The 71,821-nt window shown below is 41.7% G+C and overlaps 2 protein-coding genes across 3 annotated transcripts; one reads left to right on the forward strand and one right to left on the reverse strand.

The window, feature by feature from the left end:
• The first annotated feature begins 9,245 nt into the window (after nucleotides 1–9,245).
• On the forward strand, nucleotides 9,246–12,428 carry LOC111144550 (cholinergic receptor nicotinic beta 3 subunit). The gene is made up of 3 exons (XM_022498878.1): nucleotides 9,246–9,410; nucleotides 9,636–10,518; nucleotides 12,294–12,428. The coding sequence occupies exons 1-3, from the start codon at nucleotides 9,295–9,297 to the stop codon at nucleotides 12,426–12,428; spliced, it is 1,134 nt and encodes a 377-aa protein (XP_022354586.1). The 5' UTR covers nucleotides 9,246–9,294.
• A 14,045-nt stretch (nucleotides 12,429–26,473) lies between these two features.
• On the reverse strand, nucleotides 26,474–43,799 carry LOC111144533 (cholinergic receptor nicotinic alpha 6 subunit). Of its 2 annotated transcripts, XM_022498852.1 has the most exons (6): nucleotides 43,456–43,799; nucleotides 41,223–41,362; nucleotides 31,799–31,843; nucleotides 30,561–30,670; nucleotides 29,491–30,469; nucleotides 26,474–27,330 (listed from the first exon to the last, which is right to left on the reverse strand). In XM_022498852.1, the coding sequence occupies exons 1-6, from the start codon at nucleotides 43,532–43,534 to the stop codon at nucleotides 27,199–27,201; spliced, it is 1,485 nt and encodes a 494-aa protein (XP_022354560.1). In that variant the 5' UTR covers nucleotides 43,535–43,799; the 3' UTR covers nucleotides 26,474–27,198. The 2 variants fall into 2 exon arrangements, with proteins under 2 accessions (XP_022354560.1, XP_022354561.1); XM_022498853.1 differs by lacking the exon at nucleotides 31,799–31,843 and having other exon boundaries at nucleotides 43,456–43,534.
• Nucleotides 43,800–71,821: the final 28,022 nt, after the last annotated feature.

Raw genomic sequence — 71,821 nt, forward strand, 5'->3', positions numbered from 1 at the left:
ATTTTTATTTTATTGATCTTATTTTGGAAACTCATTTGTCTTCCTCCTTCCTACTTCCAGGGAGTAATTAAAACCCCATAAATCATAAATAGATCATTAACACTGACTCACTAAAACTACATGAGAAAGTACTTAGTGCCTCACTGCTCAGATTCTGTTCCATCACGTTCAAGGTTAGGAAAACTGCATCGCAAACACCTTAAAGGAAAATGGGATATGAAACCACCCTTTCTTTGATGATAAAGGGTTGAACCCCTGGCCTAGAGGCTATCATGTGAGCAATCTCTAAAACAACAGATGTCAAAATTAGTCACTCAACAGAATTTACTGAGCACCTACTATGCACTGGGCACTGTGTGTAAGACGCTGGGCTAGGCACCGTCAGGTGTTAACACCAATAAGACAGTAAGATTCTGAGCAATCTCACTTCATTGTAGCTGAGAGCACTTTGCTGTCCTACACCCTTCATTTTCCCCAAGGAAAAGAAAGCTGCCTGAATGTCCGCCAGGGCCAGCACCTCAAAGTAGCCTTGTTTCTCCAACAGCTGGTTCCCCTTTTACACCAACCAAAAGTTCAGCAAACATATGCAGGCCTCAGAGGCTAGACCCCTGGAGCTGGTCTCAAAGGAGAAATCAGAAACAAATCTGCCATGGAAGGCTAGGCCTTGCTCTAAAGATCAGGGGCATCTTGGCTCAAGTCTACCTTCTACAACCTGTATCTCTGCCCTTTACTCAGCATCTTAGTTTCCTTTCTACTCCCAGCCTCACTCAGACCTTAGCAAAGGAGGCCGGTCTGGTGGACCCTGAGTGAGAGTTGAGGAGGAATTAGGAGTTAGGAGTCCGAAATCCTGCTATGTAAGTCTGGGCAAGTCATTTTTGCCTCTCAGACCCTCAGTCTCTTCATCTATAAAAGAGAGATGATGCCTAGCTCATGGTGTGGTTAGGAGGTAAAATGCGATCGTGTGTGTGAATGTGACTGGTATATTATCTGGTGTGTAGTGGGGACTCAATAAATGTCATTTCCTGCTGCCACCTTTGGAGGCTTTTTCATCCTTATTGACAAATCTCATTTCTTGGCACTGACCACTAATGGTTATAATGTGAATATGAGATACTTAATATGGCCTGTTGTTGTCTTTAAGATTAAAATGAACCAACATTAACTTGTTTAAAGAATTTCACACTTGAGGGCACCTGGGTGGCTCAGTCAGTTAACTGTCTGCCTTTGGCTCAGGTCATGACCACAAGGTCCTGGGATGGAACTGCACATCGGACTGCCTGCTCAGCAGGGAGTCTGCTCCTCCCTTTCCCCTCTCCATCCCTCCCCGCACACTAGTGCTTTCTTTCTCGTTCTCTCTCTCTCAAATAAATCAAATCTTTAAAAAAAAAAAAAAAGATTTTCACACTTGATTTTTAGATAACTGAAGATCTCAGGGATGTCCCAGAGGCTACAAATCAAGGCACTACTTGTTCCTTACCATCTTTTGGTCTTAGTGTTAAACTAAGAATAAGTAGGAGAATTTTTTTTGTTTTTTTTGTTTTTTTTCAGTGAAAAGTCTTTGATTTCAGTTTAAGTGAAATTTGGTTCTGGATAATAGCTAGACATCTATGAGTGATATTTTGGATAATGTATTTAAGAAAAAATTTAAGGGAATATGTATGATATGGATTTGAAATTGCACTTTTCAGAATTAAGAAACCTATTTCCCCTTCTTTTTCTCAGTCACAGATTAACTTTGCTCTTTGGCCCCTGACGTAGCCTGTGCTCTCCTGTTTCCTGCAATGACACAGCTCTCCACCCGGGAACTGCTTCATGATAGAGCTGATGTTTGTAAACAGCTTTGAGAATCTTGGCTGGAACATGCTATATGAACACAGGGTATTATTTGTAATTTCTTACTTGAAGAAGGGAGAGACAGGAGATTAGTCTCCAGATGCCCCCAGGCTTTCAAAGAGAACAGGAAGTAACCAGAAGGTCTCAGAGCTCTTTAGCCAAGACAGAGGATGGGGGCTCTGAACCCTCACCCTGACACTCTCACCTAGCACGTGTTGTGGTCCTGGGACATGGGTCTCTGTCTGCATCACGATGGATGTGTATGTTGGTAGAAATTCAAAGAACCCCTCTAGATGGATGTGGCAGGGAAAATCTCTGATTCCCCAGGTCTGGTTGCAGAAGGACACCTCAGAAAGGAGTACAGTTGGTGGAGGACCATACAGGTGGAGAACTCAGGGCTTCTGACTCTAATTCAGTACACTTACTGTTCTGGGTACTCCAAAGTCAACAGCATTGACCAAAGCCCCACTTAGCCCCTTTCTCTTTACTGGTCTGGGATGAAACCTAGGGGATACCTGGGTGGCTCAGGTGGTTAAGTGTCTCTCTTCGGCTCAGGTCATGATACTGGGGTCCTGGGATCAAGCCCCGCATTGGGCTCCTTGCTCAGTGGAAAGTCTGCTTCTCCCTCACCTGCTGCTTCCCTCTGCTTGTTCTCTCTCTCTCTCTCTGACATATAAATGAATCAAATCTTAAAAAAAAAAAAAAAAATGGAACCTAAATCACTGTAGATCTCTTTATGTCCTCCTTGAGGATTCAATGCACCCCTCCTTCATGTTCACTCATTTCTGCCCCAGCACCTTCCCAAGCCCCCTTCCTTCTCCCTGCCTCACACTGCCACTCACTACCCCTCCTTACCATTCAGGGCTCAGCTTCTGAAGGTTGTCTTCTCAGAACTACCTTCCCTGTCCACCCTAATGTTCCCTGCCATTATATCCAAATGGCACCCTCTTCAGAGCAATGACCACTAGGTGTGCTCATTTGTTTCTCATTGTCTGAGTTGGCCTCAGGCCTGGAGTACAGAGCAGCAGTGGTATGCTCCGTGTGAGCACGTGCCTTGCGTACTTGTGGAATGCATCATTCCCCAGCCCGGACCGTGAGCCCAATAAAACACCACTGCTCTGTTCTCTCTGGCAACAGCTGTTCATTCTGCAGTTAGAGGTCTGGTGAGCAAGGCAAACCTTTCTGACCTAAAAGTCCCACACCCTAGGGCTTGCCCTAGTTCCCTTAGAACAGCTTGTAAAACCAGGTATGTGTTTGCTGGGATTTGCAAGAAGGCAGGGGCCCCAGCGTTGTAGCTATCCACCCTCCCTACAGAGTGGAACCAGGCATGGGAAAAGATGGCTGTGCCTGGAGTGGAGAAGACACTGTATCCAAGAAGCAGGCAATTTTGTTTGCAGCAATCTTCACATTCCAAATGGAGGAAGTAGAAGATTGGACTCCATGGCTGAGCTCACCAATGTCCATTCAAGACAAGCCAGTTCATAAGCACGCAGTTCCAGCCAATCTGCCCAAGTCTGTGTCTGCACCTGGAGCTCACCACCTGCCTTCTGGCAGCCCACTGCTTGCTCAAGAGCTACTCAGATTCTCCCAGGATCAGCTGAGAACTTTTTAGTTGCACATGACAGAGAATGCAACCCAGACTGGCTTCAGCAAAAATAGAATGTATTGGCTTTCACAGCCTGGAAAGTACATTGACAAGGCCAGCATTACACGCAGCTTGATCCAGGGGCTCAGGCACTATTCTCAGGAACGGTGTTCCCTCTGCATGTCTCTGGGCTCCTTGTCCTCTGGGTGACCCCAATCTCATCTCAGCCCTCCTCTAGTGGAAACAAGGTGGCTGTATCAGCTTCAGCCTCAAAGTGCTACTTGTGTTCAAGTTCAGCAAGAGAGAGAATGGCCAGCCTCTTTTCCAGTGGTTCCAGAAGATTCATGCTATCCCACTTTTTTGTTTCCCATTTGGTCACCTGCCATCTCTGAAGATCACAGTGGGCAGGTGTGAGGTACAGCCCCTTTTCTGGGGCAGAAGGAAGAGTTAGATCCACCCACATCTGGTGAGTGACAGTGCAGTGAGGTAGTTCCCCAAGAGGAAACTGGGGTGCTCTTACCAGCAGCAAGGCAGGTGAACTTGAGGCAGCAGGCAACATACATCCACTTTATTTCTGAATTCATTTTTCTCCTCTTTCTATAAAGAGCTCTTGACATACCACTTTCTTCTCGAATGAAGTCTTGCCTAAGTGGAAGTCAGCTGAAGGCTCCTGTCATTAACAGTTCATCTTCCTCTTGTAATTTCTCTCCCCTTGGTTGTCCATGAACTTGGACAAAGTATAACATGTCTATTTGCATAATTCCTTCACCTTTGGACTGATATTTTACCATTAAGGCCAAACAGATTTTCTGTTGTTATTATCTTCACATTCTTTTTTTAACAGAGGAAAAGATGGAATAAGCTACTGTTTTAGCCTGAGTACAAAGTTAATAAGCCTTACAATGCTCAACACTGGAAACATCCTTGAGAGTGGAGCCACCAAAAGCTTCAATAAACCATTGACATTATGAAGAATTTTAAGTCACAAATTTTTCCACCATAAGGTAGCATGGAAAAAGGGAAAAGAGTACAGGATATGGCTTTTGATGAACCATGGCACACCTCCAGGGGGTGCCCTTCATGTCCTAGTCAATGTGGAAGGCACTTCCTGGACTTATGATGCCCAGCATACCCAGTCATATACAACAGACTTGATCCTGTTTTCTCTACTGACCAGCTGTGTGGCCTGGGACAAGTCACTTGAACCCTCCGAGCCACAGGTCCCTCATCTAATATAGCACTATTAATAGGTCATTTGTAGGTTATTGAAGAAATCAGCATTAATAAATATAAAAGCACTTAGGTCAATGCCTGGCATATCATCGGCACTTGGTAACTTTTTTACTTCGCCATTTTTATTCTATTATCAGCACAGCCACAAAATAGGTTTTTAATGTATGTTACAGTTTGTACTGAAAAATCATAGAAACAGTCCCAAAGAAAAGAAGTCCCACTGCTAAGAGGGCAATGTATGTGTTGCTTTCCTCTCTTGTAATTAGCCCAAATTTGTGTTAGATATTTGGTGAATTATTGGAATGTAGTTTTTACATCTACAAACAAATGTTGTTTTAACAATGCTTTAGTAGCAAAAACACAAAGGTGCCTGCCACCTATTTCACTGACTTTGTCTTTTCTCAAGGAAACCTCACTGTATTTTTATTTGAATTCAAACATCAGGAAAACAGTTAGAGCAACACCCTCTTTGCCAGGGCATCCTTATTCTTTGTAAGGCAGTGGTCTACCTATTTTTTTTTTCTTATATAACAAGAAGAAGTATTATATAAAACTGTGATACATTAAGACTATGTGGGGTGGATCCCAAGAATGCAAGGCTGGTTCAACATCTGAAAATCAATCAATATAGGGGCACCTGGCTGGCTCAGTCGGTTAAGCATGTGACTCTTGACCTTGTGGTCTTGAGTTTGAGCCCCGCGATGGGTGTACAGCCTACTTAAGGAAAAAAAAAAAGGAAAAGGAAAAGAAAACCAATCAATATAATTCATTTCATTAAGAGACTAAAGAATAATCTTGTAAGTATCTCTATAGAAGCTGGAAAGCTTTTTATTTAACTGAGGATCTGTTTGTGATTAAGAAAAAAAAAAATCTTAGGGCTCCTGGGTAGCTCAGCTGTTGAGTGTCCAACTCTTGATTTTAGCTCACATGGTTATCTCAGGGTTGTGGGATCCAGCCCAGTGTAGGGCTCCACACTGGGCTGGGAGTCTGCTTGGGATTCTCTCCTTCTCCCTCTCCCACTCCCCCTTTCCTCACTCACACTCTCTCTCTTTCACTCTCAAATAAATAAATCTGTAAAAAAAAAAAAATCTCAGCAAACTAGAAATAGGAAGAATCTTCCTTAATCAAATAAAAGGCATTTAAGAAGATCAACAGCTAATGTAATACTTAATGGTGAATAACTAAATGCTTCCCACCCAAAATCAAGAACAATGCGAGGATATCTACTCTCCCACTCCTATTTAATGTCATACTGAAGGTCCTAGCCAGTGATTTAACACAAGGAAAACACAATAAAAGGCATTCGGATTGGGAAAAAGAAATAGAGTTTTCTATTTGTAAATGATGTAATTGTTGACGTAGAAAATCTACCAAAAAACTTCTAAAATTAAATGAGCTTAAACAAGGTCACAGGATACATACAAGGTCAACATACAAAAATCAATTGTTTGTTTATATTCTAGCAATGAACAATTGGATTTTTTCCCTTGATGTCAAAGTACCGTTTACAATAACCTCAAAAAAACATGAAATACTTAGGTGTAAATCTAACTGAATATGTACAGGGTCTAATAAGCTGAAACTACAAAACACTGATTAAAAACATCAAAGAAGACCTAAACACATGGAGTGAGAAATGATTTTCCTAGGTCAGAAATCTCAATATTATGATGTCAGCGCTCCCCAAACCAATCTATAGATTCAAGACAACCACAGTTAAAATTTCAGAAGGATTTTTCTTGTAGATAGCAACAAACTGATTTAAAATTTTATGGAGAAAAGCAAAGAAACGAGAATAGCCAAAATGATTTGAAAAGGGGGAATACAGTTGGAGGACTCACACTACAGAATTTCAAAACTTACTGGAAAGTGATGGTTAAAAGAGTGTGGTACTGGGGAAAGGAGGGACACAGATTAACGAGACAGAACAAAGAGCCCATAAATAGACCCACATGGTTTACGGTTAGTTGATTTTTGACAAATGTGTATAGGTAATCCAATGGAGAATGTTTAGTCTTTTCAACAAAAGGTACAGGAACAATTGGACATCCATATGCGAAAAAAACCAAAAACCTCATTCACACCATAATTAAAAAATTAACTCAAAATGGATTTTAGATCTAAATGTACAACCCAAAACTATAAAATCTCTAGAAGAAAACATGGAAGAAAAATCTCTGTGACCTTAAGTTCGGTAAATATTTCTTAGATATGACATAATTCATAAAAGATAAAATTGGTAAAATAAACTTCATCCAAGTGTAGAATTTCTATCTTGTGAAAGACACTGATTAGAGAATTAAGAAACTACAGACTGTGGGAAGCTATTTACAACTCAAATATTTGATGAGGGGCTTTTACCCAGGATATATAAAGAAGTCTAAAAACTCAGTAATAAAACAAACAGCATGATTAAAAAAAACATGCAAAAGATTTAACAGCCACTTCACCAAATAAGATATACCGGTGGCAAAAAAGTACATGAAGAAATGCTCAACACCATTAGTCATTAGGAAAATGCATACTGGAAACCGAGATACCATTTCACAACTCTTCTAACCAAAGTAAAAAAAGAAGACAATACCAAGTACTGGAGAAGGTGCCAAAGAACCGGAAGTCTCGTACGTTGTTAGTGGGAATGCAAAATGAGACAGCCGCTCGGGGTCGCAGTTTCATATAAAGTTGAATATACACTTAGGATATGTCCCAGCCATCCCACTCCTGGGTATTAACCCAAGAGAAGAAAAGAATGCTTTCTACTAAAAAAACTGCACAAAATGTTTATAGTGGCTTTATTTGTAATCATTAAAAACTAGAAGAATACAAACATCCTACCCGGAGAATGGGTAAACAAATTGTGGTATATTCATACAAGGGAAAACTACACACTAACAAAAATGAACAAATCACTAATATAGAAGAACCTAAGATGCATTATGGTAAGTAAAAGAAATCAGGATCGAAAGGCTGTCTACCTTATGATCAATTCTATTTATATGACTAAAGGCAACATTATAGAATCAGAAAGTAGATCCTGGCTGCCTGGGGGTGGGGGATGGGAGGAGTTGATTACAAAGGAGCAGCATAAGGAAAACTTTTTTGGGCAACAGAGTTGTTCTTGTATCTTGACGGTGGTAGAGATTACACAAATGTTTGCGCACAGAACCATACACAAAGAGTGAATTGTACTGTATGTCAATTTTTAGAAAATAAACAGAGTGCAAGTGAAACAAAGAGTGCTGTCCTGAGTTCCTTTCCACGTTTCTAAGATTGAGACCTGCTGTCGGTAGTACAAGTCTCCTTAGCAGGAGACAAATTATTCATAGAAAGGAAAATGTATTTGCTTTTCAAAATGGGCGGAGGAGGAGGAAAAAGGAGAGAAGCCTGTGAGTACCAAGTAAACATGATAAATACTTTATAAGTTTGGGCTCTTAAACTGTCCATCTTCATGTGCGTGCTTTTCCATAAATAGGCATGCAGTCTTTTATCCTTTAGATCATAGCTTTTTAATGACCCATTTCCTTTTCAATTTGTTTTTCCAGGATCAAGCCTCACAAATATTGTCTAGGATAGACAACGTCATATCTGGGGTGTACAGTCTCGTACTTTTTCAGGCATCATGCATATTTCAATACTTCACCATCTAGTGAAGTTACCCATCTGCTGACTCCTGATTTTTTAATGACAGGAAGGCTTGCACTGGGCACACTCTTCAGACTTTCTGAAATGTCACTTAATATTATCCTACATCATTACTCAGCTGTCTACATGAGGGACAGTAGGATAGAAGAATTCAATTTTCAGGTCAGATTTCATAAGATTCTGGACCCAAATCTTTTTAAGAAAGTCCATCCTGCTATAATTGGATCACCCATACATCATCCTCTTGACCTTCATAATCCAATCAATTAGGGGTCAGGTTTGTTAACCTGGGTCTATTAGCTCCTGTAAAACATGCTAAATGATTTCATTCTATTATGAGGAAAAATTTGTAGGTATCTGGAGGCTAACAATATTAAGGATATAATTTAAAACTGTAATTGGGTGGTCACAAAATAAATTCAGATTAGAACTTAAAAGGAAATTCTTGGAAAATATTTTTTCATTGGATTAAAGTTATAATGTCATCAAGAGTAGTCAGTGGATACTGAATGTTTCATAATAACATAGTGGGTGGATGTTTGCTCAAGACTCTTGAGTGATATTCAAAATTGTTTGTGCCCATTATCATGAGATGAAAATATTACTGGACCAACTCTTCTAGAATAAACTGAGTTAGAATTATCATTGCTTTTCTTTTGCTTCTTAAGAGAAAATAGGCTGAAAAAAAGAAAAGAAGCTGAAAAAATAGATCACAAATCAGTGATGTTTGTTGCCAGGACTCTTCATTGGGAGGTAGATATATGGCAACTTTGGAAACCCCAGGTAGGATGGCCGTGTGGGCCTGGGCAAGATGAGAGGCCAGGCTAGCTCAACCTGTATCTTGAGAAGTGTAATGAACCACAGGTAGGGTCATAAGATCTAAAATGGATAGATTTCCCTTTTTAAATAAAACACTGGCATTTGGTAAATTAACATAAATTTGAAGATTCCGAAGTCTAATACACTGAATTTTCAGAATGAAATGACAGTATGCTCATTTGATGCAGGAATGGACAGACCACAAATTACGCTGGAATCCTGATGAATACGGTGGAATTCGTTCAATTAAAGTTCCATCAGAATCCCTCTGGCTTCCTGACATAGTTCTCTTTGAAAAGTAAGTATCCCAGAAGAAAAATACCCTGGTCCGATGAGGACCAGAGATGGAAAAGCCTGACTTTGGCAAGATAATTAAGAGAAATGTACAACTTTGAGTAAGAAGAGAACCGTTTCTTTTCTAAAATATTGTTTGACTCTGTGGTAGAAGAGTAATAAATGTGAATAGTAGAGGGAGGGGTGGGCAGAGACCCAACTCATCAGTGTTCAACCGCTTTCACCACAGCGCCGATGGCCGGTTCGAAGGCTCCCTCATGACCAAAGTCATTGTGAGATCCAACGGCACCGTCATCTGGACGCCCCCCGCCAGTTACAAAAGCTCATGCACCATGGACGTCACGTTTTTCCCATTTGACCGGCAGAACTGCTCCATGAAGTTTGGGTCATGGACTTACGATGGAACCATGGTTGACCTTGTTCTGATCAATGAAAATGTTGACAGGAAGGACTTCTTCGATAACGGAGAATGGGAGATCCTCCATGCAAAAGGGATGAAGGGCAACAGGAGAGACGGCGTCTACTCCTATCCGTTCATCACATACTCATTCGTCCTGCGCCGCCTGCCCATGTTCTACACCCTCTTCCTGATCATCCCCTGCCTGGGGCTGTCTTTCCTGACTGTGCTCGTGTTCTATCTCCCTTCCGACGAAGGGGAAAAGCTGTCCCTGTCAACCTCAGTGCTGGTTTCTCTGACCGTGTTCCTCCTGGTCATTGAGGAAATAATCCCGTCTTCCTCCAAAGTCATTCCTCTCATTGGGGAGTACCTGTTGTTCATTATGATTTTCGTGACCCTGTCGATTATTGTGACTGTTTTCGTGATTAACGTTCACCACAGATCCTCTTCCACTTACCACCCCATGGCCCCCTGGGTGAAACGACTGTTTCTGCAAAAACTTCCTACATTGCTTTGTATGAAGGACCACGTGGATCGCTACTCTTTCCCAGATAAAGACGAAAGTCAGCCAGTGGTGAAAGGTAAAACTCTAGAAAAAAGGAAACAGAGACAGGTGAGTGATGGAGAAACCGTTCTTGTTGCTTTCTTGGAAAAGGCGGCTGATTCCATCAGGTACATCTCAAGGCACGTGAAGAAGCAGCATTTCATCAACCAGGTGAGTCCATCCCAGCGGGGCCACCAAAATGCGCAAGAACCAACATTCTCACATCTCTTGACAACACAGTGTTTAGACGTGACACTGTTAACTCTCTGCTTTTCACGTGTAGAATGTTAAGCGAGCTCTGACATCAGTAAGAATCTTAGTATGGATTTTTAGGAAGCAGTTCACAGAAACAGAAGGAGCAAAAGTGAAGCAAGTGTAAATTAAGCACCATTCCTTATAATTAGACGTGATTCTATTTAGAATAATTTAATTTTACATTTTAAGTTGGTTATCCTGGTCTCTGGTAATGTATCTCTCATTTTTAGAGCGATGATGGTTATTTCCATCTGTAGTATTTGGAAATAAAGGAACAGAATTTGGGGATTAATATACAGAAGAATAGAATAGATTTGGGGATTAATATAATCCTAAAATAGACAAATGATCCCAATAATAGACAAAGAATGCCAATAATAGGCAAAGACTATAGACAAAATAGACAAAATAAAAGACAAAAAAATTCCAATAATAGACAAAAGAACAGAATAGATTTTGGGATTAATATACAAATATAGTGTGCCAACAGATAGAACACTGTTCCTTTGGTGAGGGAAAAGGGCATAGTTATTTAGCTTACAGATTAAAAAAAAAAAAAAGTGTGGTGAGAGTGTGGATTTCAGACTCAAGACAGTCGTGGACTCAGATAGTACCTGCTGCTTAAAACAAGTTATAGGCCAATTTAGAGCATTCAATTACTTTACTCTAAAGTCAGTGAAAATTAGTGCCAAGAGCCTGATCCCATAAACAAAATTATGAAAGAATTTCTTATTTTTATTTATTTATTTATTTAAATTCAACTAGCCAACACACAGTACATGATTAGTTTCTGATGTAGTGTTCAATAATTCATCAGCTGTGTATAAGGCCCAGTGCTCATCATATCATGTGCTGAAAGAATTTTTATAAAGAAATATCCTTCTATTATTTTACCTAGACACTACCTAGTATATCGTCTCTCACTATTTGTTCTGTTTTTCATCCACTGAAAAGGATTTTTAAAGCATTAGGAAAAATGCTGGTATAAAACAGACATTTCGGCTTTTCTTAGGGTTGTTTGTTGTTGTTTCTTTACAGTGTTTAAAAATTCTAATTCCAAGATTCAAATAGCCTTTTAAAAAATTATAAAAGTAACACCTTATCAGGGTAAGGAATTTGGAAAATACAAAAAACATAAACAAGAAAATTAAAATCATTAACAATCCCATTACTTAAGGTTGACACTTGAAACATTCCAATGTGTCTTCTTTGTGTTTTTCCCCCAGAGTTTTACTCCTAAAGCTCTATGTGTGCTGAATGCTTTCAGGCTCTCTATCAGTACCTACGCTCCTTTGAGAATTCCTGTTAGGTTCCATCTTTACAAACTCCCCACAGAAGAGAAATGGAACATTTCTTTTCCTTCGAAAGAGAACTAGCCCCTGTCCTCCACACCTCTCAACTTGTTCGTGCTCTGACCTTTTTCTGTTAGCGTCCTGCCCACTGTTCCCCAACTTCCCTTCCTCCAAAGGGACCCGGTCTCCCCTCCCCCTTACGGATTGCCGTCCTGTCCTGATCCCCGCTGTCCTCGGCGGCTTCCCGGCATTTCCGAGGTGCAGCGGCCACAGTCACACGCGCGTTTTTGAGAACCGAAGCCCTGCACATCTGAGTATTACCCCTTTCCGATCCCTGGAAGTGAGTTCAGAACAGTTGCCCTGCATCTTGAAAGGAAGGCGTCTTTTTCTCTTTTGCAGGTGGTACAAGACTGGAAATTCGTAGCCCAAGTTCTGGACCGAATCTTTCTGTGGCTCTTTCTGATAGTGTCAGTTACCGGCTCTGTTCTGATCTTTACTCCTGCTTTGAGGATGTGGCTCCACAGTTCCCACTAGCAATCCAGAGCCATCTAAAATACTATAAAGACAAAATTACACCTTAGGACTGACCTCCAGCTAGCTGTACATACAGTATCCAAATGCATGAGCTGCTTAGAAGGGCCTGGGTGGGACTCAGGGAAACTGAACATTGGCAAATGTGGGTTTGCCCACCGTAAACTCACGATTGCCACCAGAGCTCCTCAGGGACCCTGCCTTGGCTTCCCCAGACGTTCAGGGACTCGTAGGTTCCAGGCCTGACATCACAGCCAGAACGCACTAGGCGTGTTGCTGGCTGCTGGACTGGAGGAGCCACCAGAAAGCCACACTGAGGCCCCGCCAAGGATGCACACTGGGAATTCAAGACCGTCTCAGGGTCAAGCTCTTTGTTTGCTCAGACTTGGGCCTCCTGCGTCCGCTGGTGTCCTGGGTGGTTTTGCCCGAGTTTGCAGACTGGTGCTGTGTGTCATGTTGCTGCAAATCTCAACAACTATCTGGGGGAATTGCCCCGCTTGGACAGACCTGGCACAGCACACTGGTTTTCACGAAGATTCCAAGATGTCTGGTAACTGAAGTCCCTCTCCTGTCCCTACAAACATGGTATTTGTTGAAAATAATCTCTCTTGTGGCACCTAGGTGGCTCAGTCAGTTAAGCGGCTGCCTTCAGCTCAGGTCATGATCCCAGAGTCATGGGATGGAGCCCCACATCAGGCTCCCTGCTGAGTGCAGAGCTGCTTCTCCCTCTCCCTCTGCCCACCGTTCTGCCTCCTCGCACTCTGCCTCTCTATCAAATAAATAAATAAAATCTTAAAAAAAAAAAAAGAACAAAGAAAGAAAATAGTCTCTCTTGAATGTGGTGGCCTCTCAGGTAGGTGGTATTCATGGATTATTCAGAACATTATAAAGGTTTTCTGATGCTGAAACTAGAGCCTACTGTGAGTTGCGACTTGCTTAAAGGGTCGTACCAAAATAACTGACAAGAGAAACAGTGCCATCTGTTACCGGGAGCGCAGCCATTAATACCCATTACCTTTTCCTAGAAAATACAAGGACCACACATTCTCTAATGATGGGTTTTTATGTCCCTGCACCCAGTCTAATCCATTTCAACAGTACACTCGAGGCTTTCCATTCTGTTTCTTTTCTTTCTTCTTCCTCTTCTTCTTCTTCTTCCTCTTCTTCTTCCTCTTCTTCTTCTTCTTCTTCTTTTGATGAGAATACTTAAGTTCTACTGTCAGCAAATTTTAATCATACAATGTAGTGTAATCAGCTCATCACCACGTTGTGCATCAGACCCTCAGACCTCATTCTTCTCATAACTGACAGTGGACACCTTTAACCAACCTCTTCCTAACTTCCTTCTCCACCGGCCTCTGGCAACCTCTTTTCTACTCTCTGTTTCTATGAGATTGACCTTTTTTTCAGTATTGTATTTCTCTGTGAGATTTTTTTCACTTTTTAGCACAATGCCCTCCAGATTCACGTGTTGTTGCGACAGGATTTGTGTCTTTTTTAAGGCCGAATCATGTTTCTGTGTATGTGTGTGCGTGCATGTGTGTGTGTAATCACATTTCCTCCATCCATTCATTCATCAACAGACACTTTGGTTGTTTTCATACCTCGGCCATGGTGGATAATGCTGCAGTGAACGCGGGCGTGTGGATATTTCTTTGAGAAAATGATGTCGTTTCCTTTGGACACACCCAGAAGTGGATGGATTACATAGTAGTTCTATTCTCCATTTCCTGAGAAACCTCATAACTTTTTTTATAGGGACCATACCAATTTCCATTCCCACCAATAGCTCCAGAAGGTTTCCTTTTCTTCACATCCTCACCAGGGTTTTGGTACCTCTTGTCTTTCTTACAACAGCCGTTCTAACGGCCCTGAGCTGCTCTCTCCCTGTGGTCTTGATTTGCACTTTCCTGATGCTGAGCACTTTTCATGGACCTGTTGACCGTCTGTGTGTTTTGGAAGCATGTCCATTCAGATCCTTTACCCATTTTTCAGTTGGGTGATTTGGCGTTTTCCTCTTGAGTTGTATGAGTTCTGTATTGTTTGTATACTAACCTCTTACCAGGGACATGGTTTCCAAATATTTTCTCCTGTTTCATAGGCTGTCTTTTCATTTCACTGATGGTTTCCTTTGCTGTGAAGTTTAGTTTGGTACGGTCCCATTTGCTTATTTCTGCTTGCGTTGCCTTTGCTTTCGGTGTTAAAAAAAATCAAAAAGCATTGCCAAGACTCTTGCTTTCATGGTTGTGAGTTCAAGAACCATGTTGGGATTAGAGATTATGTAATAAAAAAAGGCTCCCTCGGGGAGCCGTTCATCCCCACCCTGCCAACTCCCTCTTGAAGATTCATCAGGGAGAATAAATTCAGATGCTTTTTGCCCTCCAAAATTGCTGCTGCCAAATCCTGAATCTTAGCTTGAAGCGATTTTTCTTTTTCCCCAGATTTAAATCTTAATCTCTTCTAGATTATTTTTTGGGGGGTATGTTTCCCTTAAATAGTTTACAACTGAGATGGGGTTTCACCCCTTCACATACGTTGTTACCATTGATATGGTTAGTCTCATTCATGTCATTTCGTTTTGTGTTTTCTGTGTAATGTCTTCTTGATCTTTTTTTCTTTTTTTTTTTTTTTTGCTTCTTTTCAGTCCTGACTGATTTGTCTGTTGTTCCTTCTTCTCTATTGGTTTGAAAGCTATGAACCCATTGCTATTAATTTATTAATGAACATATTCAAGCTTTTTTTTTTTTTTTTTTCAGAGAGAGAGAGTATGGAGGAGAGACAGAGGGAGAGAATCTTTTTTTTTTTAAGATTTGACTCATTTGAGAGAGAGACAGAGAGCATATGAGCGGGTGTTGGGGGGGAGGGCAAGAGGGAGAAGAAGAAGCAGACGTCCTGCAGAGCAGGGACCCTGATGTGGGGCTCGATCCCAGGACCCTAAGATCACGGCCTGAACCAAAGTCAGATGCTCAACCAACTGAGTCACCCAGGCACCTCAAGAGGGAGAGAGAGAATCTTAAGCAGACTCCATGCTCAGTGTGGAACCCCACACAAGCCTCTATCTCATAGTCCTGAGATCATGACCTGAGCCGAAACCAGGAGTCAGATGCTTAACTGACTGAGCCACCCAGGCGCCCCCAAACTTCTTTTAATTGGCATTGGGATTTAATGTCCTAGCCTCCACTCTTGAATGAAACAATTCCTTTAGCACTTTCACTTCCCCTCTTCTTCGACTGCCTTTTATATTTTATTTAAATCACTAGAATTTTAGTTCCAGGTTATTAATTTTTTATGATATGTGTTTCTTTCTTCTGAATAATTTATTGACAATATATTCTGTCCACGACTGCATTATAAACAAGTAATTGTTTTACTCATTTCTTGATTCACCACTTTTTTTCTCCTGTTTTCCTTTCCCTGATTCATTTTATTATCTCAGAGGAATACATCCCCAAGCAATTCTTTTAGATAGTTTTGAGTGGGGTTACCTTTCTGAATTTTTGCATATCTGAGACTGGTTAGGTTGGCCCTCATAGGATAGGTTGGTTGAGTGTGCAATTTTGAATTCAAAATCATTTTGCCTCAGAACTGTGAAGATAGTATTCTACAATTTCCTATTATCTTTTTTCTTTTCTTTTCGATTTCCCACATTCTAGATGAGAAGTATGGTGAGGGTTGATTCTTATTCTTTTTTCCTATAGATTCCTGTTTTTCTTTTTATGAAACTCCTGGACTTTTCTTTTTATCTTTGGACTTCAGAAATGTCACCTGAATATGCTGTATGTATCCAAATGTAGGGCTTGTACTCTCTCTTGCTCTCTTTCTCCCTCTCTGTTTTTATCTTGGCACTTGATAACTAATGTCTTTCTTCAAGTCATGCAAATTTTATTTTCTTCTCTCTTTCATTATTTCTTATCCTCCATTATCCTCCTCCTTTCTTTTTGAAATTTCTAGAAGGATCTCAGTATTTCTGTCTTCCATGTTTATTAACTTAGTAACTCCTGTTTTATACTTTTTATTTCTTTAATTATTTACATTGTCAGCTTGATAATACTGCTGACTAATTTGATATTCAGTCATTATCTACTTTGCTATGCAACCCACCTACCAAGGTGAGGTTTTATTTGTTTGTGGAAGAATTATGTATTTGATTTCTAAGAACTCAGTTCTTCTTTTTGGATGTCATATGCTCTGCAATAACTTGGGGGAATACTAATTGTGGTTGTTTTTAAGTCTCCTTCTGTTGTCTGGATTAATAATTTTTCTTTGGTGGTTAATTCTTCTACTGATTTTGTTTAATGCTTTGTGTGGTAGTGTTACCCCCAACGTTTGTTGATTTTTGATATTGTTTCTTTATCTGACAGCTATAGGAAACCAGGCTCCAGGTGTTTTCCCTTACTGTCTGTGTCCAAGAAACCATTTCTCTAAGGTGTGTGACCAGTTCGTCTTCTACATTCGAGGAACCCCTTTCTTCTTGGCAGCCATAAAGGATCTGGGGCACTAAACTATTTCTCTGACTCCAATGCCCACTCTGGTTTCTCCTGTCAGAATGTCCACCAACTGGGACAGACCATGGAAGCCATGATAAAAACTGGAAGACTGCTGTAGCTGTTCTGGTCCCTTTACCTGATTACTCAGCAGTTATACTTTAAGTCTCACCTGCGTATAATCTTATAATTACTGTGGGGTTTTGTTAGAAAGAAAATAATTTCTTTGGTGGTCCTAGCTTTCCTTCATGGGACCAAAATTCCACTGTTCTTTTAGGTTTTTATCATAAATCTTACCTCCTGTCTTAACACATTTCAGCCATTCCCCACCAATTTGATCTATGAAGGTATCTCAGCCGACTTTCCAGTGCTATTATGGTTGTATGTTCTTTACATTTCTTTTGATACATCAGTAGGACTTGATATATCAATAAGATTTGGTATATCAACAGGAAAAAATTTTTAAAAAGAAAAGGAAACATATCAGCCAGCCATTTCATACTGATCTTTTCCAAATCTCAATCCTTATAGACATGTCCAATTGTATATGGAAACTAGGACATTATCATTATATCATGTCATGATGTTCTTGATCCATACTCTCATGAGAAGAGTGTGGATCTCTTTTAAGGACTCTGATTAATCTTGACTTTACAGACTGGTGGATGCTGGGCATGATGAGACTGGCAAGATGATTCTGTGAGGGATAAAGTTATTAATTATTGACCCTAAAAAGTGAAGCATGTCTTGAAGTTAATGACTCACATATGTTGTTAGTTTGCCAGGAGGGCTGATGGGGTTCTTCACACCTGGCTGCTTACAGTCTCCTGGACATCTGCACTGCTTTCCAAACTGCCTCTCCTGCTTCCAGTCAGATCTCCATCCTGTTCACACCAACTAGTCCTTGTTCTTTTCGTACCTCGTCTCTCCTTCCCTTGTGCCCTTGATCTCTCCTCCTGGAAATGGTGTCTTTAATTACCCTGTCTGTTTTGTATGGCTCCCTTTCCTAGGCCTAAAATGTGCTTAGATCAGCTTTCATTTTACAACAGACACAGACCATAGTGAAAAGAAATAATAGTTTGTTTTCATATAGCCTGGAATGCTTTCAGTAGAGAGATTCATGCCATTCAAATCATCCTCAAAAGCAGTTATAAATTCCAAAACAGAAATCACTTTTATGTATTTTTAAGTGTTTCAGGAATACTTAATGTGGTCAGTACATTTTTCAATAGATAGCAAATTTTATACCATAGAATTATATTTTTATGTGCTATGCAGACACATTGTAGAGCATTGGGCTCCTTGTGTGATCTATGTACGTCTTACTTTCTGCACATTACACTGGATTTTTAAAAGGGAAACAATATGGTAAAGGGGAACACAGGGCACTAGGACCTGTGTGTTCTAGACCAGCCATTACCTAGCTGTGTGGGCCATGCGGTCTTAGGTGGGTCATTTGCCCTCTGGTTTTCCAGTCAGTTTTTTGTTTTTTTTTAAAGATTTTATTTATTTGTCAGAGAGAGAGGGAGAGAGAGCGAGTGCAGGCAGACAGAATGGCAGGCAGAGGCAGAGGGAGAAGCAGGCTCCCTGCTGAGCAAGGAGCCCGATGCGGGACTCGATCCCAGGACGCTGGGATCATGACCTGAGCCGAAGGCAGCTGCTTAACCAACTGAGCCACCCAGGCGTCCCTCCAGTCAGTTAACTAAAGGTAATGACTCATGGCTCTCTCCTGCTCTAAAATACTATACTTTAGAGATTTTAACAATTTTTAAGCCACACAACTTTTAATCATAACTTTGTTCCTTTGGGAAATGTCATCTCTTTTATCACTGCCTTAGAACAGGATTTGCAGGGATACATTGTGATGAAAATCAAGGCTTCCCTGCCTCAAATCCCTGATCGGATTGTGGACTTAAAGGGCAAATCACTGTTCTTCTTTTTATTGAGAACACTATTGACTTTAACTCATTACTTAACTTTATCTAACTCATTAGTTTGCTAGGTAAATGACAATTCTAATCCTAGAAAAATGCATTTAAATTCAAATTCAGTTTTAAATTTTGAAAAATACCACATGAAACACTATCCACAGCAAGCCTCTTTCTGACCAGACACAACTACAGCAAAGGTCAAACATTTGTACGTGTACACACAGCTTAAGGTGGGACGCAGCGACTGTTTCAAATGCCGGAAAGGATAAATATTTATACATCACAATAACCCAAAGACAGTCACTACAAAAGATCACTTTAAAGCAAAAAAATTTTAATTTCAAATGTATTTCAAGAAAAATCTTTTGTGGGCAAAACCTCCCAGCTATTGCAACCGGGGGGAGGGCAGGGGTCCAAGAGCACCTGGCTCCGGGGGTCCCAAACAGACCAGGTTTGGCCACTCTCTGCTGACAAAACTCAAGGGCAGAGAAACGAGGTGCCTGGGTGGCTCAGTTGGTTAAGCATTTGCCTTTAGCTCCCGTCATGATCCCAGGGTCCTGGGATCGAGGCCCACATCAGGCTCCCTGCTCCTCGAGGAGTCTGCTTCTCCCTCTGCCTGCTGTTCCCCCTGCTTGTGCATGCTCTCTCTCTCTCTCTCTCTCTCTCTCTGACAAATAAATAAATAAAATCTTAAAAAACTAAACAGAACAAAGGAATTCATTTCAGTGAGGGAAGACAGTGGACTAATGTCTCTAAGACTGTCTCCAAAGTGCTGAAAATGCTTCCAGGTTTATATAAGGAAAGTGTGGGACAAATGTCAGTGGGTACATGCAGGTGGGCAGAAAAGGTAAAGTCGATCATTATCTTGGGGTCAATCACCTCGAGTCCTGCTGGCATCAGAGCAGCCGCCATTGTTGCTGGAGGGGCAGTGGTTTTGGTTCCCATCATGGGATGCTTTGCCCACAGTTGAGTCTTCTGCCTGAATTAAGAGATATGCTGGAAAGAAGAACTTAATCAGTTAGAAAGAACAGATGGTGGTCAGAGTAGCGGTAGGTGGTTGAAGTCCTCTTTCACTATTTCCAACAACTTGATGTTGTGAAACCCATACAACTCTCCATCACAAGTGTGGGCATGTGGGACACACACCTGTGTGGACACACAGAGAGCTGTCCTAAATTGTCCTCATCTTTCAGATCCCTATTCACACCCCACCTCATGAAGCCTTCACAGAACACATGACCCCAACTAAGCTCCCTGCCTCTGAAAGCCTATGGTGTTTTCAACCTCTGCTGGATGGTGTAGAATGTGATTGTCCCCTATTATTTTATTAAGTGAATTTTATTTCCTTTAGTTACTGCATAGCATATCATCTGTTATATCGCCAACGGCATCTAATAGGGCTGAGTGCATGGTCAAGCCTAATTAATATGTGTTGATGAATTAAACCAACACCAGAAAATTTGATTAATTTGTCCAAAATGAGGACACATTTGTACTCTTGTTCAGCCTCTCTCCTTCTTTCCAGCCCTGTGTGTGGGTTCAGGCAGGTGTAATTTTCAGTATACATCTTAAAGAAACATTTTCCTACATTGAAAAATTTCTAAAATACTCTCAATCATACTTAGAAAAATTAATGATTCCATATTCCTAATTACCCTAACCATAGTTTCTAACTGTCTCAGGAACAGCTTAAATTCACAGCTGGCTTATTTAAAAGAGGATTCAACCATAGTGTTAACGCCTCTTAAATGTATTTTCATTTCTTTCTTGTCTCTGACTTGTTGAAAGGACCAGGTCAATTTTCACCAAGAATGTGCTCATCTTGGGGATTTACCTGGTCACTGGCTTTTGGTGTCATTTTGCTTATTCCTCTGTTTCCTGTATTTCCTACAAATTGGAAGTTACAACATAATCCTGGTTAAATATTTTGGGCAGAACACGTCATAGATTGTACTGTGTGGCTCTTATTGTACGGTAGTAGAAGACATACTGTCAGGCTATCTCAACATTAGTGTTAAGATTAATCCTCAGATCAAGATGATAACTGTCTGATTTCTCCCCCTACCCAGTGGTAAATATTAGTGGTATAGCCTATGACACACAGCAAAGTTATAAAGATCATCTTGGACCCCTTAAAGCTGGCCTCCAACCAGCTACATTAGAATACCTTTGATGGAGGCATAATTCTTTTTCAGAGCACCTGCTATTATGTATTAAAGTGAATTTGTTTAAAGAGCACCCTGGTGATTGCCATTTATGTTTAACTTGGTACGGATTCCTCCTTTGTATTAAGACTTTCTGTTCAGTGCGTCAATAAAATAATTGTGAAAATAAAAGCACCATTACTCCTTTGATTCCTACACAGTCTTAGGTTTGGGAAAGCTAGCTGAGAGCAGCATTATACCCACTGGTGTATCATCCACTCCAGAGTGACCATCTTCAGGGCAGGGCAGCCTGGCCTGTTGTAAAATCAGATGTACCCCTGAGCTCAAAAGGGGTCCCAGCTTTGGGTAATGAAAGGAGACCCACCAGGCCAGAAGAATGCAGCATGAAAAGGGAAATCATACCAAAAAAGAATATACATTATGAAGATTAACTCAGATAGACTTCTAAATAGCCCTACGAGGAAAGCACTATCTTCATCCCTGCTCACAGGTCAAGGTCCTCTTCACAGGCAGAAGATGACCCTCCTGGGAAAAGAGTGGGAAGGATCAATCTTACCATTTGTTCTGCAGAAAGGAGGTTCTTGCCACCAACAGGTACCCAGTGAGGGTGTGCCAGCAGTGGGAGGTGTGATGTGTGTCTGCCCAGACCTGTGCTCCAAACGGAGACCCTCAAGAGGCCTCCGCTTTTTCGTAAGGGGCCTTCACGGGAATTTCATAATTCTACACTGGTCTGTCCCACACATTGCAGGACGCTTCGCATCCCTCGCCCCCAGGCCTTAAGTGACAATAGTCATTGTGACAAACAAAAATGCCCTTTTAGAGATTTCCCAACACCAACTGGAAATAGAGTGTGTGTATGTGTGTGTCTGTGTGTGTGTGTGTGTCTGTATAAAAGGGGTGCAGTAGCATTTCTGGTTCAGAATGGCTGGAAGCTGCTGAAATGGCCAAGAGGACATTTTAAAGTCAAAAGGGGGGATGGGCAAAGGGAGATGCTCAGACGTTCCTCTGTTCTTGTTGCCCTGTCCCCTCCCTGCACACAAGAGGCCCATGCTCGGCCCTGTGGGGAGATGGGACTGGATGGAGGCATCCCAAGGAGATGCTCCCTAGGCCCTCAGAGGGTGTCTCCAGGTTCTCGGAGTCCACCCTCTCCCTTCCCGCTGCTCACACTTCCCTCCACCCAGACCTCACCCCCTCTCAGAGGACCTCACCTAACAGAAGCAATCAAGCCCCAGTTTGTTCAGTCAGCGCCGCAATGCCTGGCCCAGCACACTGGGCTTGTTTGGCTAATACGAAGACTTTATTCTTGTTTCTTAACTTAGTTGGCACACTTTAAAACTTGGAGACTTTATATAAAAAGCTGGATTTTCAGTTTTTCTTTAAAAATCAGAAGTTCAAGCACCCAAGCCCATACCGGTATCCCCTGCCACTGTTAAAATAAACTTTGATACTAATACAACTTTCCCCAAAGAAGAGAGTATGGGTAGCTTCCTCTCCCTAACCTGATTGACATCTCACTTACATTACATGTCTTCCTCCTGATTCCTGTCAGTGCGAGGCTCTCCCCACCTTGTGAGGCTGATGTGGGGCTGTTGATGGGAGGAGATGGGCCAGCTCAGGTGATTTCCCCTCTCACAAGAGCCACTGAACTGTCCTGGGGCCAAGGAAATGAATAAAGAGTCAAGAGATGTGGAATCTGTTAGCTGTGTGATCACGGACAAGCCACTTTACCGCTTGAGATTTAAAAAAAAAAGAAGAAAGAAAGAAAAGAAAAGAAAGAGATGAGCTAAACAATCTATGTGTTCCATTCCATCCCTAAAAGTCACTGGTCTTATAGTTCAGATACACAGACACTCCCACGCGTGTGCACTGTGTGCGTGTGAGTACAAGCACCTCACACTCCCTGCCCCCCACGGTTATTGATAATGTAATCATAACCAGGATAATTTCAAGTCAATTGTAAAAATTTAAAATGTCAGTTAACAAATAATTCTTTCTTTTTTTTTTTTTTTTTTTTAAGATTTATTTATTTGACAGAGACACAGCAAGAGAGGGAACCCAAGCAGGGGGAGTAGGAGAGGGAGAAGCAGGCTTCCCGCCAAGCAGGGATCCCAATGCAGGGCTCTATCCCACGACCCTGGGATCATGACCTGAGCCAAAGGCAGATGCTTAATGACTGAGCCATCCAGGTGTCCCAATAAAGAATTCTTTAATGACCTACTGTCTTTGTGACCCTCTGTGAATTTTCAATCCTTCTTCCCCTTGTTCTTCTGAACAAATGCTGAGACTTCCCTTTTATTCATATGTTTATCTCATTTCTTTTAGATGCATATTGCTGGTCATGCTTACCTGTGAGTACAAGATCCTCTCTCCTCTGAGGATCACTGAGCAAATTCTGGAAAGTCTGAGGTATATTCATGTATAAAAGAATGTGTAAAGAAGCCAGGATTGGGGTTTCCTGCTCCTGACTGAGAGCAGTTTCCTCCCATCTTCCTACTTTGCATTTCTTACAAGTCTTGTTTTTATATCTAACAAGGGGTTAATGTCCAGAATATACAGGAACTCCTACAACTCTACAAAAACAAAAATGAAAAAACCCTGATTTTTAAAAGTGCAGAGGACTTGAATATACATTTCTTCAAAGAAGATATGCAAAGAAGGAAGAAGAAGGGGAAGAAGGAGGAGGAGGAAGAGGAAGAGAAGAGGAAGAAGGAGAAGGAGGGGGAGGAGGAGAAGGAGAAATACAAATGTACGGTAAGCACATGAAAAGATGCCAATGATTAGGGAAATGCAAATTAAAACTGCAAGGAGATATCACCTCACACCCATTGGGATGGCTACTATAAAGGGGAAAAAAGTGGAAAAGAAGCAGAAAATAGCAAATGTTGGCAAGGATGTGGAGAAAATGGAGCCTTTGTGCACTGTTGGTGAGGTTGTAAAATGGTGCAGCCACTGTGGAAAAACAGCATGGCGGCTCTTCAAGAAATTAAAAACAGAACTGCCTTATAACCCAGCGATTCTACTTCTGGGTATATACTCCAAAGAACTGAAACTCAGAGATGTTTGCACACACCTATTCATAGCAGCAGCATTATTCCTGATAGCTAAAAGGTAAAAGAAACTCAAACGTCCATTGATGGATGAACGGATAGACAAAATGTTGTAAGTACATACAATGGAATATTACTCAGCCTCAAAAAGCAAATAAATTCTTATGTCAGAATTAAGTGTGTACAATTAAAATTATTTTTTTTTAAAGCAAAGAAATGCTAACACATGCTACAACAGGATGAACCTTGAAGACTATATTTAGTGAGATTAGCCGGTCACGAGTAGACCAATCTTGTATGATTCTGCTCAGATAAACGCCTAAAGTAGTCAAAATCATAGAGCCCAAGTGGACTGGTGGTTGCGGGGAACAGACCGTGGTAGGGAAGGATGAAAAGTTGCTGTTAATGGCTACAGAGTTTCAGTTTTATAGGATGAAAGAGTTCTGTGGAGGGATGGGGGTGAATAGGCTTAAAAAGGTGAGGATGGTAACATTTGTTCTGTGCATTTTACCACTATTAAAACTTTTTAGAGGCACCTGGGTGGCTCAGTTGGTTCAGTGTTTGACTTACGACCAGGTTATGATCTTAGGGTCCTGGTGAGGAAGGATAGCCGGAAGGCAGGCAGGCAGACAGGGAAAAGCCCCCCTCCCCAAGAGGAAACCACCCTTAAAAGGATTTTACACCACCCTGGAAGGAGCCCTCCGCCCTTTCCCATTGGGTGACAGGATTCATCAGATAAAAACAGCCCACCAGGGGCGCCTGGGTGGCTCAGTGGGTTAAGCCTCTGTCTTCGGCTCAGGTCATGATCTCAGGGTCCTGGGATGGAGCTCCGCATCGGGCTCTCTGCTCAGCAGGGAGCCTACTTCCCCCTCCCCCCTGCCTGCCTCTCTGACTACTTACTTGTGATCTCTCTCTCTCCGTCAAATAAATAAATAAAATCTTAAAAAAAACAAAAAACAAAAAACAGCCCACCAATAAGCCCATAGAAACCCTAGACTTCGAAACTCCAGTGGTAACCCTCTGGGGTCCCTTCCCGCTTCGAGCTTTGTGCTCTTTTCTATCGCTCAGTAAACCTTGCTCTGCTGCCCACCACTCTGTCTGATCTCTCTCTCCATTCTTCCAAGCGGCATGACCAAGAACTGTGGACACCGACGGAGGAAAAAATCCTGTAACACTGGGATCGTGCTCAGGGCTCTGTGCTGTGCTGCGTTGGGCTCTGTGCTCAGTGGGGAGTCCATTTGTCCCTCTGCCCCTTCCCCTGCTGATACTCTCTCTCTCTCTCTCTCTCTCAAATAAATATATAAAATCCTTTTAAAAATAAACAAAACTTTGTAAATAATGATATTAAATATCAATTTAGCTTACTAGTTAAAAAAAAGTATCAAGTAAACCAAACCATTGTAAGACAGATAAAATCTAGATATGATCGCAAATAGGAGAGGCAGTCAGAATACTTTAAAACAGAGCAATTCAAGTTCACAGCCTCTGCCTGCTGTGCCACAGAACGCCTGAGGCCCCCAGATGAGCTAGACAAGGAAGGGAGAGCATGAGATAACAGTTCTGGTGTAGCAACACAATGGGGAATATGCAATCATAAAAAGTACACATCAGCGTAGAGGCTGCTGAAAGGCAGCGGGCTTGAGCAATGGAAACTTGAGCAAGGAACAAGGTCCCACAGTGACCTTGGGACTCAGCATAAGCAGGCTCTGGAAGCAGCCTGCCCCGAAACAGCCATAGTCCCTAGTTGACCAATGGGCTACTAAGACCCAGGCACGGTTACCAAAAAAGGGAAAATTCCATTCGTTCCCATACCTCCCTCATTCCACCCTGTACCTATAGCCCCTCACCACCACCTCATGGCAGACCATCTGTCCCTCGCTGTCCTGCCCGCTGCTCCCTTGCAGCGTAGTCAATAAACTTCAATCTCCTTTGTTCTGCCTCCCGTGAATTCTCTCACCACCCGCACCACCATCCCCAACCGATAGGGACACCCCCCATTCAAGCCTCTGTAACATCACGGAGAAATACTGCGGACATGTTTTGAGAAAACAGCAAAATACAAAATTGAAAGGTAAAAGTGAAGTGTAAAATTGTGTGCGTGCACAGACAAGGACGAGATGGGGAAAGGCAAGAACAAAATGAGTTCCTTTGTTAGGTAGATTTATTTTTTTCTGACTTGAAATACATTTTTTATTACAATAATATTTATACAACAAACGTGAAGATAAATTAGAGTGGAATGAAACAGAAATCCCAAAGTGTCCCTCTCAGAGATGGTATTGCTCCAAAAGGTACCAGAACACAATTTCTTACAGAAGAAATAACCTTATTTGGAGCCTTATCTACAACTAACAAACGGAAACAGCGGACAAGAACAGCCACAACTTTAACCCCCAGCGGAAGGTCCTTCACGTTTGTGCGGCCACAACACGTCATGCTCTCCCAGTCTGGCTGCTCTAGGCACATTCCCCATGCATTGCCCGGTCCTAGAGATCTCTGTGTTTATGACTTTTCTGAAAAAGCTGCAAGCACTTGGGAATGGTGGCCCTCGCCATGCCTAGCACAGTGTTGGGTTACCACTCAAGTTTCTTGACAGATGAAGGCTAATTAATGCAGCCTGCTGGGTTAGACCCTGATGACCTATTACTTTTTGCCTATTAATATATCAAATAGTGTTGACATGTCTGAGTACATCCCAGAGGCATGCCTAAGGAAGCAAGCGTGTAATAGTTCCCCAGTGCTACAGGAGCCCACAAGGCACAAGTTGGAGCTCCCTGTCTGGATGATAAGCAGCGGAAACTGGAGGTACAAGAGTACTCCGTTCTAGTGTGGTTTGATGTTGATTACATGGTTGATTTCATGGTCGTTCATGCTCCTGGAAGTCAGACGTATCCAGAAAAGAGAAGCCTGTGGATGCTGCCAACTCTGGGCTCCAGGATTATAAAACATCTTTAGGCACTCCCCTGTGCTACAAAGGAGGGCATTCAGCCTCCAGATTTGCAATAAAGTCCTCTTTCTCCATCTAGCCATCAGCTTCAGTAAATGGGGGACTTGGACGGAAACCTTTACATCCCTTTCCTGATGGTCGGGAGCATGAAACAAATACAGCATCTGTAAGTTTCAAAAGCTAAAAGGAAAATACATCCTTAAGACTTTCCCGTGTTCCCCAGCAGCGGCTGTAGAAAGAGCCCCGCGGTTCCAAACACACAGACAATTATAAATACCCAAAGAAAGACCCTGTCCACCACCATGGCTACATATTTCCAGTCATCTTCTACCTGAAAGGCAAACAAAAAGTTGAAACAATTAAAAAATATATATGGAAACCTTAGGAAATGCACTTTGTCTCATAAATAAACTGCTTCTTTTTCAAAGAAAACTTCTCTGGCAATTTTTAAAGCAAATATTAGTTTTATCCTGGTTAAGCCATGTTGCCTATAGAGTTCACAGAACTTTTGTCCAAAGAGCGTGAGTATGCAAACCCTTCCATGCCTCATGTGGATGGTAACAGAGTGAGCAGGACTGCACGGGGCACAGAAGACTTTTCCTGCAAAAAAAGCACTCCCGTGATAGCTCAACCTTTGCCACTGGCACTGAATATTCTGACTTGTTGGCAAGTCTGGGAAATGGGTTGGAGGCAAGGAGTGCAGGACATGAGGAAGGATGGAGGGCCCCCTTCTCAGGCATAGGCAGCCCTCCAGCCCGCAAGTCATGCTGCTGTTTATTGCATTTCTCATGTCTTTCTGGTGAAGGGTAGTTGAAGGCAGGCAGGGAACAGCCCCGGCCCGAGCCTCTCCCCAACCCCCCACCGCCCTAAGAGGAAACCACTATTAAAAGGACTTTACATCACCCTGGAAGGAGCCCTCCATCCTTTCCCCTATGACAGAAGCCTGATTGGGTGACAGGTGCAGGGAGGGCTCATCAGATAAAACAGCCCGCCAACAAGCCCATACAAACCCTAGATTAGAAACTCCCGCGGCAACCCTCTGGCGTCCCTCACTCCATGGAAGCTTTTGTGCTATCACTTGTCTATCCCTCAATAAACCTTGCTTTGCTGCCCACCACTCTGTCTGGTCTACCTCTTCCTTCTTCGAAGCGGCATGACCAAGAACTGCGGGCACCGACAGAGGGAAAAAATCCTGTAACATTCCAGTTTCTGACCTCCAATGTATTACGCCTCCAGCTTATGCTTGAGACCTAGGTCTCGGGTTGTGTCTTGACAGCCCCACCTGGTGGTGTTTAAATCAACAACTCTTCCCTCCATGTTATGAAGGTGTCACCATGAGAGCACAGTTCTGGGCTCACCTGTCCCAGGATGCATCCCCCACCCCCTGCTTTGTGACCCGCAGTCACAGTACCCTCCTCTGCACCAACGGGATGGACAGACTTCAGGTCTCCCGCCGTCCTTTAACTAGGAGATACAGATGCGGGCGGCTACAGTATGAGGTCAAACCCAGACACCTGGCACAGGTTTTCAGATGCCCTCAGCTGGTCATCCTGATGATGTGGGAAACTGGCATGATTTTCTTGAGCTCTCTCTTTGGAGGATGGGGGAGGTCCTTGCTGCTATAGTTAGGTTCTGGGCAACAAAAGCAGAATATGTTGCTGCTAAAAATAACCCTGAAGCTCATTCAGTCTGCACCTGAATCACTCTACAGTAGAAATCAGTGGGGCTGGAATTGCAGAGGACTCACTCCCCTCTTCCAGCACTCTCAAACTGCAGGCTGATTTGCGAGCAGGTCTCCCCATTCACCCTTCCCTCCGCCACCGTTGTTGTTATTGTTATTGTTTTTTAAAGATTTTATTTATTTATTTGAGAGAGAGTGAAAGAGAGAATGACAGGGGAGAAGGTCAGAGGGAGAAGCAGACTCCTCGTGGAACTGGGAGCCCGATGTGGGACTCGATCCCGGCATTCCGGGATCATGACCTGAGCCGAAGGCAGTCGCTTAACTAACTGAGCCACCCAGGTGCCCTCTGCCACTGTTTTTAAGAAGCACTTTCATTGGGCACCTGGAGGTGGTTTGAGCAACTGCCTTCGGCTCAGGTCATGATCCTGGAGTCCTGGGATCGAGGCCCACTTCAGGCTCCCTGCTTGGTGGGGAGCCCGCTTCTCCCTCTGACCCTCCGTGCTCTCATGCTCTCTCTCAAATATATAAATAAAATCCTTAAAAAAAAAAACATAAAAAGAAAAAGAAAAACTTTCATTAACCAAGTTTGTCCTGAATGTTTACTTTAACCAGATTTCACTGGAGTTACCATTTCTGGAGGTGGAGGTTTGCAATGAGGCTGTGGTTTACTTCACCCATAACTGCATAATAACCACTTGGTCTTAGAGTAATGCTCCTGACCCTCTTGGAAAGGGAACTCACACATTGCTGATCTATAAAATGCCTCTAAGCCTGCTGCAGGTGGACAGACTAGAGGGGCTATGAACCTACCTCCTTTGTTTCATTTTGGTTCTTCATGTTTTCTGCTATGAACTGAACACTATTAATTACATCTTCGACATCAGGTGAGGGCTCTGAACTCTCAGCCATCCATTGTAAAGGTTGATGGCTTAATCTTCTCTTGCTGGTGGCAAGCTCACTTGACTTCGGACAGCGGCAACATGCCGTAGGAAGTTTGGTCTCTCTGCGATGGTCAAAGTTGACTTTGGTGGACCTACTGGAAATGCCTTTGGAGTTTTTATCAGAACTTGTCTCCCTCTTCTTGTCCAGAGGTCTCCTCATCATCAGAATCTGGGGTAACAGCTGGAGGAAAACCGTCTTCACCCACTTGGGCATGGTGTGTGTTGTTGGGGTGCGAAAATGTATGTTCAACACGAACACGGTCACCGCAATGGACAAGGTGACAAAGATCATGGTGAACAGCAGGTACTCACCTACCAGTGGGATCACGAGAGACGTGGACGGGATGGTTTCCGTGATTACGAGCAAGAACACAGTCAGAGAAAGCAGAACTGAAATACAAAGTGTCACCTTTTCACCACAATCAGAAGGAAGGTAAAAGACCAGCACAGTTAGAAATGAAATAAAGAGACAGGGGATGATCAAATTAATGGTATAAAACATTGGCAATCTTCTAATGTAAAAAGAATAGGTTATATCTGTGTATATCTCCTCACAGCAGTTGTATTTTATGTCATGCTTATAACCAGAAGCATCAACAATTTCCCATTCACTGTTTTCCCAAAAATCATTCATATCCACTTTAGATCCAATGATTAGGAGATCAATTTCCGCTTTGTCATATGTCCAGGAACCAAATTTCAGGGAACAATTTTGATGATCAAAAGGGAAAAAAGTGATATCCATAGGACAGGAACTCTTGAAAATAGCTGGTGGGGTCCAGGTTATCATGCCATCATATTTAAGGAGAGCTTTTGTCTTGCCTTCAACTTGAAAATCGCCAACAGCACTGCAAAGTAAACCAGACACCATTAGTAACACTCCCTTTGCTGTACCAAAGGCAACTTTGGAAAGAGACTACTTCTGTCAGAAGCCCATACTTGTTGTAGAGAACAATGTCTGGCTTCCAGATCTTATCCGCAGGAACACGTAGAGTCTCAATGCCATCATATTCCATTGGGTTCCAGCGCAATTTATAATCATTCCAGATCTAAAGGCAATAGAAATCAATTGAATAAAAAATTCTTAGTAACTTTCTTCCAATGTTAATTCTATATTGGTTTAGCAGGGGTTTTGGAAAAAAGTATGTTCTAATTTAAAGAGTACATTGGAGGGCACTTGGCTGGCTTAGTCAGTAAAGCATGCAACTCTTGATCTCAAGGTCATGAAGTCAAGCCCCACACAGAGCATGGAGCCTATTTAAAAAAAATAAATAAAGAGTACGTTGGTTTTTCTTCTTTTCTTTTTCTTTTTCTTTCTTTCTTTCTTTTTTTTTGTGTGTGTGTGTGTGTGAGAGAGAGATTGAGAGGAAGAGAACAAGCGGGAGGAGGGGCAGAGAAAGAAGCAGACTCGCCACTGAGCACGGAGCCATGCGAACTCCATCCCAGGACCCTGGGATTATGACCTGAGCCAAAGGCAGACATTTAACCAGCTGAGCCATCCAGGCGCCCAAGAATACATTGGTTTCTATCAAAAGTTGAGAGGGTAAATCCATGTGGAATAGAGGGCTACGTAGCTGAGCTGATTTTGGCAAATATAACTTAGATAATTAACTATTGATTATTAATTAGCTGGCCAAGTTTAAAAACTCAACTTGTATGTTCCATAGACTATATTCACACTGGAGTAGCAACTCATTTCTAATATTAAAAAGATAGTTCAAGTGTATAATGATGAACTTGTTACAAAGTCTGTGTAGAAGATTAAGACAAGAGGGAAGCATAAGATGGTGTAACTGATAAAACAAGCTGGTGGGAATCTAATGCACGTGCTCTCATACTCAGTTCCTGACTTCCCTAGACCTGGCACAGCAGGACCAAAGAGTGGGCAAGCAACTGACTGTGGGGCTCAAGTTACAGATAGAAATAGGATACCTGAGGGCAGAAACCAGAAGCAAGAGGTCTCTATGACCCGGAGAACTTTATCACTATGTTTCTGCACCTGTGACGTTTACATCAAGCAGCTGTGACCAGAGCTGAACTTTAGGCTTTGATGACAGATAATATTTTATGCTCTGTTAGAAATTGGAGATGGAAAGAGGGAATGCTAGCAGAGTTTATTCATTAGACATTGTTAGGTTGGTGCCTAAGTAAGACACGTCTAAGGGAAGGACACATACGTGACGTAGCCACAGATTGGTTTCCATGATCTGGTTGACTTCATCCTGGGAAAAAGAAACAGTATTTTTTAGCCTTAAATGTACTTGCTAATACAGGTGGATCTTAGAACAAGAATTACAACAAAGGAGAGCCAAATCTGAGTTATTCATACTAATGGAGGAAAACAAAAAGGACTAAAAAAACAACTTATAAAATACAACCAGAAATATATTTTCACATCTGGTTCCAACCCTGTTGACTTTGAGAGAAAAGGTGGCTTAAAACTGTCTTTCAAATCTGATCTAAGTCTCACCTCTTCCATGAAAACTTTTTCTTTTTTTTTTAAGATTTTATTTATTTATTTGAAAGAGTGTGAGAGAGAGCATGAACAGGGGAAAGGGGCAGAGGGAGAGGGAGAAGGAGACCCCCTGCTGAGCAAGGAGGCTGACTCCAGGTTCTATCCCAATCCCAGGAACCCGAGATCATGACTTGAGCTAAAAGCAGAAGCTTAACCAACTGAGCCACCCAAGTGCCCCAGTTGGTAAGTTTGGGGAACGCACTGTGGGCCACTGGGCCCTGGGCACTGGGCCACAACAGCTTCCAAGCTGTTGTGTTGTAAGGTTGATGAAAGTTCTGGATATGTTTTCTGTAGTTTTCCCACTGAAGGCTGTTAGCTGCTTATGAACACATTATATTTGGGATATTGATCTGAACTGTTTTCTTTCAGATAGCTCCATAACTCTCTTCAGACCATTTAGTTACCAGCTTAAACTATCTCCTCAGAGAAGCCTTCTTTGACCATGCTGTCTAAAATAGATGTGTGTGCACATGTGTGTAAGTATGTGTCCATCCCTCTCTATTTTTATTCATGGGATTTATAACTGTTATTGATGTTTTTGTCTCCCCAATTAATTGCTTAGACACATGAAGGTAGGGAATTTTTCCATCCTGTTTACTGCTGCAGTCCTAGCATTTATAGAGCATATAGTAGGTACTCAATAAATATTCGAACAATGAATGATTGAAGCAATCAGCATGGCTTGGAAAAGAATTGGGATGTGTTGCAGCAGAGGGGTAGTCCCAGCTGGAAAACTCCATGGTGAGCTAAGGCTGACATTTCAAGGGGCAATTGGGCTCAGGACTCAGAGCCTAGAGAGTGCCGAGCATAGTTGAGGTTGGGAGGTTTTCAAGGACTGGGGATGAAGATGGTAAAAACAATGAACCAGGTTCTGATACTTATCACCATCTGCAATAATTCCACTCCCTTCCCACTGACCTTCTCTTCCTCCTTTCATGGAATCATAAATCTTTACAAGCTGCAGAGATCAGAAAGGCTTCACAAGGGGCACTTGGGTGGCTCAGTCAGTTAAGCAGCTGCCTTAGCTCAGGTCATGATCCTGGAGTCCTGGGATTGGGATCGAGCCCTGTGTCCAGCTGCCTGCTCAGAAGGGAGTCTGCTTCTCCCTCTCCTTCTGCTTCTCCCCCTGCTCCTGCTTTCTCTTAAATAAATAAATAAAATCTTTTAAAAAAAGAAAAGAAAAAGAAAGTTTTCACAAAAGAGGTGAGACTTAAATCAGATTTGAAAGACAGTTTTAAGCCACATTTTCTCTCAAAGTCAACATCGTTTGAGCTCTTTCTCAAATAAATAAATAAAATCTTTAAAAAAATAAAAACAAACAACTTATAAACTTTGCTTTACAAGATACATGGACACTCTCAGAGTAAATGAATTCAACTGTGTTTGACAGAGCTGTGGCCAGGACTCAGGCCCCAATCTGCTCTTTTTCACTGAGCGGCTCTCTAGTTCACTACCGCACCTGCCAAGCTTCCTTCTTCAAATGGGTTTGTATCAAGTCATGGTAGGCCCCAGGGTTTTAAAAGGTCAACAGAAGAGTTACATTTATGGTTTCCTACTAGCCAGGAAAAGCAAAAACAAAAAACAAAAAACAAAACCAAACAAACAAACAAACCAAAAAAAGGCTATACTTATCCATTGGCCAAGCAGTCCATGACTTTATAATTACCCAAGCCTAAGGTTGGTGACTTCTGTTTAAGAAAAGGTCATGTTGTGCCCTATAGATTCCAGCAGAGCCATGTCAATAAATCTGCTGGCTTCCAATCAGGAATGGACTAACTATGAAGTCTAGAAAAGTCTCAGTGGTACATGTCATAAGCATCTTCCAAGGACTGCGTCTTCACTGTACACTAGTATACTGTGTTGATAGAACTAGTGTACACTGTGAACTAGTACACTGTGTTCAGATAATTCACATCTGTTGGCAATATCATCCTGACAATATCCCCTTCTCCCCCCAACACGTCCACAAGCTGGTGAGGCTCCATGTGGTGTGGACATCGTCAGGGGTGTCAGCCAACTTTATGAATCAGAACTTGTTCTGACAAGTCTTGTTTTCCACCCAACTCTAAACCACACCAATGGTCATGGGCACTGCCATCAGTCAGCCCAGCTGGAGGAGGCCAGAGACCCATAGTACCAGTCCACATTCCTGGGACCATTGCCCTGTATCTCCTTCTTGGGAAAATAAATTAGTTGACACCCAGCCTGCCTCAAAGGATTAGAGTTACAATTTCAAATTGAGTTGCTTTTGGAGTACCAGAGAATGAGATGAGAAAGGCCAGGTGGACTACACTTTGAAGGCCTTTAAGTTAGTCATTTCAGATATGGGAAGCCATCAAAACACTAGACAGGGGCTTTGTCTTGAATTGCTATTGGGGGGACAGCAGATATGCTCTTACATTGAAAGATCATCCACCCAGAAAACTTTGTGGCCAGAGTCATTCTGTAGGGCAGCAAAAACACTTCTGGGTAGAGCAGCAAAAGACTTAGAGAGTCTGAGAAGGGAATTGGTGCAGCCTGGCTGTACCGCATCACAGAGCCACCCCCAGGGCTCACCATCGCTCAAGGACAACAATGTATGGTCCACAGGGACTTCTGGTACCCCACCTGAGAACAGGTGGCTTCTATAGGAATGCCTACATTAATATCCAACAAAGTAGACTTCAGAAAAAAACAATTACTATAGACGAAGAGGGGCATTATATAATGCTAGAAGGGTCAATTCACCAGGAAGACATAATGATCCTAACTGTATACACACCAAAACAATAGTCTTCAATTACATGAAACAAAAATTGATAAAGCTGAAAGAAGGAACAAGCCCCTATTATAGTTGGAGACTTCAATACCACCTCCCTCAGCAACCAAAGAACCACTGGACAGAAAATCAGCAAAAACAGAGATCTGAAGAATATAATCAATCAATAGCCTCTGACTGACATATATAGAACACTTACTCAAAACAGCAGAATACCCATATTTTTCAAGTATGCATGGACTATTAACCAAGATAATAAACCATATTTTTATCATGAGCCATAAAATAAACCTCATACAATTTAAAAGAATTGAAAATGTACAGTGTGTTTTGACCATAATGGAATCAAACTAGAAATCAATAACAAAAGACAACAAGAAAATCTCTAAACCCACAGGAACTAAACAATACTCCTCTAAATAATCCATGTGTTAAAGAGGATGTCTCAAAGGAGATTTTTTTAGAGATTTTATTTGCTTGTTTAAGAGAGAGAGAGAACACATGCATGCACACGAGCAGGGGGAGGGGCAGAGGGAGAGGAGTAAAGAGAATCCCAAGCAGACTCTGCACTGAGCACAGAGCCCCATGCAGCATTTGATCTTACAACCCTGAAATCATGACTTGAACCAAAATCAAGAGTCAGATGCTTAACTGACTGAGCCATCCAGGTGTCCTTCAAAGAAGATTTTAAAAAATACATAGAACCGAATGAAAATGAAAACACAACATATCAGAACATGAAGGACATAGCTTAAAAACAGTGCTGAAAATAAAATTATAACATTATATACTTATATTATAAATAAAGAAAGCCCTCAAATGAGTAATCCAAGTTTGTACTTCAAGAAATTAGGGGGGGAAAGCACAAAATGAACCCAAAGCAAGCTTAAGGAAGGAAAAATAAAGATAAGGATAGAAATTATGGGGCACCTGGCTGGCTCAGTCATTGGAGCATGCAACTCTTGAGATCTTGGAAGTTGTGAGTTTGAGCCCCACATTGGATGTAGAGATTACTTAAATAAAAAATAATAAATTTTTTAAACAGAGTAGAAATCAATAAAATTGAAAAGGAAAACAATAAAGAAAAATCAGTGAAATAAAAGCTGATTCTATTGGGAAAATAAACAACAAAATTGATGACCCTGTAACATGATTGGCATAAACAAAAACAAGGACACAACTCACCAACATCAGAAATGAAATAGGAACACTACAGATCCTGTAACCATTAAAAATAATAGACAATATTATAAACAACTTTATCATACATTCAAAAATTTAAAAGAAGTGGATTAAAACCTCAAGAGCCACAAATTACCTGAATTCAAAGAAGATGAAGTTGACAGTCTGAATAGCCTATAGCCATTTTAAAAAATTGGATTTATAGTTAAAAACTCCTGGAAAAGAAGTCTCTAGATGTAGTAAGTTCCCCTTAAGAATTCTACCAACTATGTAAAGAAGAAGTATTATCAATTCTATATGATCTCTTCCAGAACATAGAAGAAGATGGATCAATTCCAAATATTTTTTATTTAGTATTATCCTGACACAAAACCCAAAGACAGTACAAAAAAAGAAAATTATAGATCAATATCTGTTGTGAACCCATCAATAAAGTAGTAGAAAACTGAATCCAACAATATATAAAAAGTTATACATCATGACTAATGAGATGTAAGAATGATTCAACATTCAAAAAACAATCAATATAATTTACCATATCAACAAGGTAAAGAAGAAAATTGATATGTGACCATATCAATTGATGCAAACAAAAGCATTTAACAAAAGCTCAACATCAACTCATGATAAAAACTCTCTGAAAACTGGGAATAAAGGATAACTTCTTCAACTTGATGAAAAGCTCTATAAAATGCTTACAGCTATCATTATACTAAATGGTGAAGGACTGAATACCTTTTCCTTAAGATTGAGAACAAGGCAAAGATGTCCACTCTCACCACTTTTATTTAACACAGTACTGAGAATTCTAGTCAATGCAATACAGCAAGAAAAAGGAGTGAGGGGGAGGGAAGTACAGATTGAAAAGAAAGAAATAAAATTATCTCTATTTGCATATGACATGGTTGCCTACATAGGAAAATCCACGGAATCTATAAAAATACTGAAACTAAGACGTGAGTTCAGCAAGATCTCAAGATAATAAGATCAACATACAAAAATCAATTTCCATATACTAACAATGAACATGAAGAAACCAAAATTAAAAGCACATTATTTTCAATTGCTTCAAATAATACAAAATACCCACATCTACACATAATACTGCATGAATGGGATCTGTATGCTGAAAGTTACAAAATGCTATGAAAAAAGAGCCAAATGAATGGAGAACTATCTTGCATTCATGGGTTGGAAGACTCAACAACAATAAAAATGTCACTTCTCCCTAAATTAATCTATAGATGTAATGCGATTCCTTTCAAAATCCCAGCAGGGTTTTTTATATATATAGGCAGCTTATTTTAAGACTTAGACCCCAGAATAACTAATATGATTGTGACAAAGGAGAATAAGGTGGCAGGAATCACTCTGGCCAATATTAAGACTTGCTGAGCGCCTGGGCGGCTTATCTGGTTAATGTCCACCATCAGCTCAGGTCATGATCTCATGGTCCTAGGATCAAGCCCTCCATCAGCCTCCCTGCTCAGTGGGGAGTCTAACTCCCCCTCTTCCTCTGCCCCTCTCCCTGCTCCTGCTCTCTCTCTAATAAATAAATAAAATCTTTTAAAATAAAAAAAAAAAGACAATACAGCTACAGTAATCAAGATTGGGTGGTAGTGGTGGAAGGTTAGTCACATAGATCAATGGGATGGAACAGAGGACCCTGCAATAGACCCACACAAATACACTCAACTGATTTTTCACAAAGGTGCACAGTCAACTCAACGGGGAAAGGGATAGACTTTTCAACAGATGATACTGGAGCATCTACCCCACCCCACCAAAAAGACCAAGCCTCACATTTTATACAAAAATTTAAAAAAAAACCTCAAGGATCACAGTCTTGAATGAGAAACATAAATAAAACTTTAAGAAAAAAAAAAAAAAAGAAAATCTCTGGGACCTGCAATAAGGCAAAGACTTAGGCTTAACACCAAAAGCAAAAAAACATAAAAGGAAAAATTGATAAATTGGACCTCATCAAAATGGAAAAGTTTGAGTGAAAGCCCACATGAAAAAAATGAAAAGAGAAGCTACAAACTAGGGTAAAATATAGCTGACTCTTGAATACACAGGTTTGAACTGTGCAGGTCCATTTATATGTAGAATTTTTAGGACATGGTGCTATAAATGTATTTTCTCTTTCTTATGATTTAATAACATTTTATTTTTTCTTCCTTTATTGTAAGAATACAGACTATAACACATGTAACATATAAAATATGTGTTAAACAAGTGTTTATGTAATCAGTAAGGCTTTAGGTCAACACTAGACTATTAGTAGTTAGGTTCTGGAGAAGTCAAAAATTATTTGAAGAATTTTGACTATGGTAGGGGCAGGTGTCCCTAACCCCTGCATTACTCAAAGGTCAACTGTATTTGCAAAGCAAATCTGGCAAAGCATTAGTACCTAGAATATAGCAAGAACTCTCAACACTGAACAGTTAAAAAAAAAAAAATCAAACAAGCCTATTAGAAAATGGGCAAAAACTGTAAACAAACATTTCACCAAAGAGGATATACAGATGGCAAATAAGCACATGAAAAACTGTTCTATATCATTAGTCATTAGGAAAATGCATATTAAAACTACAATGAAAAAAAAACTACAATGAGATATTATTATATACCTATTAGAATGGCTAAAATAAAAAAAAGTGATAACACCAAATACTGGTGAAGATGTGGATAAACTGGATCATTTTTTATTGCTGGTAGGAATGTAAAAGGATAGAGCCACTCTGGAAAGCATTTTGGCAGTTTCTTAAAAAACTAAACATGCAACTACCATATGGCCCAGTAATTGCACACCTGGGGGTTTATCCCAGAGAAATAAAGATTTACATTCACACAAAAACCTAGACCCGAAAGTTTATAGCACTTTTGTGTGTAATAGAATGAAACTGGAACCAACCCAAATGTTCTTCAACCAGCGAAAAGTAAAATGAACTGCAGTGCAAATATACCATGAAATACTACTCTGTACCAAGAAGAAATGAACTATTGATATAGTTAACAACTGGGATGAGTGTCCAGAAAATTATACTGAGTGCAAAAGCCAATCCCAGAAGATTACATACTATATTATTCCATTTTATATAACTTTCTCAAAATGACAAAATTCTAGAAATGGAAGACATATTAGTGGTTGCCCCTGGGAAAACTGGGTGAAGTGTACAAGGGATCTTTCTATTATTTCTTACAACTGCATATGAATCTACAATAATTATTTCAGTAAATAAAATTCAACTCAAAAAAATAAATTTCCCGGGGCGCCTGGGTGGCTCAGTGGGTTAAGCTGCTGCCTTCGGCTCAGGTCATGATCTCAGGGTCCTGGGATCGGGTCCCGCATCTGGCTCTCTGCTCGGCAGGGAGCCTGCTTCCCTCTCTCTCTCTCTCTGCCTGCCTCTCTGTCTACTTGCGATCTCTGTCTGTCAAATAAACAAATAAAAAAAAAAATCTAAAAAATAAATAAATAAATAAATTTCCCAAGTCTCCCTCACAGCTAGAGGTTGCCCATGAGATAGGAAGCCAAGGATGTTAGTAGGACTTCTAACAAAACTCCTCAAGGAAGTCACAGATGTCTATTATCATGGTCTGTGTGATTGGCATCCCCTGGATGTTGTGCAGTGCCTAACCTGAGCAACCGAACACAGTGGTACAGTCACTAACACCATGAAGCCACCTGGTGTTAACCTTCTAAACTTGTTTTATTAAGGCTGTGTTATTTTTTAAAATCTCTGATAGCAGCCAAATGCAAATGTCAAATCTGTATTCTTCTGTCCCCACCCGCCATCCTCAGAGCAATGTTCTGAAAGAGTATATCAACCAGGAATTTGAAGTGATGCTGTGCAGTGAAATAGACTAACTTTACATGAAACTTACTTTACAACAATCCCTCCACAGTAAATTATGGCTCCCAGCCCAGTAGGGGGCCAGTAACCAGTACAACACTATTTGGGGGTAGAGAGGACCAGGATAGGTACCAAATAAATATTTTTTAAAGGCATGAGTGGGCCCATCTAAGCAAAACAAAACATGTGACTCTTTTTTAAACCAATACGTACCAGTATATACATACTTCCAACTTGGGCCAGAAGCCAGAGGACCAGGCCAGGGTCAGCCTCGTCCACCAGGAAGCATGGACAGGAGAAATATCATGGGCCCTGACCTCACATCTGTATTTAAGGTCTTTCCCCAGTGAACCTTGAGAGCCACCATTGTTTCCCAAGGGGCGAAGTCCTTATCCATAGGCTGGGACCGATGAAAGGGTCTCCCTTTGCTGTGCACTGCTGTCTCTCTGGAGATGCTTTATCCTCACCCCCTACGTCCTGAGCCTGCCTATTCCTGGAATTTGGTCCAAGCCAGCTCAGCCCCGTCCCATGACTTGGGGCTAGAACCCTCCTCTATGTTGTAATATCAGGGCAAGCTACCTCCTCTCCTGCCAACTAGGGCATGAAGATTATTCAAAAAGAACTGCAGTCCTACTTGCCCTTGAACTCAGGAGCCATAAATTAAAGTAAGAACTCCAAATTCCCATCCGTTTTTTTTTTTTTCAGGGCTGGATGGAACTCTATATGAAAGAAGGTGATTTATTCTTTCCTTTCTTGCATAATGTAGAAGACTTAGAGCCATTCTTTTTCTATGGAGTGAAAAGAACATGAGCTTTGGAGTCGGGATGGGCTTGATTAAGACCCCAGTTCCACCATGTTATAGTCGTATGACCTTAAGAAGGTTGCTTACCTGAGCTTCCCTCCAGCTATAAAATGCAGCTGAAAGCAACTAAGTGTAGACACGGTGACTGGTGCCTAATAGATGCACAGTGAAGTTAGCTCCCTCTGTATTCTCCCTTCAACCTCCCCTTCCCCTCTTTGTTTCATCAACTCCCTCTAAAAGCACTTCCGGAAAAACACTGCCTTGATGTGAGTAATTACGGCTTCAATGGGAAAGGTTCTTCTTCCCAACCAGAGGGCTTTGAAGACCCAACGTTCATGCAGATGTGTGTTTGTTCGTATTTTTAATTTTTCTATATTTACCACATGCAATAACTGGGACAACGTCGAGAACTGCTCGGCTGCCCCACCCCCACCCCTGGCAGAGTCAGGGCTCCTCTGGGAACCAGTGGTGAACTGGCGGCACTTACCACGTTGGCCAGCTGTGTGATGGCCACTTCAAAATGCACTGTGACGGGATCAGAAACGTTTTCTACAGGTCTGATGAACTGGTTATAATGAGAAAACAGTTTGTGGAAGAGTCTCTCTTCAGATGCACAGGCAGCAGAACCTGCGTGGCCAAGCAGACAGACGGGTTAGAGGAGCAGAGAGGGTGCTCACAGATGGGGGATGCTGGCAGCTTCCATCACCAGGTGACACAGGCAGTGGGATGTCTAAGCCGACGGAGCCCTCCTGTCCCTGTGTTCCGTCCACCCACACAGACGGACCCTGGTGCCCATTGTACCCTGCCTCTCCGAGCCTCAGTTGATCTCCTCGGCCCTGAAGACGAAAAGAGTAATGCCCAGAACTGGTGTGATATCAAATAAAATAATATTGGCAAGAGCACTTTAAAAGTCTAATGCACACGTGTAAAGGGATAGCATGAACTCCGGTTTTTGCTTACGTCACAGGATAGCTCATGACCTCTCTAATCTAGTGATTAAGGAGCAGTCCTGCCCTTTCCTGTCAAAATGCTGATCCAATTACCTGTTTCTACAGTCAGTGAGGTGCTTCGCTGGTGATACCACCAAGCAAACTGAAATAACTAGCGATTTTCTTAAGATCTTAACAAGCCATACTCCTTTTTAAAATCAGCGTTGAATTCACTTATTTTGGAGATTTGTGTAAGTGCAAGGTCTCTGAGGCAAACTTATCTAAATAGTTTTTAAAGAATTCAAAATTAGGGGCGCCTGGGTGGCTCAGTGGGTTAAGCCTCTGCCTTTGGCTCAGGTCATGATCTCAGGGTCCTGGGATGGAGTCCCGCATCCGGCTCTCTGCTCAGCAGGGAGCCTGCTCCCCCCTCTTTCTCTCTGCCTGCCTCTCTGCCTACTTGTGATCTCTCTCTGTCAAATAAACAAATAAAATCTTTAAAAAAAAAAAAAAAGAATTCAAAATTAGGAGTGCCTGGGTGGCTCAGTCATTAAGTGTCTGCCTTCAGCTCAGGTCATGATCCCAGAGTGCTGGGATCGAGCCCCGCATTGGGCTCCCTACTCAGTGGGGAGCCTGCTTCTCTCTCTCCCATTCCCCCTGCTTGTTTTCTCTCTGTCAAATAAATAAATAAAACCTTTTAAAAAAAAGAATTCAAAATTAGTTCTTAAATAATAAGATTTTAGTCACTAAATTTTAACTAGTCTAATGTGTATGTATTTTTCCAAGAATGCATTAAAACTGGGTTACTTGCCTTCATTTGAAATAATCCATTTCATTAATACCCCTCTATATTTTCCCTTATAGAAGCCAAGTTTGACATCTGAAATACTGTTCTACAAATTTCCCAGAGGGATTTACACCCTGAAAGAAAGAAAATTAAAGGGACTGAAAATTTATTCCGCAAAAATGAACAAAAGGATAGCTGTTGTATCATTAAATAAAGAGAATCGTTTGACAAATGCAGTGGGAAATGCTGAAACTCTGGGCTTTCAGCAAGAAAGAACAAATTTAAATGTAAAATAGCACTCTTGCTACCATAATCAATAATGGTAGAAATTTTCTACATGAAACAGATAAGAAACAATTCACTCCATTACCCCATTACCCATCTCCCTTTCCCCCCGAGACCCTGTAGAGAAGCCTCCATGAGTCTTGAAGAGCAAGCAAGCTCCAACAAAGCCACCAGCACGTGGAAATGTGGTTTTCTTTAGCAGAATAGCAGTTATTTCCAAGGCTTAACTTTTAAAATGAATAATCTTACTCTTAGGACTCATTCCAGCATAGTACTATGACATCCTTCCCCAAAAAATGACAATTACCTTCGAAATGGAAGTGTTCGTGGACTAAGTCATAGTATCAGCTAACAAATCACAGTTTAAAAAATATATATTAAATACAAATACAAATAGATTAGTTGAATATACCTATAGCAGAGATGGATAGAAAACTGCATCATTATTATCACCATATTTTTAGTGGGACAATAAATAAGGTATGGTTTACAATGTTTCATTGTCCTCCCCACCCCAGCCCCTAAACCTCACGTTACATGTTAAACCTACCCAGTAAGAAATAGATTAATTAGCAGTTGTAACTGTAGTCCTTCCTCTGCAGCCCCTGTACATGTTTGCTCATAAAATATCTCATCTCTGCTCCGTCAAGCACAACTAGAAAAGAAGAGCAAGCGCATGTAGCTGAAAAGAGGATATGAGATAAAGCAGAAATAAAACCTACCTTTCAAGCAAGGCATGAATACACAGAACCAGAGACACAAACCAAAAGGAAGAGGTGCTTGTCCCTTGCTGGTCAGCATGATTAAAACACACTTTGATTTCTTTTTCTAGTCAAAGGATTGTGGAAAACAGAGAGCTATCAGACAGCCACACGCATCAGACCTTTAAATCATCAGAGTCCCAACTGCAATCCACGTGTGTCTTCTGTGAGATAAAAACATTCCCAAACGCAACACGGATTTCCCAGGATCAGAGCCTAAGGCCAACAAAAGGGCAAATAAAAAGGATTCAACCAGATGTCAGATGAGTCATCACTTCCCTGTCACCCAAGATCTCTTTTCGTGCAAGAATAGTGAAGAGAAGCAGTGAGGGAACACCGGGCAGGCAGGACCGAGGGAGGATGGAAAACACTGTCAGGCTTAGAGCTTTTCGTAGCACAGTCTGGGCAGTCATCCTTGGGGATGGGGGGAAGAAACACCCTTTGACTGAGCCCCAAGTCCAGGAAAAAGCAGGCTCTGGGTCCCAGACAGTGTGTTCTGATTCACTGAGTTCTCTGGTTAATCAAGGCTTAGGCTTGTTATTAGAAAACTTTCTAAAATAGAAGTTTCCTTTCCTCTCTTAATACGTGTGGCTTCTAGCAGCACTCACCTGGTTTCGTCTGATTCCAGGGCTTCTGGTGTCTTGTCTTTCTGTGCTCAGCAATCACCATCCAGGACCAGAGATTAGGTGTCTGAGAACCAGAGGGATGAGTACTGAACATGGGATGCCACCTGGACAGCCCTACGCTTATTGAAACATCCTTGCCATCCACTGGCTTTGTCACAAGTTTCTTCTTGCCTCTAGTAGTGTCGATAGGGCTTCTGATGAACTGGGCCTTCTGGTCAGATTTTGGTGTTGGTTAAAGAGGAGACAGACCCACAACAAAATGGAAAAGCAACCTGCAGAACGGGAGAAAATATTTGCGACCCCATGTCTGAGAAGGAGTGAATATCCAAAATACATAAGGAACTCAGAAAACTCAGTATCAAACCCAATTAAAAAGTGGGAAACAACCTAAATAGACATTTTTCCAAAGAAAACATACAAATGTCCAACAGGTATAGGAAAAGGATCTCAAAGTCCCCGATCAGCAGGGAATGCAAATCAACCACCGTAAAATCTTACCTCCCACCTATTAGGATGGTTACTGCCAAAAAGACCAGAGATAAAAAGTGAGGTGTGGAAAAAAGGAAATCGGTGCAGCTGGTGTGGAAAACAGTATGGGGTCCCTTAAAAATTTTGAAAAAGAAACTACCAGGACTGTGGAACCACCATTCACTTGGCTCACACCTTCGCAGCCACCAAACTTACCTCCACACTCAAAAGGAAGAGTAGGCCAGAGCTCTCTTCCTGCTGGGATGTCTATCAGTGTACTGATTAGAGTCCCGTGGGCGGCTGAGGGTCACACGGTGACGTGTGAGACCAACCCAGCGAGGTGTATCATGGGAAGCTCTTTGAGGCAGAGGACAGCATGAGCTGCCAGGTGTCCAACATCACACTCACATACAGAGAAGGCCAAGTCACACAGCTGGGGTGGGTGTACACCCGTGGCAGCAAGATCTGCTCTTTCATTTTGCCTGACATGCTGAAAAACGTTTCCATTTTAAAGAGCATAAAAAATAAAACTAAGGCTCAGGGGCTGACCAGGAAAAAGCTCCTATTCTGAAAGCCCGAGTAGGGGCATCTGAGTGGCTCAGTGGGTTACATGTCTGCCTTGGGCTCAGGTCTTCATCCAGGGTCCTAGGATCGAGTCCCGCATCAGGCTACCCTGCTGAGCAGGGAACCTGCTTCTTTCTCCCTCTTCCCCTCCCCCTCCCCCTACTCGTGTGCTCGCTCTCTCTCTCAAATAAATAAAATCTTAAAAAAAAAAAAAAGAAGGACAAAGACTGCGGCATGGAAACATCTTCCAGAAGAGAAGGTAAAATTATTGTTCAACAGGACTTTGTGTTATTTTTTCTTTTAGGTTTTCTGGGTTCGGGGAGGTGTATGCTTATGTACACGTCCTAGATTTTCTTTTGACATCTTTCTCTCTAGATTAGAGTCAACTCAATAAATATGGTGATGGCTTTTGGTTTGTTTTCTTTAAAAAAATAAAGAACTACCATAGGATCCAGCAATTCTACTTCTGGAAATATATCCAAAGCAAATGAAATCAGGGTCTCAAAGAGATTTCTGCATTTCTATGTTATGGCAGCATTCTTCTCAACTACCACAGTACGGAAACAACCTAAGTGTCATGGATTTGGACTCTGGTGCTGATACGTGGAGAGTGTTGGACAAGTTACTTAAACTCCCTCAGCTCTGTCACCAGAAGAAATGTGGATGAAAGGACAAGGAAGATGTGGTATATATATGTACACACACGTGTGGAATATTATTCAGCCATGAGAAATCCTGCCACCTGAGACAATATGGATGACCCTGAAGGAGAGTGTGCTGAGTGAAATAAGCCAGACAGAGAAAGGCAAACACTGTATGATTTCATGTATGTGTGGAATCTAAAAAAAGTCTAACTCATGAAAGGATACAAACTTCCGGTTATAAAAATTCATCAGTTCTGGTGATCTTCTGTGCAGCATGGTGACTAGAGTTAATATATACTTTAAATGCGCTAAGAGAGGGGCTCCTGGCTGGCTCCATTGGTAGGACGTGTGACTCTTGATCTCAGGGCCATGAGTTCTAGCCCCACAGGAGGCATTGAGTCTACTTAAAAAAAAAAACAAAAAAAAAACTAATTTTAAAAAGTTTTTTTTATTTTTCTAGGAGAATAGATCTTAAGTGCTCTTACCAAGACACATATACAAATGGTTACCAAGTGAGGTAATGGATATATTGATTAGCTTGACTGCAATATCATTTCACAACACATATGCATATCAAATCATCACATCATATGCCTTAAATATATACAATTTTTATTTGTCAATTAGGCCTCAATAAAGCTGGGGGAAAAGAAGAGTTAGATAACCCCTCAGGGCCTTCCCACCCAAACATTCTATGACAGCATCACAAAGGTAGTACACTTGGCAGTTGTGCCAAATTCAGACCAATGACGTTCCTCAAAATTCTATTAAATTCATATCTCTTGAGAAAACAAAAGAGGAACCAACATTTAGAACCAAACTTAGACCTGGCCAGTGCTGGCTGACTGCCTGCTTCAAATATGTCATCTTGCAATGTAACTCAAGCACTCCCCTTAGCAGATGGGCTTTTGTCCTTTGCTGAAGTGTCCTGTGGAGTTTGGAGAGAATCGAAGGTGGTAAAAAGAAAAAGACCGGACAATCCTTTACCTTGATGGATGAAATGCCAAGCCACACCCCAAAATGGGGCAATGCCTCAGTCGTCTTTAGAGCGAAACACAAATCAAGTTGGCTGTTTTCCAAAGAACCAACAATATCCTCAAATCTTTCTATTTCTCAGCCTTTAACTGATTTGTTCACACTTTCTAACAAATGCAAATTGCAGTTTGTCAAGAAAACTGCTGTTTTGGGCCACCTAGGTGGCTTAGTCGGTTAAGCGTCTGCCTTTGGCTCAAGTCATGATCCCAAGTCCCAGGTCCCTGCTCAGCAGGGAGTTGGCTTCTCCTTCTCCCTTTGACCCTCCTGCCCCCTACTCTTACTCTCTCTCCCTCTCCCAAATAAATAAGTCTTTAAAAAAAGAAAAGATGGGGCGCCTGGGTAGTTCAGTGGGTTAAGCCTCTGCCTTCACCTCAGGTCATGGTCTCAGGGTCCTGGGATCAAGCCCTACATTGGGCTCCTTGCTCAGCAGGAAGCCTGCTTCTCCCTCTCCCTCCCTCTCCGTCTGCTTACTTGTAATCTCTATCTCTGTGTCAAATACATAAATAAAATCTTTAAAAAAAAAAAAGAAAACTGTTGTTTCACATTTTTGTTTTATCCAAAAAGCCTCTATAGCCATCACCTGAGGCCTTAAAGAACCACTCTAGAGCAGCGATTCTCTGGAATGTGTCCCAAATTAGCCCTGCTTCCTTCCAGGAGCACGCGGTCTGGCTCCCAGGAGCCACCATGCAGAATGGGAGAATGGGAGAGTTTATGAGAGGAGATCACAGGAGAGCCTTACTGGAGGCAAAGAATGCAGAGGGAAGAGTATGGACTTTGGAGTCAAATAGACATGGATTTGGATTCTGGTGCTGATACGTGGGGAATGTTGGGCAAGTTACTTAAACTCCCTCAGCTCTGTCACCAGAAGAAATGTGATTAAATTCAGTAGTATAAATCATTTCACCTTTCCCTACCTAATTTTTTCTGTCATTTTTACTCTCTTTTTTGTTGTTGTTGTTGTTGTTGTTGTTGTTGTTTATTTCTTTATTAAGTAATCTCTTCCCCCAACATGGGACTTGAGTCCATGACTCCAAAATCAAGAGCCACACCATCTTCCAACTATGCTAGCCAGGTGCCCCTCTCACTCTCTTACCACTGCAAACAGACAACACAACTGAGTAGCTCTCGGGTCTGAACTTGTAGGAAAAATGTGTATTTTAAGTGCTTATAGAATATACACTCTCCCATTCAAAGAAAACATTTATACTAACCACTCATCATCAGAAAAATGCTTGAGTTTTGTAACTTAATTATGGCTTTACCTACTGCTTCAATCCCTTTCTGAAAATTGCAGGGATAGAAGTTAAAACCAAATACGCAGAAGAAAAGAAGCATACTTTCAAAAATTTTTTCTAAAAATTTAATTCAAGAAACAAAAGAATTAAAGACATTTTGTCTTTTTCTGATGTCGTTGGTTACCATTGCATGTTCATATTCCAGTAATTCATTTAGCTGTGCTCTCAAACCAGCCAGAAGTTTAGTGCCGCTCATGGTTGATGGAGATGGAAAGGCTGAAGGGAGGGAGAGGTTCATTACCCTGGGAAGAGTGCTGTCTTGCCCTCCCCACCCTCACCCCTACCATACAAACACCCCTCCACCCCTGTGCCCCTCATTCCTCTTAGCCTGTTCCAAAAGGAATAATGAAGAAGAAATGCATCTTAACTTTTCCAAGGCCACACGTCTGATGAAAACTGGGTCCATGATGAAAACACGTCTCCATGCCCTCATGTCTTCCAAATAAAATTTGACATCTAGTTCCTGGGGATTTCCAACCTCAGGGGAAGGTAACCCATTGTTTTCTCACTTTCTGTTCCCAGTCGCCCCACATCATCCTTTTTCGTTTTTTAAGATTTTATTTATTCATTTGGAAGAGAGAGAGAAAGGGAAAGCACAAGCAGGGGCAGAGGGAAAGGGAGAAGGAGAGGCAGATCCATCGTTGAGCTAGGAGTGCAATGTGAGGCTCAATCCCAGGACCTGGGATCATGACCTGAGCCAAAGACAGGCATTTAACCATCTGAGCCACCCAGGCGCCCCCACATCATCCCTTTTTAAAATAACATTCTAGAGAGCTAATGTGTCAGGAAGCCCATAAGCTTCAGAGACTCATTGTTGGATTCCTTCTGGGTTTTTATCCGTAGACACTAACTTCAATATAGAGGTTTTCTAAAGAAAAAAAAAAGTGATACTGCTTTATATGAAACTTTTAGTTATTAATATTGTTTTAAGCATTCCCCCCCCATTGCTAAATTAAAGCTATTGCCTCATTGGCTCTAAGAATTAGGGTGAGTGTTCGATACAGTTTTGTAAAACTGGCAAAGTGCATAGTTGAAGTCTGAGCACTCTTTGGCATAGAAACTGCACGAATGAACATTTTGTTGATCTTTCTCCAACTGTCAGTTCTCTTTAAACTCAAAACGAGAAGACTCTCTAGTTGTCCCTAAAGAAATGTAAAGGAAATAACCCTTTAAACATGTATTATTTATAAACCCACTGCAGCAAAACATCATCAATAATTCAACAATCCCATATGCCTGGTTTTTTTTTTAACTACTATCATTAAAACTGTCACATGTTCAATATCCCCAGTCAGTAATATTTCAGTCACCCCACTTGACATTTCGCACGCAGGAAAAAGAAAACAGCAGTAGGGGAAGTACTCAAATTAAATGCTAATTTTAGACCAGGAAGAAATATTTCATAAATAGCTCATAAGAGAGGCTTGAATTAATCCTACAATGCCCACCTCGGGTCCACCTACATTTTAAGAAAAAGGGAAAGCCTCCGAAGCTGGGGTGAGGTAAAGCAGTGAGAGAAAGTCGAAACTGTGTTGAAAGGCTAAGACCGTGTGTTGTAATGAGAGCTCCCCTCCCAGCAGCCTGTTGCCAATCAGCAGACGAAGCCCTTTCCATTCTCTCTTGAATCCCCATGGTGACTCGAGAAGTGAGCTTCGATGCTGTCGGTGAAGACACAGACACTCAAGCAGGTGAAGTAACTTGCTTAAAGCTGATCATTGCTGGGGCGCCTGGGTGGCTCAGCGGGTGAAAGCCTCTGCCTTCAGCTCAGGTCATGATCCCAGGGTCCTGGGATCAAGCCCCACATTGGGATCTCTGCTCGGCAGGGAGCCTGCTTCTTCCTCTCTCTCTCTCTCTCTGCCAGCCTCTCTGCCTACTTGTGATTTCTGTCTGTCAAATAAATAAATAAAATCTTAAAAATTAAAAAAAAAAAAGCTGCATCATTGCTGATCAGTGGCTGAGTTAAGATTCCCATCTCGGTCTGTCTGAATCGACAGCTGACGCTTTAACTTTAAAGCTATCCTCAAGTCCTTTTAGATCCATGAATACTTTATAAATTCAATATATTCTAAAAGGGTTGTTATTGAAATGGGCCATGGTTAGCACTAACTTCATTTTCATTGGCTGTGGATCCTTCACGTGAGTCGAGGAAGCCGAAGTGAATACATAAAAGGAGTTGGAACGGAGCACGTAATACCACACAGAAGTGAAAGCCCAGAGATTGCCTCACTTAAGGCCTAAGCTGACATCGGGCACATTCCCAACTTGGGACACGTGGGCAATGGCAGCCACTACCCCAGCTTCGGGGCGGCTGTTGCTGGCTGTGCTGTGAAGGTCGCTAGACTGAGCACTTATCGGTGACAGGTACGGAAGGCCACGCTCTTCCAGCCAGAATGATTCCTACACAGACCTTTGGGAATTCGGTAACTTCCCTCCAGCCTCTCCCCATCACTAAATGGGCAGCAATTATCTCTGGGTCTTTCAAGGTAGAAGAGAATGTGCTTAACCCACTGAGGCACCTGGGTGGCTCAGTGGGTTAAGCCTCTGCCTTAACTCAGGGTCTTGGGATCGAGCCCCGCATCGGGTTCTCTGCTCAGCGGGGAGCCTGCTTCCCTTCCCCTCTCTCTGCCTGCCTCTCTGCCTACTTGTGATCTCCCTCTCTGTTGAGTAAATCTAAAAAAAAAAAAAAAAAAAAAAAAAAACACAAATCCCCTAAAAGGAAGAACTGATTCAAGGTTACCACTGTCCCACAACCCAGCAGAAATAAAATTGTATGCCATGTAGACCCGGCTCTGTGATTGTAAATGCGAGTAACTGCCAGTTTGTTTTCGTTCCCTGGGGCTGCTATATCAAATTACCACAAACTTGCTGGCTGCATGCAACAGAAAGTTATTCCTTCACTGTTCTAGAGGCTAGAAGTCAAAATCAAGGTGTCAGCAGGACCATGCTCCATCCCAAGCTTGTAAGAGAGAACGCCGCCTTGCCTCTTCAGCTTCCAGTAGCTCCAGGTGTCCCTTGGCTTGTGGCCACACCACTCTCATTTCTGCCTGTGTCATTACAGCCTTGTGCTCAATGCCTATGGCTTTGCCTCTTTTGTGTCTTACGAGGAAGCTGGTCCTTCAATTTAGGTCCTGCTGGGTAATCCGGGATGAACTCGTCTCAAGATCTTTAACTAAATTACACCTGCAAAGATCCTTTTTCAAAGACCGTAACATTCACCAGTACCGGGGGTTAAGACACAATGTAGGGGCAATGCACGTGCATTTTCTTTTCCCAGAGAACAGTACTCTGATGCGTACAGCGGACTTCAAGGACTGGTGGGGTGGGCCAGAAAGGATGACTGTTTTGGTATAAAATGCCAGATGTCTCATTCTTTCAAAAAAGAAAATCCAAAAAGTCACCTATATTGTGGTTCCTGGTTGGTAGTCCAACTGTTCGTGTGCATCAGAACCAACAGTAGGGGACACTCTTTAAAAGCTTAGATTCCAGGTCCTGTCCTCAGAAATTCTCATTCGCTGGGTCTGTGGCAGGACCTGGAAACTGCATTTTTATAAAGCTCCTGAGTTGACCCCGATGCAGTGGGCAGTGGCACACCTCTGAGCTCCTCCAACACGCCGAGGAAGGATTTCCACACAGTGCATCTACAGTGCGCCTCTGTGATCTGATAGAGTTAGACGTTTCTAGGATATACGTGCCCCCACAAATGGGTAGGTCACGAAACAAAAACGTTAGAGCTCTTCCAAAGTTGCTGTACAGGCGCTGTATTTTGTGTGAAATAGCTCCTTTGACATAGGCACTTACTAAGTCCTACTATGCTCTGGTCACAGGGAGAGATGCTGAAATAGAGTTGTAGAAAATATACACTTACGCGTTCAAGTATCCAAGGGACATTTACAAAAATGGATCTCTTGGTAGGACCAAAAAAGTCTCAAAAAGCAACAAAGAATCTTTGGTGTACAGAACACTGTCCACAAGAAAGCAAAATGAAAAATCCCAAGATAATGCTCCAAACTTCTCTTTCTTGCAGAGCTCAAAATGTTGCATCCGGAAAAAAAAAAAAAAAAAAATGTTGCATCCGGTCTTTCCTTTTTCAAGAGCCAGAGCGGTGAAGCTAATAATGGGTAGAAGCCACACGGCTCAGGTTTCATGGGTCCCAGTATAACTAAGACCATATTAGTCCTAAGGTGCTGATCTCGGCAGTCACGCAGCCTGCAGCCCCTCCCCATGCTGCCCTGGTGTTCGGCTGTTGTCCACGGCTCCTCCGCGGAAGCTTGACTCTCTGCCCGGGGCTTTCCCGCTGCTTCGCTGAGCACGGCTATGTTCCCGACATCAACGCCTCGCTAAGGTCTGAGTGGTAGGGATGAGGAATGGGGGGGTTGGAGGGCCCGGGGTGGGAGAGGTGATCCAAGCAGGGACGAACCAGAAAGACTCGCTACCTCCATCTGCCCCAAGTCTTACCTGGACTTTTCTAAACATGGCGGTAGGGGTGGCAGCTAGGCCCTCGGCCAGGCTAGAGTCTCATCTGCTAAGCCCTGCACTCTCTTTTCTCGAGCCCCCACACCAGAACACCTCCCTCTTCCTCGAACTGACAAGGCAGAGGCCCGAACCTACCTGTGGATGTGAACTGAGAAGAAGAGAGAAGAGAGGAGAGAGAGAGAGAGAGAGGAGAGAGAGAGAAGAAGAGAGTTGGCACCAGAAAGTTCCAATGTCCAGAAACAATAAGTGAATGGAGGGACTGAGGAGGGAGAGGGAAGTCAGGCCCCACAGGAAGCCCTGTGGGGGCCCCCTCAACATGCTGTTACTCATAGATAAAGTTTCATGGGGAGGAGAAAGAAAATAAAACTTGTGGCCAGGGAAATGTACCACTTCCTGGAACATGGTGTCAAAGCATTGTGCTGGAAGAAGCCATGACCACCTCCAGAGACCCAGCTCTGCCTCCACCACCACCTGTGCCCCCTGATTTAGGCCGCAACTTCTTCCTTCAAATGAGGTGATAGAACCAGATGAACTCAAGGCTCCGCTCTTAGTTTTACTCAACGAACTATAGTGACATGAGCAAATGTGCTGTGGTAGCCTACTGCTGCCAGTGGTTTAACTTAAAAACCAGCCTAGTATTAGAGGGTGCAGAGAGGTGCAGACATCCTTGAAGGGAAGCAAGAAAACATTCACTTAAATGACATGAATGAAGGGAAGCAATCTATCAGGGGAAGAAGGAAGAAGTGAGAAAGTAAGGTCTCTGGACAGGCTAAGCAGATGAATTTGGCTACTTAATTGAGGAGTGAAGATGCCTCACTGGATGGAGAGCTCAGGGCTAGATTTTGGAGGAACTTGAATGCTAAGCTAACATATTTGGTCTTTGGGTAATAGGTAACCACTGGAAAGTTTGAACATGGGATTAACATGATGGAAACTATAGTCTAAGAACATTAATTTCCACCTTACGCTGTGTTTGTTTTGATGTATCAGACTTCTTGTTCTTAATAATTTATAAGTATTTTCTCTAGCATATTTGAAGGAATTTAAAGGGATTGAAATTCATTAAACTAATTCCCTTAAGACACCCTAAGACTTTAAAACCCTGTGCTCTTTTCAAATCCATTGTTCTCATGACTTACAAGAAAAGTTTTAGAATCTACTGTAAACTTATAGTACACTACTATAGTTTTTACATTTTAGTTTGAACTTAAGGAATCTATAACATAAGACTTGAATTATATGTTTAATTAGTTTCCATATGTTCTCTTGAAGTTCAAAACTAAAAAGGTTAATTTATATGACATCTTATAGTCAGTTGAAATAGTTGGCAAGGCTGTTTTTCACTTTCCCTAGCAAATACGAGGTTAAACCAAAGAAGTTCAACTGTTTTGATCTATAAAAATAGTAATTTTGTATAGCTCAGCTGATTGTATTGTTATATGTTTTGTTACTATACATTTAATGTTCTATTTTCTTTTAAAAGTGTCCATAGAGGGGGACACCTGGGTGGCTCAGCTGGTTAGGCATTCATCTCAGGTCATGGTCCAAAGAGTCCTGGGATCCAGTTCCACATTGGGCTCTCTGCTCAGCAGGGAGCCTGCTTATCCTTCTGCCTACCACTCTCCCTGCTTGTGGTCTCTCTCTCTCTCTCTGACAAATAAGTAAATAAAATATTTTTTTAAAAAATTTAAAGTGTCCATAGAGCAATGTCTGGGTGGCTTAGGTCATGATCGCAGGGTCCTGGAATCCAGTCCTGCATTGGGCTCCTTGCTCAGAAGAGAGCCTGCTTCTTCTCTGCCTGCTTCTCCCCCTGCTTGTGTTCACTCTCTCTCTCTCCAACAAACAAATAAATAAAATCTTTAAAAATAAGTAGATAGGTGCACCTCAGTTCGTTAAGCCTCTGCCTTCAGCCCAGGTCATGATCCTGGGGTCCTGGGATCAAACCCCGCCAACGGTCTCCCTGCTTAGCAGAGAGCCTCCTTTTCTCTCTCCCTCTGCCTGCTGCTCTGCCTACTTGTGCTCTCTATCTCTCTGTCAAATAAATAAAATCTTCAATAATAATAATAATTAATAAATAAATAAATAACAAAGAAAAGTGTCCATAGGGTATATACTACATGTGAGGTATTGGGGCAAAGGGAGAAGTTACTCACATAAATAATAATGATCCTTACCCTCAGATACCTTAAAATCTAGAAGATTCTCAAACTTGCAAATATATAAGAATCATCTAGAGATTTTTTTTATTAACGCAAATCCCCAAGACTCTAATTTTTGCCAAACATAGAAAGTGAGAGTTCTCAGACTGTACTCTTTCAAACACTGATCCACAGAGAGAAGCATTTTAAAGACTAATATGTTTGGGAGGAAGGATAGCTAGAACTCAGAGGAGGACCATTTTCTCTCTAGAAATCTGAGGAATTCATTGAACATTTAGAAGCTATTGTCTACTTAAGATCCTCCCAGAAATATTCAAGGATGACCTTTAGGGAAGAGGATTAGGTAGAAGGAAGAATCGACTTTGGACTGTTAATAAGACTTTCCTGGCCCATGGGTCTCCCACTTTGTTACATTCCTTTTTTCAAAAATGGTCCAGAAATAGATCACTAACCTAACTTACTAGTTCAGCTTAGTAAAAGTATTCTAATGGACAAACTTCTATTTTCTAAGTAGAAAATTCAGATTATACTTCTAATTTATTACAGTACAAAGCACCTGCTTGTTCTGAGACCAAGTCTGATCTTCCACACGTTAATAAATCATCTTTCTTTCTAGTGTTCTTCATTTTCACTGCATAACAACCGTGATCAGCACAGCCATACTCTGGGTGTAATAAAGGCAGTCCACTACACCCCCCAAACTGGTACTCCTATCTCAAGCACAATTTCCTTTCTACTAAGTCAATTTAGAAGTTGATGGTAATCCTGTTTATTCCACTGTGATAGCAGGACCTGAGGCATGCTTTCAGTGAAGTTGGATGTGCTTTGGATAATAAGACTTCGCAGATAACTTAGATGTGAGGAATCAGAAAAATTATTACTGTCAGTATAAATTAATCAGGAGACTAACACTGCTACATCCTAAGTGTGACCATAGCTTTAAAAAAATCAATAAATAGAAAATTAAAGAATTTCTATTTCTAGCAATATGATGTATGCTAGAAATACTGGAAAGCTTTTGAGAACAGAACACTTACAATGATATTAAAAATACAAAAACAATCTTTTTAATTCATGGATGAGATGTCAGGAAAGAAAAGAAAATTATTAAAGTGCAAGAAAGAGAGGAAGGAAGGAAGGAAGGGAAAAAAAATTAGAGATCCTGAATTCGGATAGATATGAAGCCAACACAGATAGTTAATGAAGTAATAAAGTGAACATTTGTCCTGAGGTGGCATCTGTTGATCTCAGGTTTCAGAGTGAGAGGAGACAAAACTGCAGAGCCCTCACCCCCTCACATATACATAAAAGCAGAACTTGAGTTTGGAGCTGGGGTTCATCCTATCTTAGTTACACAGGAAACCTTAAGGGGAAGATTCAGTTTAAAATGCACAGAGTGCAAGGGCACCCAAGTAACTCAGTTGGTTAAACGTCTGCCTTCAGCTCAGGTCATGATCCCAGGGTCCTGGGATCAAGCCCCACACTGAGCCCCACATTGGGCTCCCTGCTCAATGCGGAGTCTGCTTCTCCCTCTCCCTCTGCCACTTGCCCCGCTTGTGTGTTCTCTCTCTCTCCCAAAAAAATAAATAAAAAATAAAATGTACAGAGTTCACAGGTTGGCACTTGCCCCCTTCTCCCAGGTACCTGAAAGAAGCAAAGCATATCTTTTTTGGATGCACCCTTTTGAAGCCCAGTCCTCAAAAACTCCCCACAGATAAAACTCGAAGTAAAATGAAGAATAGTTTTTAAAAATCATAGACACTTAAAAAGAAAATTTAAAAGTCCAAAGAAACAATAAACTGTAGAATAAAGCTTACAAAGGTTTAGTTATTAAATCATTTGTCAGGTACAGATTCTGAAATATATTTTACATATTTAAAGAGAAAAGAAAGATGGTTATCAGAAACACAATGAAGGAAAAGGGACTCTCAAAATGACCAAATGACATATATGAAAAAGAATCAAATAGAAATTCTGAAAAGGAAAAATATAATCATTGAAATTAGAAATTAAATGGATGGCTTAGACTGGAACTAGGCATAATGAACTAACGATTTGAAAAATTATTTAGAATGTAGCACAAAGACAGATGGAAAATATAAAAGAGATATTAAGAGACATGGAGGAAAGAGAAAGAAGGTCTAAGATATATCTAATTGGAGGCAATAGACTAGGGTCACAAGAGAGTTTGTGGGATTGATGAAATAATAATGGCTGAGACTCTCCTAGAGTTTATTAAAGACAGTGCCTCCATAAGTTGGTATAAATACCCAGCAGGATAATTAAAATGAAATCCATACTGCAATGAAAATGCAGAACACCATAGGAAAAAAATCTCAAAAGAAAGGTAGAAAAGACAAATCAAGTGCAAAAATATGATATTTAGACTGAATGTAAATTTATCTGTAGCAACAATGGAAGTCAGAAGGTAGTAAACTACTATCTTCAAAGTGCTTAGAGAAAATCATAGTTAACCTACAGTTGTAACACTATCTTTCAAAGCCAGGGTGAAATAAAGATTTTCAACAGAGATAATGCAACCTAAGAGTTAAAACTAAGAGGCCCTCACTGTGGTACCGTCTAAAGGATGTACTTAAGAAAGAAGGAAAATGATCCTATTCAATCAGAGAAGAAAGAAGAAACAGCAAAGAGCATTGTAAACATGTAGGTTGGTGTAAACAAACATTATTTAACTACTAAGGGTTTGTTGTTGTTTTTTTAATATACTCTCTTAAATTTTGTGCCCAAGGCAAGAGCCTCATTCACTTTATTATACCCTAAGGAAGATTTTCATCATTCAATGTGAAAGGTCTCACTTTATCTCCTTATTTTTAACATGGTACCCTCTTCCCAGCTCCATGTTTAGCTGGGCCAGACTGACTCCCTTTGATTCATTATCTCAAGACAATGAAACTAGCCCTTTGTTTGGAGGAAGAAAGGAGATCTGGGGTCCAGTGTTTACTATACAGACATTCAGAAATCTTCCTGTTTTTGTCCTCATGTGTATCTCTCATTTCATGTGTGTTTCCAAATTCCTGACTTTTCTGGGAGATCTGCCAATGGATTGATGGCTTTCTCCACTGCTGGCTTTGGTTTCAGCTTTCTTGGGTTCATAAAGTCAATTATCACTCATCTATCTCTCTTCTAGCTTTCAAAATTTTGTCCTTTTCTCCCATCACCTTTACCCTTATGAACTTAGGCTGAGTTTAATCCCTCTCCTAATATTTTAATGGAGTTTCGGTTGGATGACAGGCATTATTCAATCCACCATATTTTAACTACAGCTTTGTCTCCTATGACTCTTTCTTAGGAGAGAGAAGAACATCCCCAGAGACTCCTTCAGCCGACTTCCCCTTGCATCTCCTCTGTCAGAACTAGGTCACACACCCAATCTTAAACCAGTCACAGGCAGAGAGGAGGGAGCTGTCATACTGACTCAAATCCTTATTATTTGGGGTGGAATGGATGTTTGAGATCAACCATACCCCCAAGAACCTTAATTAAGAAGTGGATATGCAAACTCCAAACCACTTACCCAAGCTGGAAGATGACCTCTTAAAGGCAGTGGTCATATTTTATAACTCTTTATACCTTTAGTAGTGAATGTCAGTGTTTATTTGACTGAGGGAATGATCTATTACATAAATACAATGTACAGAGATATTTATATATAAAATGGTGAGATGGTAAAGGCAAGATGATAATAAAGGTTATCCACTCAGACAAGACCTGCAATCGTGGAGGGAGAGGGAAGCTTTAGACACTCTGTGGTGACACTGCCCAAATCCTGCTGGGCTAACCTGTAACAGTGATTTCTGGGTAAAGAGGCATTTTAAATGTCAAGGAGCTAAAAGACAGGATCATGGTGGCTCTCAAGCTAAACATTATATCAAATTACTTCAAGAACTCTAGTCTTAAGGTCATAGTCATATAACAATGGCCAAATTCGACTGGACCAAAATGTTTGGGCTATTTTGTTTGCTGTGGTTTAAGTGTATATACATATATATACCTGGCACTTCTCTGTTCCAGGAACACCTGGAACAGTCCTCATTCGGCAAGACATTAGGAGCTTCTAACAAATTTAATCAAGTGAAGCTTTGGTCTAAAATTAAAATTTGGGGCGCCTGGGTGGCTCAGTGGGTTAAGCCGCTGCCTTCGGCTCAGGTCATGATCTCGGGGTCCTGGGATCGAGTCCCGCATCGGGCTCTCTGCTCAGCAGGGAGCCTGCTTCCCTCTCTCTCTCTCTCTCCCTCTCTCTCTCTGCCTGCTTCTCCATCTACTTGTGATCTCTCTCTGTCAAATAAATGAATGAAATCTTAAAAAAAAAATAAAAATAAAATTAAATTAAATTAAATTAAAATTTGTTGTAATCATAAGGTTTGGGTTTAATATGAAATTTGAAGAAAAAGTCCACAATTTATTAAACAATATTAAACAGTTACACTGATTACCTAAAAAATAAGTAAACACTGTGGAAAGACATGTTTTCTCATAGTTCTGAATTGTATGCTACAAAAACCTTGTAGTTTAAGAAAGAATATATGATATTAAAGAGTTTCCATTCTTTGTCTCCTAAATGTCTTGCTAAGAGCTGTTTAAGGGACACCTGGGTGGCTCAGGCAGTTGGGCGACTGGCTCTTGATTTTGGCCCAGGTCATGATCTCAGGGTTGTGAGATCAAGCCCCACTACTGCGCTCTGTGCTGGGCATGGAGCCTGCTTGGGATTCTCTCTCTCCCACTCTTTCTGTTCTTCCCCCCAACTCCCTCTCTTAAAAAATAAAAACAAAAACAAAAAAAAAAGCTCTGTGTGTGTGTGTGTGTGTGTGTGTGTTTTAAGATTTTATTTATTTGACAGACAGAGATCACAAGTAGGCAAACAGGCAGGCAGAGGTGGGGGCGGGAAGCAGGCTCCCTGCTGAGCAGAGAGCCCAATGTGGGGCTCGATTCCAGGACCCTGGGATCATGACTTGAGCCAAAGGCAGAGGCTTTAACCCACTGAGCCACCCAGGTGCCCTTAAGTGTGTTTTTAAGTGCATATTTTGGCAAGATTTAGATGCATAATTGAAAAAGAATGTGGGGGTCTCTGAGAAGGATTTTTTTTTTTTTTATATTTATTTGACAGAGAGAGAGATCACGAGTAGGCAGAGAGGCAGGCAGAGAAGCAGGCAGAGAGAGAGGGGGAAGCGGGCTTCTTGCTGAGCAGAGAGCCCGATCTGGGGCTTGATCCCAGGACCCTGAGATCATAACCCTGGCCGAAGGCAGAGGTTTAACCTACTGAGCCACCCAGGTGCCCCACTGAGAAGGATATTTATCTAGAACTGTCAGTTGAGCTTATTGCTAATGCAGAAATCCAGAAAGCCACTGGCCATTTCCAACTTCCAGAGCTGCTGAGCTACAAATTTTTGAAAATGAAGAAACACAAAAACTATACAGCAGCTTTTAAAATGCACAAGGGATTACATTCAAATTATACACAAATAAATAGTACAAATACATAAGTACTATTTTCCTAGAAATGTACTTTATATTGATGATAAAACATCCTACAATACTAGATGTTATGTGCTATACATATGCAAAAAAAAATAATAAATTTCTAAATAAGATGTCCCCTTGTCTACCTTCAGCTTGAGTCATGCATTGGGCTCTCTGCTCAACAGGGAGTCTACTCCTTCCTCTCCCTCTGCCCTTCCTCCCTGCTTTCCCTCTCACTCTCTCACTCTCTCTCTCTGTCTCTCCCAAAAACAAATAAATAAAGTCTTAAAAGAAAAAATGATGCCCCTTTCCAGCAAACTCATAGTTTATGATCTCTCCATGGGGCACTTGCTCAATGTTTCACAGAAGGAAAAAATGTAGGATCTAAACTTTGAAGCCAGTGGGTGATATATATCTGAGAAAAGAAGGAAACCACGCCACTCTCCTCTCTGACATTTTTAAAAAACAGTATAATAAATAAACAGTATTGGGACACCTGGGTGGCCCAGGAGGTTGGGCATCTGCCATTGGCTCGGGTCATGATCCTAGGGTCCTGGAATCAAGTCCCACATTGGGCTCCTTGCTCAGTGGGGAGCCTGCTTCTCCCTCTGCTTGCCATTCCCCTGCTTGTGCTCTCTCTCTCTCTCATTCTTTGACAAATAAATAAATCTAAAAAATAATAATAAAATAAATGAATAAATAGTATAAGTAAATAACAGTATAATAGACCAATGCCCCTTTTTTTAAAAAGGCAATAGAACTGCAGTTGGTTGCAAATACTGATCTGATATTCTTAAGCGGTTCTCATTGCTGATAATCGAGAGAAATAGGTAGATGACAGTGTACATGGAATCCAGGAGTTCCAATGCTGGCCCGGATTTATCCCACAAGGTTCACAGGGGAAATGTATGGTGGGGAGGAGAAAATACTATTTTCATTTTTTCAATTTATTTTTGTAAGATTTTATTTATTTATTCGAGAGAGAGAGTATGCACACACGAGAGCACAAACGGGAAGAGGGGCAGAGAGAGGGGGAGAAGCAGACTCCCCACTGAGCAGGGAGCCCGATGTGGGACTTAATCCCAGCACCCTAGGATCATGACCTGAGCTGAAAGCAGAGGCTTTATCTTACTGAGCCACCCAGGTGCCCCAAGATTTACTATTTTAAAAGCAAGCTGCAGTTTAAGACTTGCTCTAAGCAAGGGCTGCCAACTCAAACACCTTTTAGAGCCAAACAAGTAACAGTTGGGAGTAAAAGGGCAGATGGGAGAAGTTGCCCACATCTGCCTCTCCAGATACGCCAGGGCCCTTCTCTGCTCCAGCCCATGGGGCCACGTGAATGGTGTTGCCAGGATTGCCGATTTTTCAAGAGAAACACAAACTTTCAATTAGATGTGATTTCTCTTCTTTTTTTCTTCTTTTAATGCCCAATTTTTATGCCCAATCTGCAGGTCAAACTCACAATCCCAAGATCAAGAGTCACATGCTCTACCGCAGGTCAAACTCACAATCCCAAGATCAAGAGTCACATGCTCTACCGGGTCCTGGGATCGAGTCCCGCATCGGGCTCTCTGCTCAGCAGGGAGCCTGCTTCCCTCTCTCTCTCTCTCTCCCTCTCTCTCTCTCTGCCTGCTTCTCCATCTACTTGTGATCTCTCTCTGTCAAATAAATGAATGAAATCTTAAAAAAAAAATAAAAATAAAATTAAATTAAATTAAATTAAAATTTGTTGTAATCATAAGGTTTGGGTTTAATATGAAATTTGAAGAAAAAGTCCACAATTTATTAAACAATATTAAACAGTTACACTGATTACCTAAAAAATAAGTAAACACTGTGGAAAGACATGTTTTCTCATAGTTCTGAATTGTATGCTACAAAAACCTTGTAGTTTAAGAAAGAATATATGATATTAAAGAGTTTCCATTCTTTGTCTCCTAAATGTCTTGCTAAGAGCTGTTTAAGGGACACCTGGGTGGCTCAGGCAGTTGGGCGACTGGCTCTTGATTTTGGCCCAGGTCATGATCTCAGGGTTGTGAGATCAAGCCCCACTACTGCGCTCTGTGCTGGGCATGGAGCCTGCTTGGGATTCTCTCTCTCCCACTCTTTCTGTTCTTCCCCCCAACTCCCTCTCTTAAAAAATAAAAACAAAAACAACAAAAAAAGCTCTGTGTGTGTGTGTGTGTGTGTGTGTGTGTTTTAAGATTTTATTTATTTGACAGACAGAGATCACAAGTAGGCAAACAGGCAGGCAGAGGTGGGGGCGGGAAGCAGGCTCCCTGCTGAGCAGAGAGCCCAATGTGGGGCTCGATTCCAGGACCCTGGGATCATGACTTGAGCCAAAGGCAGAGGCTTTAACCCACTGAGCCACCCAGGTGCCCTTAAGTGTGTTTTTAAGTGCATATTTTGGCAAGATTTAGATGCATAATTGAAAAAGAATGTGGGGGTCTCTGAGAAGGATTTTTTTTTTTTTTATATTTATTTGACAGAGAGAGAGATCACGAGTAGGCAGAGAGGCAGGCAGAGAAGCAGGCAGAGAGAGAGGGGGAAGCGGGCTTCTTGCTGAGCAGAGAGCCCGATCTGGGGCTTGATCCCAGGACCCTGAGATCATAACCCTGGCCGAAGGCAGAGGTTTAACCTACTGAGCCACCCAGGTGCCCCACTGAGAAGGATATTTATCTAGAACTGTCAGTTGAGCTTATTGCTAATGCAGAAATCCAGAAAGCCACTGGCCATTTCCAACTTCCAGAGCTGCTGAGCTACAAATTTTTGAAAATGAAGAAACACAAAAACTATACAGCAGCTTTTAAAATGCACAAGGGATTACATTCAAATTATACACAAATAAATAGTACAAATACATAAGTACTATTTTCCTAGAAATGTACTTTATATTGATGATAAAACATCCTACAATACTAGATGTTATGTGCTATACATATGCAAAAAAAAATAATAAATTTCTAAATAAGATGTCCCCTTGTCTACCTTCAGCTTGAGTCATGCATTGGGCTCTCTGCTCAACAGGGAGTCTACTCCTTCCTCTCCCTCTGCCCTTCCTCCCTGCTTTCCCTCTCACTCTCTCACTCTCTCTCTCTGTCTCTCCCAAAAACAAATAAATAAAGTCTTAAAAGAAAAAATGATGCCCCTTTCCAGCAAACTCATAGTTTATGATCTCTCCATGGGGCACTTGCTCAATGTTTCACAGAAGGAAAAAATGTAGGATCTAAACTTTGAAGCCAGTGGGTGATATATATCTGAGAAAAGAAGGAAACCACGCCACTCTCCTCTCTGACATTTTTAAAAAACAGTATAATAAATAAACAGTATTGGGACACCTGGGTGGCCCAGGAGGTTGGGCATCTGCCATTGGCTCGGGTCATGATCCTAGGGTCCTGGAATCAAGTCCCACATTGGGCTCCTTGCTCAGTGGGGAGCCTGCTTCTCCCTCTGCTTGCCATTCCCCTGCTTGTGCTCTCTCTCTCTCTCATTCTTTGACAAATAAATAAATCTAAAAAATAATAATAAAATAAATGAATAAATAGTATAAGTAAATAACAGTATAATAGACCAATGCCCCTTTTTTTAAAAAGGCAATAGAACTGCAGTTGGTTGCAAATACTGATCTGATATTCTTAAGCGGTTCTCATTGCTGATAATCGAGAGAAATAGGTAGATGACAGTGTACATGGAATCCAGGAGTTCCAATGCTGGCCCGGATTTATCCCACAAGGTTCACAGGGGAAATGTATGGTGGGGAGGAGAAAATACTATTTTCATTTTTTCAATTTATTTTTGTAAGATTTTATTTATTTATTCGAGAGAGAGAGTATGCACACACGAGAGCACAAACGGGAAGAGGGGCAGAGAGAGGGGGAGAAGCAGACTCCCCACTGAGCAGGGAGCCCGATGTGGGACTTAATCCCAGCACCCTAGGATCATGACCTGAGCTGAAAGCAGAGGCTTTATCTTACTGAGCCACCCAGGTGCCCCAAGATTTACTATTTTAAAAGCAAGCTGCAGTTTAAGACTTGCTCTAAGCAAGGGCTGCCAACTCAAACACCTTTTAGAGCCAAACAAGTAACAGTTGGGAGTAAAAGGGCAGATGGGAGAAGTTGCCCACATCTGCCTCTCCAGATACGCCAGGGCCCTTCTCTGCTCCAGCCCATGGGGCCACGTGAATGGTGTTGCCAGGATTGCCGATTTTTCAAGAGAAACACAAACTTTCAATTAGATGTGATTTCTCTTCTTTTTTTCTTCTTTTAATGCCCAATTTTTATGCCCAATCTGCAGGTCAAACTCACAATCCCAAGATCAAGAGTCACATGCTCTACCGCAGGTCAAACTCACAATCCCAAGATCAAGAGTCACATGCTCTACCGAACTGAGCAACCAGGCACCCCTCTCTTGATTCTTAATTTTGACAAGTTTAAAAACATTTTATTTTTAAAATTCCATTTTAAAAACATCTTAAAATAGCTTGTGGCCCAACAAAATATGTCTATGACCAGATTCAGACCATGACCTCATAGAATTTTCTAGAATTTCTAGAATTTTCTAATTCTCCTCGAGAGGAAAAACAGTATCTGTAGGTAGAGGATTGAGGTATCACTTAAGAAAATATGCAGATGGATCTTTTTGCTGAACTAGTCTGCCTTGCTGAGCTGCTCTACATAACAAAGTAAGGTAAATGTGTCATTTGCATGGAATTTGGGAGCCAAAAAAAAAGGAAGAAAATGTCTTGGAAGTGACTGGGAAAGCAGATGTCAGTAATATGATTGATGGTCTACACTTAAGCTGAGGGGGATGGTAAGAAACTCACAGGGCTGAGATGACTGAAGCTGTGTATGTGTGTGTGTGTGTGTGAGAGAGAGAGAGAGAGAGAGAGAAACAGACTGTAATAACCCTCATTACTACAGAACTTCAGTACAAGCCCTTTTCATAAGGTAGGGGGCCTTATGAAGAGGGCACAGAGGGCACTAGCAGAATACAAGCCCAAGTTGCCCCACTGGAAAGTCAGGGAAATTCTGAAAGAAAGATCACAGTGTTATTATTAAGAATGAGGACTGCCAGAATGCTAATGTGTATGGAAAAGGAAAATAACAGTTTGGCCTACTTCATTTTAATTTGGAGAGCGATATGTGATCACAGGGCCTTTCAAGGAGGCTTTATTTTTGTGATTAAGGGGACCGAAAAACCTGGTTTTTCTTCCTTTCACACACTTCAAATACCAAGCGTTCCCTGCCACCTGCTGGTTATTGGTTGCAACTTAAAAAAAAAAATCTGAATAATTCATAAAGTATGAAGAGGACACCCACAATGTGCCAGCTTAAGAAATAAAATATTATCAATAAAATTTGGAACCTCCTGTATTCCTCTCCCTGACCGCATCTTCCTCCTCTTCCAAAGTATTCATCTTGAATTATAAGTTTATCATCCCAACACACTTCATATTTTTCTGTGTATGTACGTATCTCTAAGTTATGCTGGTGTTGTTTTGCATGTTTTTTAAGTTCATATAAAGGGTATCATTTTGTATAGAATTTTCTGTATGACGTCTGCAGGTTACTTTTTATTTCTTTTATTTTTAATTTTTAAAAGATTTTATTTATTTATTTGGCAGAGAGAGACACAGCGAGAGAGGGAAAACAGGCAGGGGGACTGGGAGAGGGAGAAGCAGGCTTCTCATCCAGCAGGGAGCCCAACACAGGGCCCTGGGACCCTGGGATCATGACCCGAACTGATGGCAAATGCCTAACGACTGGGCCACCCAGGCGCCCCACCCACATCGTGTTTATGAGATTCATCCACGTGGACCAACTGAGTTTTCACTGCCATAAAGAATTCTATGTAGAGATGCCTGGGTAGCTCAGTCAGTTAACCGTCTGCCTTCCGCTCAGGTCATGATCCTAGGGTCGTGGGATCAAGTCCCACACCAGGCTCCTTGCTCAGCGGGGAGCCTGCTTCTCCCTCTGCCCCTCCCCCTGCTTGTGCTCTCTCTCTCTCTCTCTCTCTCTCTCTGTTAAATAAATGAATAAAATCTTAAAAAAAAAAAAAACTCTATGTAGTGGATATGTCATAATTATTTGTCCCTAATCTTTTCGATGTGTATTTAGATAGCTTCTGATTTTTTACTAATACACACATTCCTTGTCTGAACATTCTAGAATATGTCCTTATATGTAAATGTTGAATTTCTCAGATAGCAATAATGTAATTTTTTTGTCATAATGTTTACACATCTTCATCCCCACTCGATATTATCAGGTTCCTGATTTTTGTAGTTCTGGTGGGTGTGCAATGATATCTCTTTGTGACTAATTTCACAACGTTGATGGCCTTTTGCACCAGATCTGTGAATCAAGTTATTGAGGTCATCTTGAATAAAGGTTTATAATCTTCCATTTCTTTTATTAGAGTCTTTCTTAGGTAGCTCATATTTTTATTATAAATGTATTGTTTTTAAATGACATTTCCTAACAGATTTTTTTCACTACTAGGGTATGCAAAACTAATTTTTTTATATCAGTTTTCTGTCCAGTAACATTGTTAAATTCTTTCATCAACCCCTAAAACTGTATTTGTAGATTCTTCTGGATCTTCTATGAAGGTAATCATATTTTCTATGGATTTTTATTATCTTTTTTCTTTTTTTTTTTTTTTAATTTACTTATTTGACAGAGAAAGAGAGAGAGATTACAAGTAGGCAGAGCGGCAGGCAGAGAAGAGAGGGGGAAGCAGGCTCCCTGCTGAGCCGAGAGCCCGATGCGGACTGGATCCCAGGACCCTGAGATCATGACCTGACCCAAAGGCAGAGGCTTTAACCCAATGAGCCACCCAGGCACCCCTATCTTTTTTCTTTTTTAAATTCTCCTCCTTCCCCATTTTCCTGATCTTATTACGCTGTCCTGGGATGTAGTACAGAGTTGAATAGAAATGGCGAAAAACAGCACCTTTGGATAGCCCGTGATCTTTATCAGGAAGTTCCCCTTAGTCCTAGTTTTGCAAGAGTTTACTTCTTGTATTGTTTTTACCATGAATGCATGTTAAAACTTATCTTTTTGGTCCTGCATGTCTTGATAATTCTATTTGGTTTGCTTCTTTCATCCTGTTACTCCAGTAAGCAACATTAATAGATTTTTTTCAGACTTAAACCATTCTTGCACTTGGGGGATAAACTTAACGTGAGTTTATGTCAAAATGAGTGAGCTCAAGTCTGAAATGTTCTTTTCTTACACTCTTTGTCTGGCTCTGGCATATTGCCCACATAAAATAAACTGTGTCACATTCTCTCATTATCTTTTTTCTGCCATGAAAATTAAGACCTGGTAGAAATATCTGTTCCTGAGATCTGAGGCATCAGTGGGAGCATTTAAAGAATACTTAGGGGCACCTGCGTGGTTCAGTTGGTTAAGCCTCTGCCTTCGGCTCAGGCCATGACCTCAAGGTCCTGGGATCAAGTCCCACATGGGGGTCCCTGCTCAGTGGAGAGTTTGCTTCTCCCTCTCCCTCAGCTGTTCCCCCTGCTTGTGCTCGCTCTCTCTCTCTGTCAAATACATAAATAAAATCTTTAAATTAAAATAAAGAATAGTTCATTTCACTTTCTAAATGTATAGTCTACAGTTAAAAAGAAAGCCACAGACCCAAAATGGTGTCCTGTAGGTTGAGGCCACAACTCAGTAAACCAAGACTTACTAGGTAGCCTAACTGCTGTTTCAAACCCCCAGAAATGTGACCTTTCAGCAGTCAGCATAGGAATTTCCTGGACAGCGCTAGGAAGATTACTGATAGACCCCTTCCATTCTCCTTAGGAGGGCAACCTTGCCTAAAGCAATGGATTCCTGGCTAATGGATTTCCTTTTTACCACTCCCTCTCTACCTTTAAAAACCTTTCCCTGTCTGTAGCCCTCTGAACTCTCCTTTGCTAGGTGGGATACTGCCGGATTCATGAATCCATTAATAAAGCCAATTAGGTCTTTGAAATTTACTCCATTGAATTTTTGTTACTTAACAAAGCATATGTCAAAGATTCATTTAACTTCTTCATGCGGGAATCTGCAGGGCAATAAGCTGGTTGAGCGCTGGAAAGACTGAAGAGTACTGAAGCCAGATGCTGGGTAGGGTGACTTGATGAGATTCAAAAAAGGTTAATGTTTTGGAAACAAAACTGCCACCTGTTGGGTTATCTCTTCTACCAGACAGAAATCTCAAGCATCCCTACTGGGAAAAAATTGCAAGGTTAGCATGCAACTTCGAAGGGTATTTGTTCTAATCACTATTAACTAGTCAATCAGACAAAGGTATGATTTCTGAGAGAATGTACTAGTCTTTGGTGGGCTGTCAGATAATGCACTGGTCTGACACTGAAAACACTTGGCTGTCATCCTTGGCCTTACTTTCATGTTTTGGCTCTTATTTCTTAACAATTGAATGCCTATTATGGGCTAAGTACCCTACTGAGGACTAAAGTGAATGACTGTCCTACATTCTAGCAGAGATAAACAGCCATGTCAATGATCAAGTTCAGAGCTGTATTATAAGTACTATGATTAAGACTCCCAGGGCACGGGAGAGGTACTAAGAAGGGGTGGTCCGGTGTTCACAGGAAAGCAAAACAGCCAGAGGCATTGCACAGGTGCTGGGGAGGGGAGGCCATTCCAGGGAAGAACCATCAAAGGCAAGAAGGTGTAAAAAGCCAATCATTTTACTTGTCACAACCACTGTTTATAGCCTTTAATTACACACTGTTCTGAATTGTCATTTAGCTGCTTTGTCTAATAGCAACATTTCAGCAGCATCACGAGCTTGAGGTGGAGAAATGCTGGGCTGAGGTGATTTTATGCTTTCGGAAAAGAGAAAGAGGCTGTGGGTAGCCTATGAGATTTGTAAAAATCAGGAAAGTTGACATTTGGAACCCAGGCTCAAATCCCAGCACAACCATTTGCTAGCTGTGAGACCGCAGGTAAATTAATAAACTCTCTGTGACTGCTTTGTGTAAGAGGGTCCCCAAACTACGCGACAGTAGCACCAAGAGATATAAAAGAAGAATAGTGCTTCTTTGAAAGCTCTTACATGGAAAGGCAGCTGAGTCCAAAGGTCCCCTGTGCTTCTGCCATCCCACAGGTCAGCATGGTAGGTCGGGTACAGAGGGCTGGGCACAACACCGAGGTGTCCAGGAAAAGGACCTCACTGCATAATAACGCTCTAACTATCGGGGAGGGGGAGAGCCAGAGGGAACATTTAGGTAAAGTCATAATTACGGGAACTTTCTAGAGGAGGAAGTGACCTTTTTAGAAAGATGGATCTCCAGAGACAACCTCTGGTTTCAGCCCCATAGACCTGTGTTCAAAACTTATCTCTGGGGACACCTGGGTGGCTCAGTTGGTTAAGGCGCTGCCTTCAGCTTAGGTCATGATTCCGGTGTCTTGGGATCGAGTCCCGCATGGGGCTCCTTGCTCAGCAGGGAGCCTGCTTCTCTCTCTCTGCCTCTCCCGCTGCTTGTGTGCTCTCCCTCTCTCTTAAAAACAACAACAACAACAACAACAAAAAACTTCTCTGCACGATTTCAATTCATGCAGGTGACCAAGTGCCAACAGGAGAGGCCAATGCCATTGAGAGAACTTATCACTTGCATTCCCCAAGGGAAGGGGACATTGTAAGGCCACACAGGGTCATAGGGGAAAAGCCAGGTTTGGTCAGGTGGCAGAAGACAGGAAGGAGGGGAAAGCTGAGGCCAGAGCTTCTACTTTGGTTTAGGGGAAAGGCAAGGTGGTAGGGAGAGGGGGTGGCAGTTACGGATTAGGACTGGCTTGTTCAGATCATTACAGTGACTTGGGCTATAAGTGGTGGTTTCTAGTTGTCCCGTTCCTGACACTGAGGTGATTTAGGGATGGGGAGATACCAGCTTGGTGTGCAAGAGCCAGAAAAGGCGGTGGGTAGGGCTCAGCTTTGCATCTGCCGCTGGTCTGTATATGAAATGTGTATTCTAGGCAAGCTACCCATTGTCCACAGGAATTCACTAGCCCTGGGAAGTGCAGTCTCTTCTGTGCAGATCCGAATGGCTCCCAAGAGATGTCAAAACAACATAAGATACAGCAAATTTAAAAAAAAACAAAAACCATAATGAACACAGCCTACCGGGACAGTCTCTTGCTGGGCTACTGCTGCACCTCCAGTATCTCCTGGACTGTCTGTCCTCACCTCATCTACCACATGGGAGCATTCACGTTAAACCTACCTCACAAGGGACACCTGGGTGGCTCCGTCAGTGAACTGGCTGCCTTCCACTCAGCTCATGATCCCAGAGTCCTGCGATAGAGTCCCACATCAGGCTCCTTGCTCATCAGGAAGCCTGCTTCTCCCTCTGCCTCCTGTTCCTTTGCTTGTGCTCTCTGTCTCTCTGTCTCAAATAAATAAAAAACTTTTTTAAAAAATTATAAAAAAATAGGTTAAAAAAAAAAACCTACCTTACGAGGCTATCACAAGACTGAAGGGTAGCGGCACACGCTTCATACATGGCTGCTCTGTGACCTGTCTCCACAGCCTGATCTTCAAAAATCCCTCGTCACTCTGTTTTTACTGTCATAAAATATCCATAACATAAAATTTACTGTCTTAACCATTTTTAGGTGTAGAGTTAAGTGGTATAAATACATGGTCCTTGTTGGTCACCCGTCACCACCATCCATCTACAGAACTCTTTTCATCTTTTAAAACTCGAAACTCTGTGCCTCATTCTCCCCTCCCATCAGCTCCTGGCAGCCACTGTACACTTTCTGTCTTTTTTATTTTAGCTACTCTAAAATACCTCACGTAAGTGGAATTATACAGTATTTGTCTTTTTCTGACTGGCTCATTTTCCTTAGCATAATGGAACAAGATTCATCCATATTACAGCATGTTGCAGAATCTCCTTCCTTTCCAAGGTTGAATAATATTCAATCGTGTATCTGTATCACATTTTGCTTCTCCATTCATTTGTCAATGGACACTCGGGCAGCTTCTACCCTTTGGCTACTGTGAATAGTGCTGCTATGAATATGGGTATACATAACTCTTTGAGACCCTGCTTTTAGTTCTTTTGTATATACCCAGAAGTGGGATTGCTGCAACATATGGTAGTTCTATTTTTAATTTTTTGAGGAACCACCATATATTTTACCATACACGGCCATACCGTTTTATATTTCTACAGACAGTGCACGAGATCTCCATCTTCACATCTTTGCCAACATTGTTTTCTGGGTTTTTTGTTTTTTGTTTTATAGTAGCCATGCTAATGTGAGGTTATATATTGTTGTAGTTTTGATTTGCATTTCCCTAATTACTGGTTATGTTGAGCATCTTTTCACATGCTTAGTGGCCATTCCTATCCTATATTTTCTCAGGAGAAATATTTATTGAAGTTCTTTGCCCATTTTTGAATTGGGTTGTTTGGTATTTTGTTATTGAGTTTTAGGAGTTCTGTATATATTGTGGATATTAATCCATCTCTAATAAGATATATGAACTGCAAACATTTTTTTGCCCATTTTTTAAATAATTATTTCTTATGTTTTCTCTCCCTTTTTAAAAAGATTTTATTT

This window comes from Enhydra lutris, unplaced genomic scaffold (genome assembly GCF_002288905.1).
Source record: "Enhydra lutris kenyoni isolate GAN:26980312 unplaced genomic scaffold, ASM228890v2 scaffoldscaffold11, whole genome shotgun sequence".
NCBI lineage: Eukaryota > Metazoa > Chordata > Mammalia > Carnivora > Mustelidae > Enhydra > Enhydra lutris.

Excerpts from the sequence above, each read along its gene's own strand:
- LOC111144550 (XM_022498878.1), top strand. The coding sequence starts at position 9,295 with ATGCAGGAATGGACAGACCACAAATTACGCTGGAATCCTGATGAATAC. Across the intron at positions 9,411-9,635 it reads GACATAGTTCTCTTTGAAAA|CGCCGATGGCCGGTTCGAAG; the intron begins GTAAGTATCCCA and ends CTTTCACCACAG. Across the intron at positions 10,519-12,293 it reads AGCAGCATTTCATCAACCAG|GTGGTACAAGACTGGAAATT; the intron begins GTGAGTCCATCC and ends TCTCTTTTGCAG.
- LOC111144533 (XM_022498852.1), bottom strand. The coding sequence starts at position 43,534 with ATGCTGACCAGCAAGGGACAAGCACCTCTTCCTTTTGGTTTGTGTCTC. Across the intron at positions 30,671-31,798 it reads CCAATCTGTGGCTACGTCAC|ATCTGGAATGATTATAAATT; the intron begins GTATGTGTCCTT and ends TATTGCCTTTAG. Across the intron at positions 30,470-30,560 it reads GACATTGTTCTCTACAACAA|TGCTGTTGGCGATTTTCAAG; the intron begins GTATGGGCTTCT and ends TTTACTTTGCAG.